We start from the raw sequence: 61,613 nt of genomic DNA on the forward strand, positions 1-61,613 counted from the left end.
CTAAATTCTTTACAGAGCCCAGTAGTGGTATCAAGACACTTTTCAGAGTGTCCCCAAAGATTGCCTCGGGCTTGCCAGAAACTGGAGAGGAATTGAGCGGTTTGGTCAGGATTTTCCAGCTTTTTGCACTGGATACAGGTTTGTGCTGCACCCCAGGGACCCCTTCAGTAGCAAGGAAACAGGGACAGTAGCCAGCCCAGGACCAGGCTACACAGTGAGAAAACGTAGACGGGCGCTGTCCAACATGGCACCGCTCGCCAGACAGGGCTATTCACATTCAAATTCAGTACGGTTAAAAATTCAGTTCCCGGGTCGCGGTCGCTACAGTACGAGGGCTCAACAGTCACAAGCAGGCTAGTGGCTACCGTATTAGCGCAGACGTAGAATCTTTCCATCACCTCGGAAACTGCGCTGACACAGTTCAGAGTTAAAAAACAAGAACAAGTTTGTAAGCCACTAGGCTCCACAATCAAAAACAACCAAGAGACGTTATTACTCTTTCCAAATATTTTGAGGGGAAAAATTATACTAAGAAACATCAAATAAAAAGAAACCTGCAAAGGCACCTGCCAGCAGGCTCCCTCAGCAACTCACTCGTTAATTCCCACGGCGGAGGCCGTCAGTATTTCTGTGGTACATAACTCCTCAGACTTGCAGGACTCAGCAAACGCCCAAGGCGATGGGCAACTGAGGGCAAGACTCCTAAGATTTAACTGTTCAAAGCGGCCGACGCCTGTATTCACAGCGCGGGCGAGCCTCGGCTCGGTGTTCCACAGCCGGACGCCGCCCGGGTCTCGCGCGACCCTCAGTCAGGCGCTTGTCACCGGCTGGGAGCGCGACGCCGCCCGTGTGTGCGCGCTCCCGCACGCGCGCAAGCCCGCGGCGCGAGCGGCTCTCGGCTGCCAATGGGGCGGAGAGCCGCGCGCCGGGGGCGGGGCCGTGACGCGCGCACCTCGTGACCCTGCTAGCGGCCTGCGCCTGAGGAAGCCGGAAGCGGCTGCTATCCGCAGCCCCGACTGGCAGTGAACAGGAGGCAGTCTGCGCCTTGCGGGTTGTGGAACCCTGCGATGGACCCGAACCGGAGCGTCGAGCCGCGGAGGTCATCGTTGCTGCTGCTGCGGCTGCTGTTGGTGGTGCTGCTGTGGTCGGGGCTGGCTCTGGGCACCTTCTCCGTGGGCAGCAGCCCCCACAGGGTCCTCCACGACCTCCTGTCGGAGGAGCAGTTGCTGGAGGTGGAAGACTTGTCCCTGGCCCTGCTGCAGGGCGGAAGGATGGGGCCACTGTCACTACCCCCAGATTTGCCGGATCTGGATCCAGAGTGCCGGGAGCTGCTGCTTGACTTCGCCAACAGCAGTGCAGAGCTGACCGGGTGTCTAGTGCGCGGCGCCCGGCCGGTGCGCCTCTGTCAGACCTGCTACCCACTCTTCCAACAGGTCGCCAACAAGATGGACAACATCAGCCGAGCCGTGGGGGTGGGTAGAAGAGCACACCCGGGACCTCTGGTGTGGATTGTTGGGAAGGGAGAAGGATGTAATGATAGTTAACTCGCGGGGGGGTCGGGGGGGAACTCCCCAGTTTCCCCATCTGTGAGAAAGCGAGGTTGGATTGGGGCAGTGGAGTTAGGGGCATCAGAAGAGTGGGTGGTGGTATAGGGCTTGGGGTTTGTATTTTTGCCTCCACGGCTGCTGTTGGGCCTCTTTCGGTGCATACTTGCAGATGGGTATGACTAGTTTTCTTTGGGCTTCTGCACCCCAACCCTGCCTTTTCTTCTGTTCCTTCACCCCTTTGCCCCAACTGTGCCACAGCTTCTTCCCTTCTCCACTTGCAGTTCCCAGGAAGGACTCTTTCCTGAAACCCCAGGTGAAGTGGAGAAACTGCAGTGTGGTGGTGATGAGGAACTTGAACTTTGTAGCCAGACCGTTTCAGATTCACCACTTTCTAGAAGTTTGACCTCAGATTAATTATCTTGGAGTCTTAGTTTCCTCCTTTGTAAAATGGAGAAAAACTGCTGCTAGATGTGACTGTTAAAAGAATAAAAAGAGATAATGCATGAGAGTTCATTTTAGCCATTAATACAGTCTGGAGGCATTTGGCCAGGAGGCCAGTTCTTCTTTGCTTATTAGAGGTGTACTCTGAGCAAGTTATATTCTCTGTGCCTCTTTTCTCCTGTGTAAGATGGAGATAAAAGGAACTCTTAGAAAACAGGCACAGGGACTTCCCTGGTGGTCCAATGGCTAAGACTTAAAGCTTCCAGTGCAGAGGTCCCAAGTTTGATCGCTGCTTAGGAAATAGGATCCCACATGCCACAATTAAAAGATCCTACATGCTACAAGTAAGACCCAGCACAGCCTAGCAAGGAAATAAGTGTCTTATAAAAGAAAAAAAACTGGTGCATAGTGATAGTTTTCAGTCAATGGGAACTAAAATTTTACAAAATGGTAAAGCTGCTCTCATGTCTTGGTACTCAGCTCTTCTGGTCATGTGGTACGTGCTCTGAGGCATTTCATTAAAAGAAAGACACAGAGGCATGTCCCTGTTCCTAAGTACCTTACAGGGCTTGGCGTAGGAAAGGATTAGTGTCAAGGCTGGTGGGAGTCATGAGGTATGGGCTGGATATGCGTTTTAAAGGAACAACATGAGGAATGAAATTGGGATTATGGAGTGGAAAGTTCCTCTTGTACTGAGAAAAAGTCTCATGAAAATGTGGTTGGAATTATTAGAATTTAGACATATTTAGACATTGCATCCCCTACTTTGTCAGCCTGATATTACTTGACATGAATATGCATTTTTATATAAATAGGGAATTTATTTGCATTAATTAAATTCTGTGCTCAGTCTTTCTCTAAAGAGTAAGTTTTCAAGGAACTTTAGGCTTACATGCAATATTTTCGTGCATCCTTCTATTGGGTATAGCCAGGGATACATATGTGTGTGTGTGTGTGTATACCCCATTATTTTAAAGTAAAGCACCCAAGACTTGTCCCTTGCTATCATTATAGCAGGATATGTACGGCATCATAACTGATTTAAGCAGTAAGTGAGTTAGTTGTTCTGTGATCAGAATGACTGTGAACCGTGTTGCACTGCTTGGCTCTTGAGGCAGCAAATACTTTTCTCATTTGTGTAGTTTCTGTGGAATTAAGATGAAGTTAAAAAATTACCCCAAACACTGGTGGTACAGTGTTATGGGCTTCTGTGGGCCAATTATGGCCTAATTTGTGTATGAATCTTCACATGAATTCCCCACTGCCGATGGCAATGTAGGGGTAGCATGAACTGTGACCTGCACATCTGGCTTGCCTCACTGTTGTGTGAAAGGATCAGAGGAAAGAGAGAATGAGGCAGAAAGACCCTTTCCCCAATTTATATTTCCTCTCCCAACTCATCCACCCCTTTCCTCAGTAGAGCTGGATGCCATAGCTCAAAAGCATGATTGCTGAAGTTCTAGGGATATTTCATGGGTGTAGTAGGCTTTTTCATATGGGTGTGGGAATTGAGCTATTATGTGTAGTAATGAACGTATGGAAAAATATGTATGAATTTCTTAGGAGTGAACTTAAAATGATTAATTGTCCTTTGTGTGTGTGTGGCAGGGAGTTGTTTCTGGAGAATAATGTATTTTCTTTGACTCACATAGTACTCAAGTCTTTCATTTAAATCAGTTTAATTAGCAAGTACATGCTATTAAATACTGAACAGGTAAAAGGGTACTGAAGGAAAAGGAGGGGATAGTCCAGGCTTCAAACTTAAAATTATCAGTGTAGTTAGGGAAATAAAATTAATCTATATTGAGAAAAATTTCAAAAGGAAAAAGCCATCCATTTGAATATTACAAATTGTACAATAGGATTTTCGAACAATAGAGTGAAGATGCTGAATTAAAGGAGAGAAGAGAGCAAGTGGGGGGGGGTGCTTATCAGAGAAAACCTATAAGTAGAATTTTATCAAAACATTCTTTCTCAACTCTTTAGTGTGAATCCATGTCCATGGATTGATTGAGAGAGGAGGAGAGTGTAAAGAGAAAAAGAATCAATGGTAGAAATTAACACGCTATTTCTGTGGTGCAGCAAACTGATTCATTTATCTGTAATAGAGTTTGCTGCTACTGCTGCTACTAAGTCGCTTCAGTCGTGTCCAACTCTGTGCGACCCCATAGACGGCAGCCCACCAGGCTCCTCTGTCCCTGGGATTCTCCAGGCAAGAATACTGGAGTGGGTTGCCATTTCCTTCTCCAATGCATGAAAGTGAAAAGTGAAAGTGAAGTCGCTCAGTTGTGTCCGACTCTTAGCGACCCTATGGACTGCAGCCTACCAGGCTTCTCTGTCCATGGGCTTTTCCAGGCAAGAGTACTGGAGTGGGGTGTCATTGCCTTCTCCAGAGTTATCTGAAGAGAATTCTATTTTCTAGTCACTTCCTCTTGGAATAAATGGGTCAAGAACTCCATATAGTTTTACTATCTCAAGATAAAGAATACAGTGATTTGTGAAACCTGAATAATGGAATTAATGGATTCCTTCTTACTTGAATCATACTTTCTTCTTTTAGTTTAAACTGATAGGAATATAGTTTCATTGAGCTGTTCACCATCATCAGAGTGGTTGCCAAGATGCTTTGCCTCTCCTCCCCCCATTCTGAATTGCTAATCTCTATCTTATTCTACTTGGTTCATTTAAAATTTATATAGGCAAATAGATAGACATATGTTTGCATGCTAAGTCACTTCAGTTGTATCCGACTCTTTGCAACCCTAAAGACTATAGTCTGTCAGGTTCCTCTGTCCATGGGGTTCTCCAGGCAAAAATACTGGAGTGGGTTGCCATTTCCTCTTTGAGTGAATCTACTCGGCCCAGGGATCAAACCCACGTCTCCTGTGTCAACTGCATTGGCAGGCAGATTCTTTACCACTAGTGCCACCTGGGAAGCCCAGATAGACATATAGATATGCGTATATATTTATGAAGGTGCTAGTAATTGAGGATATGTATCTGGAAGTGTTCAACATAATTTTAGTGTAGATTTACAAATTCTTAGGAATAGAAGGAGGAGATTGGAACACAACATGACATAATATGTCTGTCTTTCATTAAAGATCAGAATGCACTGTTTCTTTGTGGTTTAGTTGCTAAGTCATGTCTGACTGTTTCCACCCCGTAGACTGTGGCCCACCAGGCTCCTCTGTCCATGGGATTTCCCAGGCAAGAATACTGGAGTGGGTTGCCATTTCCTTCTCCAGCACTGGTTCTTATTCATTCAGAAGAATTCTTGAATACTTACGATGTGCAGGGTAGTTGTACTTACTAGGGATGTAGCTGTGAATGAGAAGAGCTTATAGTCTGATAGAGGAAACATATTAAATATCATTGTAATTATTTAGTTCAGGTGTGATATAAGTGTTGCAAAGAAAAAAATCCCAGATGCCACCAAAGCATGTAACAAGAGTGCTGATCAGGACTCAGGCTAGGAATAGATAGAAGTGGTGAATAGTTAAAGACACCTAAAATTTGAGAGGGTGGGAGAATGGGGAGAATATATACATAAAAAAAGTAGCAGGTGTGAAGACTCCGAGAGTCTGGTGTGTTTAAGTGCTAGAAAGAACTCAAAGCACTGTGAGCCAGGAGGAGACTAGTGATTTGAGCCTGAAAAAGTGGGCAGGTGCCAGGTCATGAGTCCCGTGCAATGAAGGTGGCTGGGTTGAATCCAGAAGGATGATCTGTCTATTTCATGGAGTTTTTACGAGGATTTAATGAGCTATACATTTAGGGCATTTAGAACCACTAGGTATTCAAAAGTACATCATCATCATTAGGGTTATTCATCATTTCCCTTCTCTTCTCATGGTTGCCACCATCTTCTCATCATATATGAACTATGGAAATGGTCTAATTAGTCTCCTGCCTCACCATACATATTGTGACCTAAACCCATGCTCTCCAAACTCTGTTTTACAGGCCTTCTTCCTCAAACATCTGAAAAAGTTTCCCTTTTCCCTCTACTACCTCTGCTTTCATAGTGGTACCTTCCTTTGGCCTCCTGGATACTCCTTGAATACCACATAGTCATTCCTTCTTTCACCCCTTGATCATTTTATTTACTCCGTTTAAAACCTTTTCCTTGGGCTTCCCAGGTGCCGCTAGTGGTAAAGAACCCACCTGCCAATGCAGGAGACATAAGAGATGCAGGTTTGATTCCTGGGTTGGGAAGACCCCCTGGGAAGGGCAACCCACTCCAGTATTCTTGCCTGGAGAATCCCACGGACAGAGTAGCCTGGTGAGCTACAGTTCAGGGATCGCACAGAGTTGGACACGGCAAGCAACTTAGCCCACATGCGTCATGTGGGATCTTAGTTCCTCAACTGGGATTGAATCTGGGTTTGAGTGTGGAGTCCTAACCACTATATTGCGCCTTTCTTAGTATTGGGCTTCCTGCTTCTTCCTTGAACTCCATGAACTCTGCCTCCATGAACTCTCCTCATTTCTCCCAACCACATTGATGTCTTCCTCAACTGAACTATTCCACACACTGACCACTCATACAGGTTATTCTGTATTGACTTTTAAAATAGCCAATCATCCACTTACATCCAATTCCTTCTTAAGTAACAGGTTACACTTAGCCAGCTACACCCACCTAGAGCACTTTTGTTGGCAACAGGTAGCTAGGTGAAATAGCAAATATCAGTTAGTTCCTGGGTGCCAGACAGTGTGCCAAGTGATTCATCTATGCTATTTCATTTAATACAGTACCTGTAGAACTCAATGGTTATGAAACTGGGCCTCACAGAGTTTACCTCAGCTTTCCGAGATTGCCAGCTAGTAATTCAGGTTTGTCTGACTCTTTAGGCCACACTCTATTTTAATCTGGTGGGTAAATTATCACAAAATATTGTTTCATTTTCTTTCCTGAAATTTTCTTCTATAGCTGATATTGCTCTGAAAGCAATTCCAGGAAAGGGGCTTTTAACACATTTTGTTCGAGTCACTAGTTTAAAGGCAACCATCCAGTTGGTTGCATCTTTTAATGTGTTAACAAAACTAAGCCACAGAATGGGTAATCACCCCAAAATGATCTTCAGAGATATTTTAAAGCAAGAGTTCTGCTGTTAAGCCCCACTTCCCTCTTTTCTAACCCCACATGGCTGATCAGTTCTTTTCTAGAGCTAGCACACTCTCTCATTTATTGTTCATCACACTAATTCCTTATCTGTATGTCTCTGGGGAGGTTCTTGAAGGCCCACTGTTAATGGCATGCCCTATCACTCTTTGTACCCTCAATACACCAGGATTCTTTTTTTAAAAAAAATATTTATTTATTTGGCTATGTTGGGTCTTAGTTGCAGTATGCAAGATCTTTTGTTGCAGTAAATGGACTCTCTAGTTGTATCTTGTAGGCTCCAGAGCATGCAGGCTTCAGTAGCAGCCCACAGGCATGTAGGGTCTTAGTTCCCCGATTAGGGATTGAACTGCATTGCAAAGCAGATTCTTAACCTCTGGACCATCAGGGAAAACTTATCCCCAAAACTCCAGGATATTTATAATGCCTGGTAAGTAATAGAAGTTAAATAAGTTTAAAAGGATGAAGGGTCAGCAAGACTTAACTTTGCTTGTGGCGAAAAGGAAAGGAAATAGATAAGAAATAGATAAGGACCTAGTAATTCAGGAACTTGAATTTATTGTTTACATAGTGTAAATCCATTCTTGTGGATTTTAAGATTTTGAGCCAAAACTACCCAGAAGATGAAACAATGTTTTGTCATCATTTACCCACCAGATTTTTAAAAATGCGTAAATAATATATGTTCATTGTAGAAAAATTCAGGCCATGTAAAAGAGGCAAAAAAGAAAATGAAAACCTCTCTATTTCCATTATTCAGAGATAGCTACTGCTACATTTTGGTGAACAGCTTTCTAGAATATTTTCCTGTTCATAAGAAGTATATTAATATTATATGTGGGCCTAAGTAGTTGAAATGGTACCATAGAAGCAAATACTTATTTAAGAAGCAAAGATTTTCTTCCCTTGCAAGTGAACCTGGTACCAATAAATGTTAGCTGCTATTGTTTTATTACAGTTATTATTAATGATGTCATTACTTGATTATAACAAAGTATTAAATGCTTATTATGCATATGTGCTCCATTGCTTAGTTGTGTCAGACTGTTTGTGACCCCCATGGACTATAGCCCGCCAGGCTCCTCTGTCCATGGAATTTTCCAGGCAAGAATGCTGGAGTGGGTTGCCATTTCCTCCTCCAGGATATCTTCCCGACTCAGGGATCAAACCTGCGTCTCCTGCTTTGACAGGGAGATTCTTTACCACTGAGCCACCTGGGAAGCCCCCAAAAGCTTATAATAAATATGAATTATTTTTATAAGGTTTTTTTGGGCCTCAGGTGGTTGTTTGGGAAGTCTAAGAATACTCAGATTGTATTTTTTTCTTTTGTTTGGTTACAGAATTCTTCAGAGAGTCATAGTTGTGCCAGAAGCCTTTTAATGGCAGATAGAATGCAAATAGTTGTGATTCTGTCTGAGTTTTTTAATTCCACATGGCAGAAGGCAAATTGTGCAAGTAAGTAACTCACTTTCATTTTTGAAGTTGTATTTCAATATTATAGATGTCAGATTTTACTTTAGTGAATTTTGAAATCTGAGAATTTTGAATACTCTTTATTACTAAGTTTAAATGAATTGCAATTAGCATGGTTTATTAGTGAGAACATCTTGGGCAAATACTGAAAGGCAACAAAGTGTAGCAGTTAACAGTGAGCTTTGCAATCAGATCTGAATTTTGTTCTAAGCTCTGTGACTTATTCTAACTTAACCTACTACTGTCAGACCTTGGGCATATAATTTTGCCTCTTGGAGCTTCAGTTTCTTCACCTGGAAATTCATGGTAATATTGGAACCTACTTTACCTGATAGTTTTGAAGATTAAATGAAATAAATTGCATACAGCTCTTAGGTCAGTACCTGGCATATAGTTACTGTTCACAGAATGTTAACTGCTTAATAATTATGTTTATAATAATCTGTCAAATGGTGGTAGGGGGAGGTGGTAACATCAGTTCCACCAGGTTTGTGGGCTTATATGTATTTGTATAATGAAATGAGATTTATTTTCAGGCATTCTTTGGAAACATTAAAGTTATTATTTCAATTCATAAGTGTTTTGAAAACCAACTATGTATTAGGAAATTCTTGTTTTCCATACCTTATAATTTAGTGAAGAAGAAGGTTAGAGTTACAATATAACCTACTGCTGCTGCTGCTAGGTTGCTTCAGTCGTGTCCGACTCTGTGCGACCCCATAGATGGCAGCTCACCAGGCTCCCCCGTCCCTGGGATTCTCCAGGCAAGAGTACTGGAGTGGGTGGTGACAATAAATTCTACAAAAACATCATAGAGTCCTTGGGGAAATTGAAAAAAATCAGATTGACAAGAATTTGAAGTGACTTCCGGGAGGAGGTACCTTTTGATCCTACACCTTTACGACTGGACATGATTTCAGTAAGTAGAGACAAGAGGAAGGACACTGCAGATAGGGAGGCATCCTGAACAAAGGCGCAGAGATATAAAACAGTAATAGACATTACAGGATGCTGGAAGCACAGTGGGAGATGAACTTGGAAAAGGACTTTGACCTATATAGTAGTTTATCACTTTTGCCAACATTTTTCATCCTGCTTAGAGCATCAGCATAGTACTGTGAAATGGTCATATACTATAGTATCTTGGGAGCTTACAATACATATGGAATATTAAAGTCAGTGAGGACTATAGGTTAAAAAAACTTTTCAAATATCACTTAACCTAGCACTTTCTGAATGTTTTTAAACTGTAAAAATCCTTTTTTTTTTTTCCTGTGGAACCCCACTGGAAGGGAGAGACCAGTGAGGAAATTATTACAATGGTTTAGGCAAGAGGCAAAGAAAATGTGAAGTAGGGCATGGTCTGTAAAAATAGGACAGGATGAATTAAAAATCTGTGTACCTGTAAGTCATTAAGGAGTTTAACTTTTTTAAGGACTTTGTCTTTTTGTTATAGTTCATATGAAGATGGAAAAAAGACTCCCTGCTCCGTTTCTTTCCTTTGTAGTATACCGTGGATATTGGATATTAACACTTTTCATTTTGTTTCTATTAATTCAGATTTTCTAGTAATTTGAACAGAGGCTTATCTGACAGCTAACTTTTTTTTTTAAGGCAAAATATTTACTTTTTGGAGTAAAACTTTTTAGTATAAATATGATTGAACAGTTTGTTTAACATAAACAGAAGAGCTATTTTTAAGTATTACTAAGCCCTTCACAAAAATCCACTGATAGATGAAGTGAGTGAAGTGAAAGTCCCTCAGTTGTGTCCAACTCTTTGCAACCCCATGGACTATATAGTCCATGGAATTCTCTAGGCCAGAATACTGGAATGGCTAGACTTTTAATTCTTCAGGGAATCTTCCCAACCCAGGGATCAAACCCAGGTCTCCTGCATTGCAGGCAGATTCTTTTCCAGCTGAGCCACAAGGGAAGCTCAAGAACACTGGAGTGGGTAGCCTATCCCTTCTCCAACAGATCTTCCTGACACAGGAATCAAATTGGGGTCTCCTGCATTGTAGGTAGATTCTTTACCAACTGAAGTAAAAAATATGTTAATTGCAAATAATTTTAAATCAGTTCATTAGAATAAATGTATATGTTGGGGTTCACTTCTTTTGACTGATGTTGTTCAGTTGCTAAGTCATCTCTGACTCTTTGTGACCCCATGAACTGCAGCATGCAAGACTTCCCTGTTCTTTACCATTTCCCGGAGTTTGCTCAACTCATGTTCATTGAGTCAGTGATGCCATCCAACCATCTCATCCTCTGTCACCCCCTTCTCCTCTTGCCCTCAGTGTTTCCCAACATCAGGGTCTTTTCCAATTAGTTGGCTCCTTGTGTCAGGTGGCCAAAGTATTGGAGCTTCAGCATCAGTCCTTCCAATGAATGTTCAGAGTTGATTTCCTTTAAGATTAGCTGGTTTGATCTCCTTGCTGTCCAAGAGACTCACAAGAGTCTTCTCCAGCACCACAGTTCAAAAGTATCAATTTTTTGGCCCTCAGCCTTCTTTCTAGTCCAGCTCTTACATTTGTACATGACTACTAGAAAAACCATAGCTTTGACTATATGGACCTTGGTTGGCAAAGTGATGTCTCTGCTTTTTAATATGCTGTCTAGGTTTGTCATAGCCAAGGAGCAAGTGTCTTTTAATCTCATGGCTGCAGCCACTGTCTGTAAGATTTTGGAGCCCAAGAAAATAAAATCTGATAGTGTTTCCACTTTTTCCCCATCTATTTATTATGAAGTGATAGGACTGGATGCCATGATCTTAGTTTTTTGAATGTTGAGTTTTAAGCCAACTTTTTCACTCTTTTCTTTCACCTTCATCAAGAGACTCTTTAGTTCCTTTTCACTTTCTGCAGTTGAAGTGGTATCATCTGCATATCTGAGACTGTTAATATTTCTCCCAAAAATCTTGATTCCAGTTTGTGAGTCATCCCAGAATTTCACATTATATACTCTGCATACAAGTTAAATAAGCAGGGTAACAATATACAGCCTTGATGTACTCCTTTCCCGATTTTGAAGCCATCCGTTGTTCCATGTCCAGTTCTATCTGTTGCTTCTTGTCCTGCATACAGGCTTCTCAGGAGACAGGTAAGGTGGTCTTATATTCCCATTTCTTTAAAAATTTGACCTGATGTTACTTAATTTATATATGTGAGAGGTAAAGCATCTTTTCTTTAAAAGGTATTTTGAAATGAATTTACCAATTCAAAGAACCTTTCTTCTCTAGTTATTTTCTAAAAAAGGAAAAAAAAATATTTTGTTGCATATTTACTCAGTATGGCAGATATAAAACTCTTTAGAATAAATTCTTAGGGTGCCTTTGTTTGCTTTTGTTTTTCTGTGAGGCATCCTATCTTGAAAATATTCCTTGATTGAACTTCCGAAGAAAAAATGAAATGTTTACTCCCTAATTAAAATTAATTTGCCCAAAATGTTTGGCCAAGCAGGGTGCAGAGAAGTATGACTTTCTTTTGGAGAATTATATAGTTAGGTGGGCAGGAAAGAAAGAAAGACTTAGTTTTCATTCTACTTATATTTGTATCCTTTGGATTATATACCATGTTAATTTAATATATAGTCAAAAATACATAAAATTTAAAAAAAACTTGACAGATTGTCCAAGTCTGCTGTGATTATTTGTATGATAGATGTAATTAGAAAGATTTTCTTTTCCCAGATTATACATCCGTTAAAATTGTCTTCCATTTGTTGTTTCACATTTTAAATTTTATCGTAGTTTATATTCTGTATTTTATATGGAAATAAAATAGTTTTATAAATTTGTACTCAGCAGTTTTCCCTTGGGCATTCATTCTAAAATAATTATCTTACCTAGAAATGAATAATCTCTACCAAATTACCTGGAAACACTTCTAATTATGTTCACTGAAATCTGCTTAATAAAGATATTATGAACATTTTCTGAATACTTTAAAGAATTGTTCAAAAAACTTTTAATTTTCACCAAAATTTAATAAGGCATTGTTACTTGAGCAACATAGGGTTTTCTTACAAAGTAGTGAGAAAAGAAATTTGAAGAAAGGGAAAAATGAGCTAAAGAAAGTGAGTAATAAGTCAGCAGTTAAATAATATTTCTCAATTTCATAACACTTGGCTCATTTGAACTTCACAGTAAGCCTTGTGAGGTAGAATGAAGGCTCAGAGAGTATAAAGGAATTATAGATCAAGAGTGTGGAACTAAAATCAAAAGCCTTTAAGAAAAGACTACATTCATGAGTTAAGGCCTAATTTTGTTTTTAAAGTGCTATTTGATAAATTCACTGCACAGTCTCCATTTTAAGAAATATAGATACATTTTAGCCCTACAAAGTTTAATGTTTATGCTGTGTACGTGTTTGATATTATAGAAAACCTAGTCTCTTACTAAAAATATAAATATAAAATATTCTTTTTTTTCTATCAGTGCTACATAAAATTAAAAGTAGATAATGTGAAAAAAAGCCTTCAGTAAAGCTGCACATTTTCTTTTTTTTTTTTTTCTCTTGTATGACTTTTATTTTTTATTTTTATTTTTATTTATTTTTATTTATTTATTTATTTTTTTTTTAATTTTAAAATCTTTAATTCTTACATGTGTTCCCAAACATGAACCCCCCTCCCACCTCCCTCCCCATAACATCTCTCTGGGTCATCCCCATGCACCAGCTCCAAGCATGCTGTATCCTGCATCAGACATAGACTGGCGATTCAATTCTTACATGATAGTATACATGTTAGAATGTCATTCTCCCAATTCATCCCACCCTCTCCCTCTCCCTCTGAGTCCAAAAGTCCATTATACACATCTGTGTCTCTTTCCCTGTCTTGCATACAGGGTCGTCATTGCACATTTTCTAATGTTCGTCCTCAGCGATGATCAGGAATCAGGCTTCAGGTTCTGAGACAATCACATCTTTAACAACCAGATCTATTAAACCACTGATGTCATGAGATCCTCACTCTTTAATTTTCTTATAAATGACGCTATAGGCTTCTGTGTGTGTGTGTCTGTGTGTGTGTGTGTGTGTGTGTGTGTGTGTGTGTGTGTGTATCTGTGTCTCTGTACCCCATGGACTGTAGCCCACCAGGCAAGAATACCGAATCAGGGTGCCATTCCCTTCTCCAGGCGATCTTGTGGACTTAGGGATCAAACCCGCATTTCTTGTGTCTCCTGCACTGGCAGCAGAATCTTTACCACTAGTGCCACCTGGGAAGCCCCGGGTTTCTGTTTACCTTGTACTTACAATCAGTTTATTACCTATTCAGTCATTGTTTGTTTTAAATCTTTGGCCTTTAGAAGTAGGTAAAAGAACAAATACAAAGAATATTTACTCTTTTAATAAAATGGAAGAAAGCAATCATGTCACACTATAATTTTAAATGAATTTGTGTCTGATCAGAAGTTTGCCTAGGATGTTGTCATTTTGTACTGTAGAAGACCAAATGTGCTGTCCCAAAATAAGCCTCTTTGGCGTGAGGGTTATTTCAAGCTTATTATTTTGAGAAACAGTAGACACGGGAGAAGCTCTGAAAACAGAGTAGAAATAACCATTTTGTTGAGAAATTTATATTTATAAAGGAAATCTCTGTTTATAAGAGTGTCTCCATTTCTGCACCAGGAAGAAAACGATGACTTTAAATCACAAGAAAATCTTGTAAATGGAGAAAGCAGGGACATAAACCTGCATAACCTTGTACTTGCTTACATTACTTTTTCTGGTCACTTCACCACTGACCTCCTCTACACGCATCTTTCTTTGTTTTTACCTGAAGATTATATTCAAGCCTAAATTCTAAACTACCTCTTTGAGTTACTCAATTTCCTTTTGTATCTTCCATATATATGTGAGATATACAAGTTAACAAGTTTGTTTTTCTCCTACTGATCTGACTTTTGTTAGATCTCTTTTGTCCCAGGAGAATCCCAGGGACAGCGGAGCCTGGTGGGCTGCCGTCTATGGGGTTGCACAGAGTCGGACACAACTAACGTGACTTAGCGGCAACAGCAGCAGCAGCAGCAGCTGAGAACTTAGAAGGATAGAGGAAAAATTACTTTTCCTCCCCTACAGTATATACATAAAAAGCACCATATAAATATTCAAAAATCTAGATCATTTGCCTTTTTATTTAAACACAAAACACTGGTCAGTTTTCTTAGAGTTTGTATAAAATTGTTAAATACAAGCTGTGATCCCTTTTATCTCAGTTAACTTGGTGTGGAGATCTAGTTATTAAATTTACAAATATAGAGCTGATAAGTGATGCCAGCAATAGAGACCTTTAGTGGTAACTAATCTGGAGTCTATTCCGTCTGGCATCTAAAAGATAAAATGGGAAGAAAAAAATTACAAAGGAAGAACAAAAATTACTGGTAAGTTTTTAAAACTTGCTTTTAACTGAAACTTAAACCAACATGTGATCCATTTTGTAGGCATGTATCTTCTGATATAAAATGACTATTCCTTTTTCGTCTTCTATGCTAAGAAAATGTAAAACTATAATTATATAGTTTAAAAACCTTTTAAAGGTAATTTAAGGGGGTGTTACGGTTTTTAAAAATAACTATTAAAAATATAAACATGTAAAAGTATAAAAGCTAAAATATTGTTTAAAAGAATATTTTTAAAATTAATACATCACCAAAATTCACCTTTCCTTCTATTTGACCTAGCTTGGGTTAGTACCTAGTCTTTGCCATTATTACTTGATGAAAGGAAGGCTAGAAACTCAATAAAAGAGAGTGCCATTCTAAAACAGCATTGTTAATCTTCCGTTGTTGTTTTTGTTCAGTCATAAAGTCATGTCTGTCTCTTTGCGACCCCATGAACTGCAGCACGCTTTGCTTCCCTGTCCTATACTTATATACTCTGCATATAAATTAAATAGCAGGGTGACAATATACAGCCTTGATGAACTCCTTTTCCTATTTGGAACCAGTCTGTTGTTCCATGTCCAGTTCTAACTGTTGCTTCCTGACCTGCATATAGGTTTCTCAAGAGGCAGGTCAGGTAGTCTGGTATTCCCATCTCTTTCAGAATTTTCCACAGTTTATTGTGATCCACACAGTCAAAGGCTTTGGCATAGTCAATTAAGCAGAAGTAGATGTTTTCCTGGAACTCTGTTGCTTTTTCCATGATCCAGCAGATGTTGGCAATTTGATCTCTGGTTCCTCTGCCTTTTCTAAAACCAGCTTGAACATCTGGAAGTTCACGGTTCACGTACTGCTGAAGCCTGGCTTGGAGAGTTTTGAGCATTACTTTACTATCATGTGAGATGAATGTAATTGTGCGGTAGTTTGAGCATTCTTGGCATTGCCTTTCTTTGGGATTGGAATGAAAACTGACCTTTTCCAGTCCTGTGGCCACTGCTGAGTTTTCCAAATTTGCTGACATATTGAGTGCAGCACTTTTCACAGCATCATCTTTCAGGATTTGAAATAGTTCAACTGAAATTCTGTCACCTCCACTAGCTTTGTTCATGGTGATGCTTTCTAAGACCCACTTGACTTCACATTCCAGGATGTCTGGCTCTAGGTGAGTGATCACACCATTGTGATTATCTGGGTCATAAAGATCTTTTTTGTACAGTTCTGTGTATTCTTGCCACCCCTTCTTAATATCTTCTGCTTCTGTTAGGTCCATACCATTTCTGTCCTTTATTGAGCCCATCTTTGCATGAAATGTTCCCTTGGTGTCTCTAATTTTCTTGAAGAGAACTCTAGTCTTTCCCATTCTATTGTTTTCCTCTATTTCTTTTCATTGATCGCTAAGGAAGGCTTTCTTATCTCTTCTTGCTATTCTTTGGAATTCTCTCTGCGTTCAGATGCTTATATCTTTCCTTTTCTCCTTTGCTTTTCATTTCTTTTCTTTTCACAGCTATTTGTAAGGCCTCTCTAGACAGCCATTTTGCTTTTTTGCATTTCTTTTCCGTGGGGATGGTCTTGATCCCTGTCTCCTGTACAGTGTCATGAACCTCCGTGCATAGTGCATCAGGCACTCTATCAGATCTAGTCCCTTAAATCTATTTCTCACTTCCACTGTATAATCATAAGGGATTTGATTTAGGTCACACCTGAATGGTCTAGTGGTTTTCTTCACCTTCTTCAATTTAAGTCTGAATTTGGCAATAAGGAGCTCATAATCTGAGCCACAGTCAGCTCCCTGTCTTGTTTTTGCTGACTGTATAGAGCTTCTCCATCTTTGGCTGCAAAGAATATAATCAATCTGATTTCGGTGTTGACCATCTGGTGATGTCCATGTGTAGAAGCCCATAGTTGACTATATATGCAGGAATTTATTTCTGGACTCCCCATTCTGTTCGATTGGTCTGCTTTCCCCTGATAGGAGAAAATCTTCCCTAGTTGATGAAACTCCTGGAGAAGAGATTTATGACAATGAGTTTCTTTTGGAAGCTCTGTCTTCGGGAATTCATAGAAAGCTTATCACTGCATTGGCTATTTTCCAAGTGCCTTCAGCTCAAAATAATCCTTACAGCAGATAAGCCTATTCTGCCGTAAGATAAGTGTATTCTGCCACTCTTCACTTTTTGTCTTGATTCTTTAAACATCAATAATAAATCTTAATAGTTCATCAAGGTTCCATCCCTGGTCCAGGAAGATGCCACATGCCTCGGAGCAACTAAGCCTGAGCACCGCAACTCCTGAAGCCTGCGTGCCCTAGAGGCCATGCTCCAAAGTCAGTTAATTGGAACCCATCTTTCCCATATTTTAGCCAAATGGTAGCATACTAAGCATTAGACTCACATTTATATCTTATAACTTAGATATCCTATTTTCATACTTATTAAGCTTAACTATGTTGTTTAGGTTAAAAGTTGCTGTAGTTTAATGCTATACTTTCTGAAGCTTACCCTATTTTTCAGAAATTGGTGATTGTGTCTGTTTTTCTCTATAAAACTAGTTTTGAAAAACAGCAGAGATCATTATACAAACTCCTAATAGATGTCAAATTCTTTTATCTAAAGATGCATACATAATTCCTGTTATGATATTTAGTAGGTTTCTATGTAAGGTCTTAACTTGAACCCTTAACACCTTTAAGAATGCCTCTTGAGCTGATGCCTGAGCCCTCGCTGAGCTAGAAACTATGCTAATCTGTCCTTGATGAGGCTGCATTGATTATCTGAGATGAGGAAAATTCATAATGATCACTTCACTTATAGTGCTTATAGGAAGCTTTATTATTACTAATATTTCTTAACTTACTAATTTCTAAGCTATATAGCTTCACACTGCTTGTAACCTTATGTTCCCAATTCTTGCAAAAGAATAAAAGGAATTTCACTGGAGTTCCTTTGTTTTAGATCAGAAAGTCAGAGATCTTTAATAATGAAGACATTTTTAATCTCATTATGTAACTGAACTCCTTTGTGCTTTATAATATGCCGCGGCCAGCACAAGCAAGAGTCGCACCTGCACAGGGAGAGAACGGAGCGTCCCCGCTAAGAAAAATAAGAGAGAGACAAAAGATGGGGTTGAGAGGATCAGACCAAAATGGCTGATGCCTTCCTTTATTGTGCTGCAGTATATATAGGATAAAGTACGTGACTTCTGACATTCACAAGATTGTTCTTAATCTCCAAATACAATCACAAGACCCTTACTGTTGTGTACATCACAAATAGATAATCTATCTTCTATCAATAAGCTAATCTATCTTCTATGAAATGTTGCAAGAACCAAACATCCTGGAGCCTTAAGGGTAATAAATTCTTCAGGGGGGCGGGACAGGGAGCTTAGGAACATGTCCTAGGGCTCTGCATAACACTGAGCAGCTCCCAAGACTTAACCCTTCACGGGCAGTCCCCCGCAATAATATGACTAATGATGACTGAAAGATTTTTGATAGTGGTGCATTAATGTAGTACTGAATAAGATGACCAGTCTATATTAGCTTTTAGTTTTCAAATTATTTCAAATGAAAAGGAATGGCTGTTAGTAAAATAAGAGGAAATAAGTTCTTTGTTGTTCAGAGAAGCTTCTTTTTTTAAATTATTTTTTCTTTTGTTTTTGTTTTTCATTATTCTATAAATTACCTTTTTATAAAGAAATTACTTCAGTTATATATTTTATATAGGAGAAATTGCCATTGCGCTCTCATATTCATGCTTTAGACTACTTTTATATGGCAATACAGGGGTATACACCCACCCCCGATATCATACATGTCCATTGTCATGACATGGCTCACTATATACAGATGTATAATTGTTGTAGGTGAAATTTTATTCCCTCTACCTCCCTACAAAATGTCAACTACAAAAATTGTAAACCACTTCAATCTTATTAGACCATATACTAATATTATGCACATTTGCAACTGTTTTTATTTATATATACTCTACCTCATGTGTAAAAAGATTCAAGGCTACTTTGTGATGATGTTAAACCAGGATTAAGAGAGGCTTATGTTGTTATTTTTTTAAAGAATTTAGTGTATAAACTTTTTGAAAGCCAATTGAGTTACATTTTTAAATAGTAAAGAAAACATGGTATAATTGAGATAAACTTAATTAAGAGCTTGACAAGTATATTTTGTATTTTAATAACTTACTAACTTGATGTATGATCCTCAGTATATCATCTTATTTCTCCGGCTGTTTCCTGATTTTTGAAGTGATCCCTCAGATTTTCAAATGATAAGGTGAACGATCAGAACAGGACTTACACACGTGAGAAGATAAAGCTGCAGAGACTGTAGAGTTCATCCGCAGGGCCCCAGGTACAGACCAGGTCCTACACTATTGGCCCATGTGAGCGGGTTAATGGAGCGGGATTCCAACTCAGCTTCTGGAGGCAGAAGCACTCTTTTGTAAACTACCCAAAGGCAATGTCTTTTTCCAGTTTGCATAAAGGAGTCTTAATGTACTGGTTGCCCTGTTCACCAGTTTTAGGCTTTGTCTCAGTTGCCAGCACTGAACAGTTGATAGCAACTGCCTGAATCCCTGCATGGTGTAAAAATCTATGGGGAAATCTATGGGTGGTGGATGGAGGAGTAGAGGCGTGTATTTATTAATTACCCGTATTAAACTTTTATTGTTTAGAATGTAGATGTGAATATTTTGTGTTTGTGGTGTTTGAAAGTGCAGGCTTAGGAATCAGACTAAGTAGCAACTCCTGGTTTTTACTTATCAGTCGTGACCTTGGCAACTTCCTTAATTCCTCTCAGCCTCTGTTCCTTATTTAAAAAGTGGAAATAATAATAGTTCTTGCCTCATGGCTTCCCTGGTGGCTCAATGATAAAGAATCCACCTGAAATGCAGGAGACTGCCTGCAACGATGTGAGTTTGATCCCTGACTTGGGAACATTCCCTGGAAAAAGAAATGGCAACCCACTGCGGTGTTCTCACCTGAGAAATCCCATGGACAGAGGAGCCTGGCAGGCTATAGTCTATGGAGTTGCAATAGTTGGACATGACTTGGCAACTAAACCACCACCACACCTTTCCTTATAAGATTGTTGTAAGAATTGAGTGAATGTGTTTAAAGTACAGGCATGGCACTTGGAACATAGCAACTACTCAGTTAACATAGCTTTCATTGTAGTGATTGTTGTTTGTAATAGTGAATACACTGCCTAGTGTGTCTTATCCTAATTCTGCTCAAGGGGAGGGAAAATTTTTTCTTTCCTTTACCCATTGTAGGTTCTTTGATTGGAACTCTTTAATTAGACTGGCCAAAGATGGAGTAACAAGAAAAAAACAAACAGAAGTTTATTAACATGTGCACTGCACATGTACACGTGGGAGCACCCAGTGATGAGGAACTCAAAGGGATGGTTAGAATTTGGATTTATATATCATCTTAGGCTAATCTGAGGAAAGGGATTTTGGCCTTCTGGATGTAGGAGGCAAGTTATGGGGAAGTGACCAGCAAAGTATGGTAAACAGGATTGCTTAGTAAGATTTGTTATGTAGATTTAAGTTAGAGCCTTCTCCATTGGGAAGAGTTAGTTGTTATGAGTTCTCCTTTCTCTGGAGAGGAAGACATCTTTACAAATGGAAATTTCCTTTACAAGTGTAAGTTTTATTTATAAAATAAAAACTTGAACCCTGTTTTTAGTTTTTCCTGCATCTATTGATTCTTAAAGTCCTTTAGCTCAGAATAATCCATATGCCAAAAAGGCATATTTTGAGTTGGCATATTCTAGTACTCTTCACTACTTATTCAGTCTGTCTCTTATCCATTGATTTCTTTTTGTTTGCATTGCCACTTTTCTCCTGGATAGTTGCAACAGCCTTCTATCCTGTCTCTCCACTCCCAGTTGAAAGATAATAATAGATGGCCCGAGTGTGTATAATGTACAGCTGTCAGTTGATTTGAAGAGGAACAAGAGTATGGTTGAGTACTAGAGAATAGAAAATATTTTAATATCTCTTGTGGAATAATTGGCAGGGCATCTACAAGGATTGTTTTGTGACTCTGACATTAGTTTGAATTGAGTCCCCTCATTATAACTTCAGAATTTTCTGTAGTAGCGTTCTACAACTACAGTTGGGAATAGAGAAAAGTTGTGTGTGCACTCAGTCACTCAGTTGTGTCTGACTCTTTGTGACCCCGTGGACTGTAGCCCACTGGCTCCTCTGTCCATGGAATTTTCCAGGCAAGAATACTGGAGTGGGTTGTCATTTCTCACTCCGGAGGATCTTCCCAACCCAGGCTTCTGTATTGGCAGGCAGATTCTTTACCACTGCGCCACCTGGGAAGATAATGAAGGCTTAAAATATTAATTCTTGTGGTTATGTGGAACGTAAAGACAACAAGGATTCTAGGAGAGTGAGATTGAAATGGCTGACCATGAGTCCTAGGATGTGATGTCAGGCACTTGAACCTAGATCCCAGAGAGTAATCTGAGAACACAGGGAGATGATAAGGAGTTAGAGCACAAACTGAGGATAAGGAATAGGTTCATCCAAGGAGGGGCAATAGATAAATACATTGTGCTTTGTATATGCATATAAAATAATTCAAAGGATTTAATTTGAGCTAATTCAGAAAATGAAGATCATGACATCTGGTCCCATCACTTCATGGGAAATAGATGGGGAAACAGTGGAAACAGTGTCAGACTTTATTTTGGGGGGCTCCAAAATCACTGCAGATGGTGATTGCAGCCATGAAATTAAAAGATGCTTACTCCTTGGAAGAAAAGTTATGACCAACCTAGATAGCATATTCAAAAGCAGAGACATTACCTTGCTGACTAAGGTCCGAATAGTCAAGGCTATGGTTTTCCCTGTGGTCACGTATGGATGTGAGAATTGGACTGTGAAGAAACTGAGCCCCGAAGCATTGATGCTTTTGAACTGTGGTGTTGGAGAAGACTCTTGAGAGTCCCTTGGATTGCAAGGAGATCCAACCAATCCATTCTGAAGGAGATCAAACCTGGGATTTCTTCGGAAGGAATGACGCTAAAGCTGAAACTCCAGTACTTTGGCCACCTCATGCGAGGAGTTGACTCATTGGAAAAGACTCTGATGCTGGGAGGGATTGCGGCAGGAGGAGAAGGGGACGACAGAGGATGAGATGGCTGGATGGGATCACTGATTCGATGGACATGAGTCTGAGTGAACTCCGGGAGTTGGTGATGGACAGGGAGGCCTGGCATGCTGTGATTCATGGGGTCGCAAAGAGTTGGACACAACTGAGCGACTGAACTGAACTGAACTGAATATGATGTGAGAGTAGCAAGTTGCAGAGGAATATCATTTATGTGAGATTTTTAGGAACTTATGAAACAATTGTATTTGTTTCCAGATGTTACTTGCAAATCCCTGTGTGAGTATTTTATGCAAAATTATCACCAGTTTGTTTCTCTGGTCTCCCAACTCATAATAGATTAGAAAGAGCAGATTTTTAAAAATTACCCTCTTTGATGCAATAACTGACCTACTAGTGGAGATGGAAGAGACCCAGAACTACTAAATTTAACACAGAAAAGGATCAAAAAGCATATACATTTAGCTGAAATTAATGCAGATAAATGGTCTTATGCCTGAAGTACTCCTATTAAGGCAGCGTTTGATAACTGATATTCATGATTAAGACTTTGCACTGTCAAAAATCAATTTCAATTTTATTTGATAATACTGTTTTTACAAAGAGAGGAGAGTATGTGATTAAGATTTTCATGAAAATGGTTATGATGTTAACAAAAATATTTCAGAAACTAAAAGGGGTAAGTTTCATGTATTTGGCTGCTGCTACTGCTAAGTCACTTCAGTTGTGTCCAACTCTGTGTGACCCCATAGATGGCAGCCCACCAGGCTCCCCTGTCCCTGGGGTTCTCCAGGCAAGAACACTGGAGTGGGTTGCCATTTCCTTCTCCAGTGCATGAAAGTGAAAAGTGAAAGTGAAGTCGCTCAGTCGTGTCCGACCCTTAGCATGGACTGCAACCTACCAGGCTCCTCCGTCCATGGGATTTTCCAGGCAAGAGTACTGGAGTGGGGTGCCATTGCCTTCTGCCATGTATTTGGAAAATTCTCTTAACGTGTGAAGACACTTCATGCTTGTTTGAACAGAGGTTTACAACAGTGCAAAACGGAAGGTAACAGCTTAACAGATAAATGACTGTATATAATTACTGCTTGAGTTATATCAATATGCCTTTTTGGTTTCTTGACAGATTGTTTAACGAACAAAAGTGAAGAATTATCAAATAGCACAGTATACTTCCTCAACCAATTTAATCACACCTTGACCTGCTTTGAGAATAACCTTCAGGTATTTTTATATATGATACTTGAATTAAAATGCTGTTTTGTCCAAATGAATGATAAATAATTCCAGTTTTTATAGCACTACTTGTTGATATTTATCTACACATGCATTGTAGAGGTAGACCTGGATTTCTGCTAAATCCTTCTATTACTAGCTCTTGGGCAAATCAACAAAACTTCAGTTTTTTAATTTGTAAGGTGGGAATAGTAAGATCTCCCCTGACTACCTTCCAGTGTTTTGTAGTCAGGATCCAATGAGTTAATGAGTATGAACATATTAACTGAAGCATGTGATTGTTTAATTGAAACACAATGTTGTTCTGTCTGACAGTAATTTACTTTGACTTTGTTTATGCAGTAATGTATTTTGCAGTTCAGTATGATTGTCTATAAGAAGCTTATTCTCTGCCTCAATGTTTGCTTAAATAAATTTTACCTACTTTAAAAGACTCTGTTTAGTAATGTAACTTTGAGTTTTGAAGTATAATATAAAAGGTAGCCTTTAAGAAACCAAGTTATTGGGTTTTGTTTTCTCCACCTCTGACCTTTGAATGTTAGTATTAGAGCTTTCCTGGTGGTGGTGAAGGGCGAAACTGGAGTTCTGATAAAGTCCTAATTTTGAAACTTGCTTTTAATCAAGTAAGTAATCTACACAAATAGTTATAAACATGTTTAAGATATAGGTATGTATGATTATCTCTTTAATAAATGTGATAACAGAATTATGAATTTCCCTGAGTATAGTAAAAAACATTTATTAGATGAACATATAGTAGATAAATATTTCCCAAAATATGTTCTGCAAGCATTTAATAGATAGTCCATAAAAAAAGGTTTAGTGTTAATAAAGGTAAGAAATGCTTTACTACAGGACTGCAGAGCTTCAGTGGACAAATGTACATTATATAAAACTTCAAATGGTAATTATTGTACACAGCATTTACCAAACCTATTTGGGAGCTCTTTGGTTTTAGAAACCAAACAACGCTAGTTCTGATACATGTACTTTAGGGAAGCTAGCATTTTTCCTGGGATGTTGGTTGCAAATATTTTTATCCTGGTTTGTTGTTTGTCTTTTTATCATGCTTCTCTTTTTGTTGTGAAGAAAATTTAAATTTTCATGTCATTAGATTTACCAAAATTAATGAGTTAAGGATTTTGTGTCACACTAGAAGGCCTTTTCCCACTTTGAGATTATTTAAAAATTTTCTCCTATGATTTCTTCTAGGACCTTCAGGATTTTGTTTTATATATTTAAGCATCATTTATCTATTTGAAATTTATTTCAGTGTAAGATTGAGACTTAGGGGCTTCCCTGGTGGTTCAAAGGTAAAGAATCCACCTGCCAATGCAGGAGATGAGGGTTCGATCCCTGGATCGGGAAGATGCCCTGGAGAAGGAAATGGCAACCCACTTCAGTATTCTTGCCTAGGAAATTCCATGGACAGAGGAACCTAGTGGGCTACATCCATGAGGTCATAAAGAGCTGGACATGACTTAGTGATTGAGCACACACACATGTGAGCCTTAGCTCCAACTTTTTATTCTGATGGGTTCTTGACTGTCAAAACAGGATTTACTAAATAAATCCATGAAATGAATTTTAGAACCAAGTTTAAAAAATCAATCATTTTGATATTTTATTATAATTACATTACATTTTAGATTTATCTTTTGGGAAAAATTGACATGTTATGATATTGAGCTCTTCTATCTAGGAGTACAGTATATTCAATACTTTCTTTATCAAAATAAAATAGACAACACAAAATTTACCACATTACAGTTTTTTAGTGTAAAGTTAATTGGCATTAAAGTACACTCACATTGTTGTACAACTCCACCACCATCCATCTCCAGAATGTTTTCATCTTCTCAAACTGAAACTTGGTGCATGTTAAGCAGTAACTCCCCATCTCCTCCTTCTCTAGCCCCTGGCAGCCACCACTATTCTTTATTTTTTAATGTTCTCTAGCACAGTTTTATTTATTTATTTAAATTTCATACAGGCCTTATAGTGGTTCTTAACTTTATTTCAAGGTTGTTTTTAAGAAATATTTATTTGGCTGTGGCGTGTCTTGTTGTATCATGGCTATCTTTTGTTGTGGCACACGGACTCTCTAGTTGTGACATACAAGCTCCAGAGCACGCAGACTCAGTAGTTGTGGTGCACAGGCTTAGTTGTTCTGTGGCGTGTGGCATCCTGGTTCCCTGATCAGGGGTCAAACCCGCATCCCCGACATTGCAAGGCACACTGCCAACCACTGGACCACTGGAAAAGTCCCTATTTCAAGGTATTATTATGTAGTGTTTGGTGCCTCTGGAATTGTATCTTTTCTTCCCCCACTACAGATTTTAACTAGCTATTTTTAAATGTTTCATTTTGGAATGATTTTAGATTTTTATAAAAGTTACAAAGGTAATACAGAGAATTCCTGTATACCCTTGACCCAGTTTCTTCTAATGTTCCCCTTATATTACCATGGTACATTAGTCATAAATAAGAAATGAACATTGGTACATAACTCTTAACTAAATGCTAGACTTCATTCTGATTTCACCAGTTTTCCTACTAATTTCCTTTTTCTGTTTCAGGATTCATTCCAGGATAATGCATTGCATTTAGTAATGGTTACTCCTTAAAATTTCTATCATATATGTAGCTACATTTCCTTTCTTACTTTAAATGCTGTACTTATGAGACCTTTTTTCCCTTGAATTTTATTTAGGTTTGTTGAAGGTATGTTTGTATTGATCTTTTTGAAAACCCACAGTTGTCTTTATCAGTTTCTATTTTATTTTTCTTAATGTGTTGATTTATGCTTTTGCACTGATTAATTCCTCCTATATTCCTTTGGTTTTGTCATTTTTCTCGTTCCTTGAATTGAATGGTTGATTGGTTTATTTATTATCGGGGAGAGGTATCAGCTGGAGCTGTAGATTTAAGTCATCAGGTACAGATAGTATCAAGCTTGGAGACTTGGATGTGAGTGTAGATAGAGGTGATAAAGAGGCCTGAGTTCTGGGCACTGCTAGTGTTTTATAGGGTGTGTGTGTGTGTGTGTGTGTGCGCAACGCCAGTGTTATATGGGTTGTATCTTTGCATGTGCATGTCTATGTGTATGTGTGTGTGTTACAGAGGGGAGGGGAACTAGCTAAAGAGATAGGTGGTAGCAGTGAAGTTGATGGTATTGGCTGTGGCAGTGGCTTCTGGCTCAATGATGAGGCAGGGATGTGGGTTTAAGTTCCACACCAAATCCATCTTATGTCAGTATGTATTTACAGGTAGCTTTTCTGGGAGGCTGGACTGTCTTGGTGGGTGCGGAGACTGCTTTTTGTGGATGGCTTTGCAGGCAGGGTGGGGCTATTTTGCCAGCCCCTCACATTTCTAGAGGACAGTGGGTGGTTGCAGGGGCTAGAGGGTCACAAGAGACTGTGGTGCCGGCTAGTTTCCCTGGGAATGGTGTGATAGCTGTTGTACAGCCTTCCCATGAGGAGATGTGCATGGCATGCCTTTATAATTTACAGTGCTCTTCAGGGGCCTGGGTTTACTGTCTGTTCTTGAGTCTCTTCAGAAAAGAAGTCAGGAGACAGGCACATGCTGAAATCATCATCTTCCAAGAATCCTACTTCCTCATTTTTTTCAGACATCACAGGGCTTTTTGATTGTTTGGCTGTGTCACCATTTGGGTTGGGAAGATCCCCTGAAAGAGGGCATGCAACCCTCTCCAGTGTTCTTGCCTGGAGAATCCCATGGATGGAGAAGCCTGGCAGATAACAGTCCATGGGGACGCAAAGAATTAGACATGACTGAGCGACTAAACACAGCAGCACACACATGCCACCATTTAGTCAGTCAGTCTTTATTTGGTGGAGATTTTTGTTTGGTTCAGTATTTTACTGTTACAAACAAGGACAGTCCTTTTGGGGTATCAGTTCAGTTCAGTTACTCAGTCATGTCTGACTCTTTGTGACCCCATGGACTGCAGCATGCCAGGCTTCCCTGTCCCTCACCAACTCCTGGAGCTTGCTCAGACTCATGTCCATTGAGTCAGTGATGTCATCCAACCATCTCATCCTCTGTTGTCCCCTTCTCCTCCTGCCTTCAATCTTTCCCAGTCTTTTCCAGTGAGTTACTTCTTCCCATCAGGTGGCCAGAGTATTGGAGTTTCAGCTTCAGCATCAGTCCTTCCAATGAATATTCAGGACTGATTTCCTTTAGGATGGACTGGTTGGATCTCCTTGCAGTCCAAGAACTCTCAAGAGTCTTCTCCAACACCATAGTTCAAAAGGATTAATTCTTCAGTGCTCAGCTTTCTTTATAGTTCAACTCTCACATCCATACATGACTACTGGAAAAACCATAGCTTTGATCAGACAGACCTTTGTTGGCAAAATAATAATGTCTCTGCTTTTTAATATGCTGTCTAGGTTTGTTATAGCTTTTCTTCCAAGGAGTAACCGTCTTTTAATTTCATGGCTACAATCACCATCTGCAGTGATTTTGGAGCCCAAGAAAATAAAGTCTCATACTGTTTCCACTGTTTCCCCATCTATTTGCCATGAAATAACTGGACTAGATACCATTGTCTTCAGTTTTTGAATGTTGAGTTTTAGGCCAGCTTTTTCGCTTTCATCAAAAGGCTCTTTAGTTCCTAGTCACTTTCTGCCATAAGGTCATCTGCGTATTGATATTTCTCCTGGCAATCTTGATTCCAGCTTTGTGCTTCATCCAGCCCTCCATTTCACATAATGTACTCTGCATATAGGTTAAGTAAGCAGGTTGACAACATACAGCCTTGACGTACTCCTTTCCCAATTTGGAACCAGTGTGTTGTTCCATGTCCAGTTCTAACTGTTGCTTCTTGACCTGCATTCAGATTTCGCCCTTGATTCCCAGACTGGCTGGAGCCAGAGGTCTCCAACTCTGCTCTCCTGGCCCCATGTGTCTTTCCGAGGTCCGAGCTGTCCTCTTCCCCCACTTCTTTGGAGAACTGCCTGTCTGGTTTGTGGTCAGCTGCCTCTGCCCAGCACTCGAGCTCAAATAAGCTGCAGTTCCCCCTTTTGGAGTTACTCAGGGCAAAGAAAGACCCATGGACATATGGACATGACAGCCACAAGGGCCTCAGAGGAGGGCATGCTGGCTTTGGGGTCAGTCATGGTTCTACTTGCCCTTGGCAGGGCTGGTGGTATTATCCATATTTATCTGTCTGGTAAATTCCTAGAAGTGAAATTGCAATGTCAAAAGATATGTACATTTTAAGTTTTAATATAAATGACAAAATTATACTCCTCTGTCAAGGCATTAGGCTCAATTTTTGATTGAACATATTTAGCTAAATGTACGTTCTATGAAAAACAGGCAATGGGCTATTTCTTGTGGCAGAACTGAACAGAGACTGAGTTTCTCTGTCAGATGGTGAGGGTAATGTTGTGGAGGCTCCATCAGCTTGATTTCTTTAACTTTTTTCTTTTTTCTTTCATTCCAGTAGTCAGTTAATGTTATTTCTTCAGGCTCCAAGGTAACGAATAAATGGAACAGAAAACAAAAGTGTGAACTGCTTAGCAAACTTGTTCTTGAAATAATAAGTGTTAGTACTAGAAGTGGAAAAGATTAAAATCCACTAACATTATGTCATTACCCATTACCTTCATTTCAGGTTATACAGTTCATTGGTATTAGTCCCTTTTTGTTGACCAGAAAGGCCTGGATTGTAAGCCTTGGGGTAGAGAGGGTTGAGGAAGGAATGTAGTTTAGGTGCCTTTTCCTTATTCATCAATAAAGTCCTCTTTGTCTCAATAAGGTAGACTTCAGTGTTCAAGTTCAGTACAGGCAGGAGCATACTTTATTTGGTGAAAGTAGGATAGATAAGGGCAGATGTATAAATGACAAGATAACTTAGGAAATTTTTGGTATGTAGGTATCATTAATTTGGTGTATGAGCTAGTGTTGTTCTCAGTTAACAGTGGCTAGTGCTGTCGTTTTCAAAATTCAGGGGCAACTAGAAAGTGCCAAACATTTTGCTATGTGTTATACATCAGTCTTTATTCCTTGGGATCTGTAATACAGGTAAGGGTATCCCTATTTTATAGGTGATAAAACCAAGGCTCACAGTGGTTTAGCAACCTTCCCCACATCACAGCTCAGCACTTTAATGCACTCTATTATTTCTTCTAGGAAATGTAATTAAAATTCAATGTTTAGTGTGTGTATTACATGGGTAACGTGTATCACATGTGCCTTTGACATTTTAGGGGAGCACACACAGTCTTCAGTTAAGAAATTACTCGGAAGTATGCAAAAACTGTCATGAAGCATATAAAATTCTGAGTAGTCTGTACAGTGAAATGCAAAAAATAAATGAACGTGAAAGTAAGGCTGAATTTGGAGCACATTTATGCATTGATGTGGAGGATGCAGTAAGTACTTTGCTTGTGAAACAATGTATGTTTTGCAGTGTTGAATATGCCTTCTGTGTTATTATTAGAATCTGCATATGCTGTCTTCAACCAGAAATAACTAGTTGCTAAGTAGTAAGTTAGAATATCCTGATATGTAAAGCTAAAAATGGAAATTAATCAGATACTTCATCAGCAAGTTGATAATTTAGTATATTTGGTTCTTTGTATTAAAGTATAGTTGAGTTACAATATTATATTAGTTTCAAGTATACAACATGATGATTTAATATTTTTATTGATTATACTCCATTTATACATTTTGTTTTTTAAATTTGATGATGAGTGTCATTTTCAGAGGTATGGGTATTGTTAAATGTTTGCATTTTAGTTTCTTGTGCACTTGTTACTAATTCGGAAAGTCTCTAGGTTTTGTTGTACATGTTTCTGAAGCCATTCCTCAATTACTTCCTACGACTGAGCTACTTCACTTTCACTTTTCACTTCCATGCATTGCAGAAGGAGATGGCAACCCACTCCAGTGTTCTTGCCTGGAGAATCCCAGGGGCGGCGGAGCCTGGTGGGCTGCCGTCTGTGGGGTCGCACAGAGTCGGACACGACTGAAGCGACTTAGCAGCAGCTCTTACTTTATTTCTTTGTACCTATTACCATCTGAAAAGTTTTGTTTCCTTATTTGTAGTCTTTCTCTCCTTACTAAAATATATAAGCCTCAGGAGGACAAGGACTTCATGTCCTTTTTTGTTCACTGTTCAGTTTTCTAGAATAGCACCTGGCAAATAGCAGGCCCTTAGTAACATGTATAGGTTGAATGAATGAATGGTCAACAAAAACTCTTCTCCATTGAATAGCCTGCCTTTACGTGGGGTACCACTAGATGGCGATCATGCCTTTTTATGGGAATGTGATGCGTGATTATTGAAATGTTAAAAGAAATTGAAAAACTATTGGCAAAAAGCAGATAGTTAGTGGTCAAAATTGGTAAACGTAATGTTTGAGAATGATGAGTGTGAATTATAGCAGCTTGAGATGAACATAGTCTATCAGTAATATTTAGAATGGTAAAAAGCACTTAATATGGATGTACCATGGGGATTTTTGTTTGTTACTGCTGTTCCTGATGTTTAGAATAGTCAATACTTGGCTTTCTAGTAGGTTCCAAGTAAATAATAAATATCTTTTTAAAATAATATAAAAGAATGTTTATATTTTTAAAAGAATTTTTATATTCCTTTAAAAGAATTGAAAATAAAACTTATCCTCCAATAAAAAAGAATAATAGTCTTTAATTATTTTAATAAAGAAGAAAAATGAATATTGGTTCTATGACATAAGTTGAATTACAGAAGAAATCAACATGACCAACCTATTTTAGAACATTCATCTTGCAATAAGCAAAAATTGCAACAAACTTACAAGGCACCATTTGTAAACTCGATTAAACAAAATTGAGGCCAGAACAGTTTTCTACATTAAATTTGACAGTTTCCTTATATCATTTAGCCTGTTTGACAGAAATCATGAGCTCAACAAATGCGAGGTACAGCAGCCCCTAAGTGTATTTAAAGCATGCTGGTAAATAAGATGTTAATCTTGTCTAATAAGGACTTCACAGGTGGCACTAGTGGTAGAGAACCCAGCTCCCAGTGAAAGGGATAGATACCAGTTCAGTCCTGGGTCTGGAAAATCCCTGGAGGAGGGCATGGCAAGTCACTCCAGTATTCTTGCCTGAAGAATCCCCATGGACAGAGGAGCCCGGCGGGCTATAGTCCATGGGGTCACAAAGAGTCTGACGTGACTGAAGGGACTTAGCACACATGCACACATTGTCTTAATAAAGTGTCTGTGACTCGTTAGATACTACCTACTTAAAAAATTACTTGCCGTGAGTATGAATCTTTCATAATATATTAAATAAGAGATTAAGCATTTCATAAATATCATCTCTTGAAGAGAAGCCTTATGAAAAAAAAGAGACTCCTTATAAAGTTGATATTTTTATTTCCATTTTAAAAATATTGCAACAAGCTCAGTGAGATTACATAGATAACATATGAAAAAAATATTTTGTTTTTGTGACACTTGCCCCCCAGTTTTATTGAGGTATATTTGACAAATAAAATTGTTATATATTTAAAGTATACAATATGATGATTTGATATACACTGCGAAAGAATTCCCAGAGTCAAGTTAACATTTGTCACCTCACATAGCTACCCTTTTAAATATTTTTTAATGAACGAAGCACAGTTTTAACTATATTTCTATTGATGCTAGTTCTTCTGTGTTTGAAGTCTGTGAAAGGTTGAAATTCTTTGGACAGTATTATGAATTTTGAATATGAGATTTTTGTATGGGTATAAATTTATACAGTGACTAATTGTGAACCAGCTTATTTCCCTACAAAAAGAAATTGTCCTCAACTGTTAATAATTTTTTAGGGATGTATATTTAGTCTAAATTCTGGGTTCTTGTTATTAACAAAATAATTATATGAATTTGAAGACAAATGAAAAACAGAGTAACAGTATTTGTTATTATTTCAGATGAATATTACTCGCAAACTTTGGAGTCGAACTTTCAACTGTTCAGTCCCTTGCAGTGACACAGTGCCTGTAATCGCTGTTTCTGTGTTCATTCTCTTTCTACCTGTTGTCTTCTACCTTAGTAGTTTTCTTCACTCAGAGCAAAAGAAACGCAAACTCATCCTACGTAAGTTTCTTTTTATGATTATTCTTTTATTTAGATAAAAACCTGTATTTTTTTAAAAATCTAAGGCTGCTTTAGAAATGATATATACTCTGAGAGCTCAAGGTATATTAGCTTGAAACAGCTGTCTTCTTTAAATTTTTACAACTCTGTTCACTAATGGAAGAGATGTGTAAGTTTATGAGTTTATAATCAAACTTTAATATACAGTATCTTTCAGAAGCTTTAGTTGAGAAAGCTAGATTCCCTGGAATAAAGTTGACAACAACAGAGCAATAGCAGCAAAGGCTTTGCAAACCTGAAATAGCCATAGTAGGTAAATAAATAGTTTTAGGCCCATTTGCAGAACTACCCATGGCAGAACAACCAGACAAGCATCAGTTAGGGAGAAACTAGCTTGCACAGAGACAGTTTGTTTATGAACAAATTGGAATTGTAGTTGCAAGAAAGTTATTTGACATATGGCATATACTCAGTATATGTTAATTCTTTTCCTTTCTCCCTATCAAATGGGGCAGAGCAGAAAAAGCACTAACTAGAAGGTTTCAACCAGCCAAAGAAAAGTGACTTCCAAGTCTCATATGTTTCTTCTGTATTATCAGAATGAAAATATGGGCTTAACCCTGAGTAGTTTTAGTATTTCTAAAAGAGGATATTTTCTGGAGAAAAACATCAGGCTTTTTTTCTCTTAAATATCATTCCTAGTCTAGGAACCTATGATATAAAATTTTTTCCCCTGTAAATCTTTTTCTGGCATTTCTTCATGATTTATCTAACTTCACTTCTAATATATCTGACTTAAAAAAAAAAAAGGACTACTTGTAGATCAGTTTGTACAATGCAAGGAGTCTTTATCATGGGTGTATTTAGTAAAGTATTTTGAAAATTGTCAGAATTCTGTATATATGTCATAAATCCATCTTAAAAGCATTTATTTAGAATAATAACAAAACATTGCAGGGACCTCACTGTTGAGAAACTATTTTTTCAGGGCTTCATGTACCTTTAAAGTGTAGCATTGTATTTGCTTTGCAAATCTATTTAACGCTGCAGGAGACACATACTACTTCTGATCAGTGTCTTTGTTTGATTGGATTAAAGATTTACTGAGCATGGCCCCTGTCAGAACAAGACCCAGTTTCCCTCTCCGTCAGTCTCTCCTATCAGGAAGCTTCCATAAGCCTCTTATCCTTATCCATCAGAGGGTAGACAGAATGAAAACCACAATCACAGAACTCTAATCAAACTGATCACATGGACTACAGCCTTGTCTAACTCAATGAAACTATGAGCCATGCCATGTAGGGCCACCCAAGATGGACGGGTCATGGTGGAGAGTTCTGACAAAACGTGGTCCACTGGAGAAGGGAATGGCAAACCACTTCAGTATTCTTGCCTTGAGAACCCTGTGAACAGTATGAAAAGGCAAAAAGATAGGACACTAAAAGATGAATCCCCAGGTCGGTAGGTGCCCAGTATGCTACTGAAGATCAGTGGAAAAATAACTCTAGAAAGAATGAAGACACAGAGCCAAAGCAAAAACAACACCCAGTTGTGGATGAGACTGGTGATAAAGTAAAGTAAAGTAAAGTCTGATGCTGTAAAGAACAATATTGCACAGGAACCTGGAATGTTAGGCCCATGAATCAAGGCAAATTAGAAGTGGTCAAACAGGAGATGGCAAGAGTAAACATCTACATTTTAGGAATCAGCGAACCAAAATGGATTGGAATAGGTGAATTTAACTCAGATGACCATCACATCTACTACTGTGGGCAAAAATCCCTTAGAAGAAATGGAGTAGCCATCATTGTCAACAAAAGAGACTGAAATACAGTACTTGGATCCACTCTCAAAAACGACAGAATGATCTCTGTTCATTTCCAAGGGAAACCACTCAGTATCACAGTAATCCAAACCTATGCCCCAACCAGTAATGCTGAAGAAGCTTAACTTGAACAATTCTATGAAGACCTTTAAGACTTTCTAGAACTAACACCCAAAGAAAATATCCTTCTCATTATAGGGGCTGCTGCTGCTAAGTTGCTTTAGTCGTGTCCAACTCTGCCACCCCATGGATGGCAGCCCACCAGGCTCCCCTGTCCCTGGGATTCTCCAGGCAAGAACACTGGAGTGGGTTGCCATTTCCTTCTCCAATGCATGAAAGTGAAAAGTGAAAGTGAAGTTGCTCAATCGTGTCCGACTCTTAGCGATCCCATGGACTGCAGCCTGCCAGACTCCTCCGTCCATGGGATTTTCCAGGCAAGAGTACTGGAGTGGGGTGCCATTGCCTTCTCTGTCATTATAGGGGACTGGAATGCAAAGTAGGAAGTCAGGAGATGCTTGGAGTAACAGGCAGATTTGGCCTTGGAGTACAGAATGAAGCAGGGCAAAGGCTAATAGAGTTTTGCCAAGAGAACTCGCTGGTCATGGCAAACACCCTCTTCCAACAACAAAAGAGAAGACTCTACACATGGACATCACTAGATGGTCAACGCCAAAATCAGATTGATTATATTCTTTGCAGCCAAAGATGGAGAAGCTCTATACAGTCAGCAAAAACAAGACAGGGAGCTGACTGTGGCTCAGATCATGAACTCCTTATTGCCAAATTTAGACTTAAATTGAAAAAAGTAGGGAAAACCACTAGACCACTCAGGTATGACCTAAATCAAATCCCTTACAGTTATACAGTGGAAGTGATAAACAGACTCAAGCAATTAGATCTGATAAGCAGAGTGCCTGAAGAACTATGGTCGGAGGTTCATGACATTGTACAGGAGGCAGTGATTAAGACCATTCCTAAGAAAAAAGAAATGCAAAAAGGCAAAATGGCTGTCTGAGGAGGCCTTAAAAATAGCTGTGAAAAGAAGAGACGCTAAAGGCAAAGGAGAAAAGGAAAGATATACCCATTTGAATACAGAGTTCCAAAGAATAGCAAGGAGAGATAAGAAAGCCTTGCTCAGTGATCAGTGCAAAGAAATAGAGGAAAACAATAGAATGGGAAAGACTAGAGATCCCTTCAAGAAAATTAGAGATACCAAGGGAACATTTCATGCAAAGATGGGCTCAATAAAGGACAGCAATGGTATGGACTTAACAGAAGCAGAAGATATTAAGAAGAGGTGGCAAGAATATACAGAAGAACTGTACAAAAAAGATCTTCATGACCCAGATAACCATGATGGTGTGATCACTCACCTAGAGCCAGACATCCTGGAATGTGAAGTCAAGTGGGCCTTAGGAAACATCACTGTGAAGAAAGCTAGTGGAGGTGATGGAATTCCAGTTGAGCTATTTCAAATCCTGGAAGATGATGCTGTGAAAGTGCTGCACTCAATATGCCAGCAAATTTGGAAAACTCAGCAGTGGCCACAGGACTGGAAAAGGTCAGTTTTCATTCCAATTCCAAAGAAAGGCAATGCCAAAGAATGCTCAAACTACCGCACAAATGCACTCACCTCACACGCTAGCAAAGTAATGCTCAAAAATCTTCAAGCCAGGCTTCAGCAATATGTGAACTGTGAACTTCCAGGTGTTCAATCTGGATTTAGAAAAGGCAGAGGAACCAGAGATTAATCAAATTGCCAGCATCCGTTGGATCATCAAAAAAGCAAGAGAATTCCAGAAGAACGTCTATTTCTGCTTTATTGACTATGCCAAAGCCTTGACTGTATGGATCACAACAAACTGTGGAAAATTCTTCAAGAGATGGGAATACCTGACCACCTGACCTGGCTCCTGAGAAATTTTAGGTAGGTCAAGAAACAACAGTTAGAACTAGACATGGAACAACAAACTGGTTCCAAATCGGGAAAGGAGTACGTCAAGGCTGTCTGTTGTCACCCTGCTTATTTAACTTATATGCAGAGTGCATCATGTGAAATGCCAGGCTAAATGAAGCACTGGAATCAAGATTGCTGGGAGAAATATCAGTAACCTCAGATAGGCAGATGACACCACCCTTATGGCAGAAAGCAAAGAGGAACTAAAAAGCCTCTTGGTGACAGTGAAAGAGGAGAGTGGAAAAGTTGGCTTAAAGCTCAACATTTAGAAAACAAAGATCATGGCATCTGGTCCCATCACTTCATAGGAAATAGATGGGGATACAGTGGAAACAGTGAGAGACTTAATTTGGGGGGGCTCCAAAATCACTGCAGATGGTGACTGCAGCCATGAAATTACAAGACGCTTCCTCCTTTGAAGAAAAGCTATGACCAACCTAGACAGCATATTAAAAAGCAGAGACATTATTTTGCCAACAAAGGTCCATCTGATCAGAGCTATGGTTTTTCCAATAGTCATGTATGGATGTGAATGTTAGACTATAAAGAAAGCTGAGCACCGAAGAATTAATCCTTTTGAACTGTGGTGTTGGAGAAGACTCTTGAGAGTCCCTTGGACTGCAAGGAGATCAAACCAGTCAGTCCTAAAGGAATCAGTCCTGAATATTCATTGGAAAGACTGATGCTGAAACTGAAACTCCAATACTTTGGCCACCTGATGTGAAGAACTAACTCATTGGAAAAGACCCTGATGCTGGGAAATACTGGAGGCCAGAGGAAAAGGGGATGACAGTGTCTGAGATGGTTGGATGGCATCACCGACTCAATGGACATGAATTTGAGTAGGCTCTTGGAATTGGTGATGGAGAGGGAAGCCTGGCATGCTGCAGTCCTTGGCGTCACAAAGATTTGGACACGACTGAGCTACTGAACTGAACAATAAGAGTTCATCTGGTTGTACAAGTCACAAATCTTGTTGTCTCTTAATTTCTTTTAATGTCTTTCTATTTCTTAACTCTTTTCTTTGATTTCCCCATTCCTATATTCACTTCTCCACTCCTTTAAATTCATCAGCAAATACTGCCAGCCCTATTTCCAAAAATATATCTTAAATATATTGTCCCTTGTCAGCACTAATTCAGGGGTCCCTTAACTGATATCTGTACGTTAATTTCTTGACCCAATACAATCCATTTTCCATATACCAGCTAGAGTGAATTTTTAAACACAGATTTTACCATGTTCCTCTCCCATTTGAAACCCCTCCTGTGTACTTGTTGCACCTGAATAAAATAAAAACTTATTCTAGGGTCTGCTCTCCAAGTTGCATCTGATCTGACTTCCATCTGCCTTCCTAAACTACTTGCATCCACCCTTCTCTGTACTCGATGCTGTGTGTAGGTTTCTTCTCTTAGACACCAATTTCATGCACGTTGCCATCCTTCCAAGGCTCTTATATTTGCCCTCCCTACTTTCCTTGACTGCCTTCTTGTCATCCAGGTCTTAAGTCAAAGACCTAAGAGACCTTTTATGACCAAAGAAGGCCTTCTATGACCATCTCCCCAACCTAAGAATACACCCTTCATTTAGTTCTTATATATCATCTTTCTTTAATAGCATTTAATTGCTGTTTAAATTAACTTTTCCACTTATTTTCTACCTTATTTGTTTGTCTACCCTGACTCAACTGTAAGTTCCATCAGAAAATGGATTTTGTTCATCTTGCTCACCACTATATCACCAGCATCTAGAAAGTACATGGCCCATAGTAAATGCTCAAAAATATTTGTGGAATAAAAGAACATTATACTTAAAGTTAGCAGTTCCTAGAGTGTGTTCCTCATAATACTAGTCCTGTAAAATTCCTTTACATGAGCTTCATAATGTACCTGAACATTAATTATATCCCCCAAACTTGACAATAAGACCTTTGCATAATACCTATTGATGTTTTGCAGAAGCATTGTTTATGAATTAAATGATGAATTTAAGGAAATGGTAGCATAAACAAATAATTCTTGTGCTGTTACTTCATGGAAATTTTAATTTGCTTTTCTTTATGCTACCATTTTATACATTCCCATTCATCAAGTCCTATGGGAATTAGGGATTTAAAAAGGAGCAAGGCACAGTAGATGCCCTCAAAAAATATACTGACCATAATCCAATCATTACAACAAATGTAGTAGAAGTGCATAAAGTGTGGTTGGACTGCAGAGAAAGAGAAGATGTACTCGGCATTAGGGATGCTGGAATTTACCATTAGATGATCCCTGGGGTAGAATTTTGGATGATGTGGAGATTTATCAGATAGAGAATAAGGAAGCAAAGAAGTTACAGTTATAGGTGGGTGTGTGCCTGCTAAATCGATTCAGTCCTGTCTGACTCTGCACCACTATGGACTGTAGCCTGCTCCGGTCTATGGCATTCTCTGGGCAAGAATATGGAGTGGGTTGCCTTGCCCTCCTCCAGGGGATCTTCCCGACCCAGGGGTCAAATGTGCATCTCCTGTGGCTCCTGCATTGTAGGCAGATTCTTCACCACTGAGCCACAGGGTAATGGTTATATGTACTCACTGGTACTGCTACCTGATTGGTTTAATGAATTTGATAATTAGAAACTAGATTATATTTAATCATTTAAAATCTTAATTTCAAACTTAAAATAATTTAAAAATGATCAAACAACATAATAAAAAATTTTTTTGATTTAGTTTGCTTCCCAAATCCACTGAAGGCTTAAGAAGACATTATCTTAGGTTGTTTTTTAGTTTAAGTTCCTTTTAAGTTTAGTCTGAAGCCATACACTGGTCTGAGGAAGTCATGTAGTCATCTTGTACTTTAGAGTGGTCAGGGGAGACCCTGATAGAAACTAGAATAGTTATTCTCATCCCTGGCCATACATCAAAGTTGTCTGCAAAGCTTTCAAAAAACGAAAAGAAAAAGCACAATCAGATGCCTGAATACCACTGAAAACCTAAATCATAGCCTCTGTTCTAGTGTTGAGAACCTCTGAAGTAGAGAGATTCCTTAGTTATCCAGTGTAAGTTACCTTCACTATGGCATGGTTGTTTTTAATTTCTGGAACATGAGAAACATGTTTAACTATAAGAACAAAACATATTACCTAGCCAATAGCCATGAATTTCTTTATTAACTCTTAATGACTCAGTCCTATCAACACCATAAACAAAATTGACTGTATATATTTTATTAGCAGCCATTTATGTGCAATGTGTGTAATATCCAACTCTTCTTTGTAAACTGTTTAAAATTTTTTTAAACATTGCAGAGTTCTTTCATTGAATTCTTTCAAGAGAAACTTAGATTTGGATTTCTAGATTAGACTTCTAAATATATAGTTTTATTATGATACTTTATAGCACTTCCATTTTTTAGCTAGAGTACTTTCACTTATATAACATATTTAAGATTGTAAGGTTTAGAATGACATAAATTGTTTTATTTGGTGCTGCTTCTAACAAAGTCATGTGCTTCTAGCAAAGTTATATTTTTGAGTTTAGTAGAAAAAAATAGATGTAGATTTAATTCTTATAAGATTGAATAGATTCAGATTCAAACATAGAATTAATAGATGAACACTGTAGTTTACATAAAATAATGAATTATCATGTTTGGAGAATGAAATTTAAGTTAAAATACTTAATACTTTTGATTTATGTAGCGAAACGTCTCAAGTCCAGTACAAGCTTTGCAAACATTCAAGAAAATTCCAATTGAAACCTGCAGAATGGAGAATCAGCATCTTATCCCATGGATGAATGGTGGAAGACACAGCTTGGTCCAAAAGAAGATAAACTGTGATTTGACAAGTCAAGTTCTTAAGAAATGCAAGGACTTCAGATTTATTTTTAAATAAGAATTTTCAATTTTTCTTTCCTTTTCCACCCCATTTTTAAGGGTTTGGGTATTTTTAATTTCCAGGCATAGCAATGTTGTCTATTTTAAAGTGTATTTGTTAAAATAACAAAAGATGCAAGAACAATCTTTGTTTTGTTTTGTAGACATATTGTTACTGAGGCTTCCTGTATCTCCTTGTTTAACATAGTATCTCAAACAGCAAAGTTTTTGAAAACTAACAATTTAAAAATTAATCAGTTATAGCAAAGACTTTGAAAAAAAAAATGTACTTGCCAAAAAGTAGCAGGTCCAAAGATTAAATTTCTCATCATTGCAGTGTAATTTTCACATATATTTAATATGTCATATACTACAATTAATATGTAATTCCATCTCTAGTTTCCTTAAAGTCATTTTTGAAACCACTAATTACAAACCTCCCAAATAATTTTTAGAACTGGGAAGGCACATTTATCTTTGTAAAAAGATTTATGATAACTGGTTTCTTACTTGACTTTTATAAATAGTATTTTACACCTTATTTTTGCCTTTATTTCATAAGTAATTTGAAATCACTGGACTGCTTTATTATATTCAGGGCAAGATGGATTCTTTTTTATACCAGGGATTTGCATTGTGAAATATTAAGTTATTTGGCAATTTATAATTTATTACTATTTTAAATCAAATGTCACACTGTATTTAAATTGTGATTTTTTTTTTTTAATAGGGATTTTCTCCTGGAAGATATGGGGAGTTTTGGAAGAGAGGAAAAGGAGGAGTAAAAATACCCTTAAGATTCAGAAAATAGGGACCTGAGGGGATGCTTTCTCTAAGACTATTGAATGGTTTGTACTGTAGGCATGAGTCAGTAGAGTCTGATACAGAATGCAGTTCAGCTAAGATGATGCTTATTTTTTTCTAAATTATTAATATCAAATGAAGGTGATACATGATTAAAATGAAGTCAGATATTTCACAGTTGAAAATGAATTCCTTTTTGGAATGTTGTAACCCTTTAAAAAAAATTCAAAATTGTTCATGTTTTCTTCCCTCAGGTGTTTTAGTGTTAGGTGTTCCATTTGTTAATTCCTTCTCACCATCTTGGTGGAAATAGGTTTTCTTTCTTTCCTTTTTTTTTTTTTAGGCTTTGTTTTAAATGTTGAAAATATAAAGGCTGCTCTATATAGAAACAAGAATTGTCTTAATTGGTACAAGAATCTGAATCCCTTCATACACTGTAAAATGTTCTTATAGAGAGACAAGATAATGTTTTTAATTATTTTTTTAACTGTTTACCATGTATACAGAGTGAAAGAGAAGGCTCACTCTTGGATATGTAACATATCCAAAAGCTGTTACAGTTTTTCTAGTCTGCTGTGATCTGTTTAAAATGTGCTGCTGTTTGTTCTGCTGTTACTGTTCACGCTGCTAATGCTAATAGCACTATCTTGATTTGAGGCATATAGTTGAGGGCCATTGAAAGCAATCCTTCATTAATGCACATAAAATCCATTTACATGTGCAAAGTTACAAAATGGCATTTTTGATTCTGGAAGAAGTGACTCTTTGAGCACCTTTTAATATTATGTATTTCTGAAAACCCTGGCTTTTGGATATGGCTGCTAATAAGCACTTTACAAAAGAAAAGGCGTCCCCTTAATATTTTTCTGGTTGAGTCATTGCTCTTTAGAAGTAGCATCAGCAGTAGATTTCAAAAATAAGTATTAAGCACTATGCTAAAGTGTGTAAATATTTCATTTGTAAAGTCATATTGAAAAATTCTTTGCATAGTTCTGAATTCTTAGATTCATAGTATATGTGTGTGTACCGGAATATCTTTAGTTTTTTGACACTTTGAAATAAAGGAAATAGCTTAAAGAAATTGAAGTGCTGTATTTGATTTTTAAATACTTTTTTTTTAACTTCAGATGTAATTGAACATCACATTTCAATTTTCAGGTATTGAGTTTCAATATGTACTTTTGAAAGTACATATTGGGACTTCCCTGGTGGTCCAGTGGTTAAGCTCTGCTTCCAGTGCAGGGGACACAGTTCAGTCCCTGGTCAGGGAACTAAGATTGAACATACTCTGTGGCCAAATTAATTAATTTAAAAAGTACCATCTATCTTATAACCTTGCTGCAAATAAAAATGTACTTTTGGATGAAGATAATGATTTAGATTTGATAGGTAGAAATAACATCAGCTCTCCCACAGTGTAACTCTAAATCAATGAATAACAGAGTTTAGTTGGTAAATGTTGCTTCTGTGGGACACTATTTTCTAATGTTTCACAGATGGGATCTATTTTCTAGTGCAGTGTACTCCCTATAAAGTGAAATGTTTTCCCAGAACGTAGGGGTCAGGGGAGCTGACTTTCCCCATACAGTTGAAAATCCACATATAATTCCCCAAACTCAACTTCTAATAGCTCACTGTTGACCAGAAACCTTACTAATAACATAGTCAATTAACACATATTTTGTATGTTATATGCATTATATACTGTATTCCTACAATAAAGTAAGCTGCAGAAAAGAAAATATTATTAAGAAAATCATAAGGAAGGAAAATACATATATAGTACTGTCAATATAAGTATTTGTCAATACAAGTTTATGTCATCTGTTTACAAGATGAATTGTCTGTCAATAATTACATCAATATTGTCTCATATGGTACAAGACACTATAGATGTTATTTGTATTAGAAAAGATCCTGCATGCTACAACTAAAGATCCCATGTGCCATAACTAAAGACCCAGTACAGCCAAAAGAGTAAATAATGATAAAGAATAAATTATAATGTTTCCAGAAGAAAACATGGAGATAAAAAATTTTGAAACTACAAATGGGAAGATAGGAGATACAGAGGAAACGGTGAGAAGATTTAATTAAAGTTCCTGAAGCAAAAGAGAGATAAAAATGGAACAGAAACAATTTTTGAAAAGATAATAGCTGAGAATATTCCAAAACTGGTGAAAAACATTGTCACCCATTAAGAAGTCCAAGTAGAATTTAAAACAAACCCCCAAACCTAGTCACATTCATAGTAAATGAAAACTAAGGAGAAAATCATACAAACAGCTAGAGAAAAAAGGCTTACCTTCAGTAGAGCAGTAATTAAACTTATTGTTGGTTTTTCATGAGAAATAATGAAAGCCAGAAGGCAAACTGAATATTTTCAAAGTGCTAAAAGAAAGTAACTGACAATCTAGAATTCTATGCCCAGCAAAAAGTGCTCTTCAAAATTAAAAGGGAAATAAGGCATATCTGGGCATAAAGCCTGAGAGAATTATTACAAGCAGGCCTACATTAAAGGAAATACTAAAGCTAGGTCTTCAGGCAGAAGCAAAATGAACTTAGATGGAAACCCAGTGTTGTAAGAAGAAAAGATTGATGAAAAGGATAAAATAGGTAAGTCTAAATAATTATGCCCTGTGGGATTAAAATATACATAATGAAAACATAACAATGACATAAAAGTCAAGGACAGATTCTTGGAGTTAAGTGTTTTAAGGTAATTGTATTATCTGGAAAATTTCAAGTGGGTACTGGTAAATAATTTTGTTTTCTTTAAATTGGACTTGTTACATTCTGACTCAGATCCAATTTCACTCCTTTCATGACATCTTTTATGATTTTCTTCTGCTCTTGACTCTTCATATTTAAGAAAGCAGCTTGTCATAAAGGAAAAAAATAAGGACTTTAGAATCAGATCTGGGATTAAACTCCTGCTTTTCCCCTTTCTTGGACAATTTACTTCCCCTTCCTTGAACAAGCGGGAGGTACTAATACTGGCCCCACAAGATCATTGTGCAAATTACATGAGATTAGGTATGTGAAGAGCCTACAGTGCAGTGTGCAATACCCCACTGTGGTATTAAATACTAAGTAGTACTTCATACTTCTTAGTAAGTACTAGTCTTTTTCTTTTTGACAGTAGTACTCACAAATTGCACGCAATTTAGCACTTGATTAGACATCTCCTCACATTGTTTCCTAGGTTTCTTATGTTTGGGATTATTATCCCTCCTTTCCTGACTAGACTAATCTTTTCCAGTTCAAGGACTATATCTCCATTTCCTCTTGTACCAGGTCAATGAATGATTTTTGGAGTCAGGGTAACACTTTCTTGAAGAAAGTGGAAAAACACTGTGTTTCCCTGAACTACACAGTTTTGTAGCAGATCCACTCAGAAGGATGTTTGAGACCTTGAAGAAAAGTCCTTCAGCTGCCCTTGAAAAATACAAATGGTGAAAACACAACTATTTAATGGAAAGAGAAAAGTGCTATCTTGCCATTCAGGAACCCTCCAGTTTAAGCACTGAAGATTCCAGGCTGGAACCAGTGCCAAGGATCACGGATTGCTGCACTTAAATCTAGCATCTTAAATTGCATACAATACCTTTTCTGGGCAAGAGTTGCATCTACTTAATCTCTACTAAATGAGTGTATATTAGATCTGACTCTTGAAAAATACCAAGTTAAATCAGACAGTTAAAACCAACATCATGCCCAATACTGGTTTAATTTATCTTTCCTTTCAGTAATCCCACACATTACCTACTTATTTGCTGTAATGAACATGCCATTCAGCTAAAATAAGATTAACTGCTTAAACTGAAGCATTACGGGCAGAGAACATTAATGCCGCTTTGTGTTTCATTGTAAGGTTCAGCAGTTAAACGATATGATGTTGTCGTTTCTTCCTTTGTAATCAAGATGGTTTCACTTAGGATTAGCGCTCCCCAGCCGATTCTCCTGATGGAACATTTGAAGCAGCACATTTCTATGTCTAGGTTACAGCCTGGCAGCAATAGCAACCTTCAGAATCAAACCTGTTGGCCTCATCAGCACTCAAATTGCATCGCTCTTTGTGAAGCCCCCCTCTGCTCTCACAGTGATGAAAATCTCGCCTGCCATGAAGACTGTGGAAGGCAAATTGGAAGGAGGCTTGACCATGCTTCTGGAAAATAGCACTGTGATGACTCAGGTGTGATCAGAGTTGAGAAAATTAACCCAAACGTTCCACAAGTGAATGTACATTTGGCTGTTCTCTGCATCAAGGTCAAATCCCATTTCAACAGATTTTTCTAGACGATTCCAGCCCCACTTATCTCTCTTTTCTTTGAACTCTAATTGTAATCATAGTTCTCCCTACGTAACTTAAGACTGATTATTTACTGATTTATATAATTCATATCATTGTTCTATAGGGGCTAAGATTATCACTTCAGTTAGACTGCAGGCTCTCAGAAGTCAGGGGCTAACATTTGTATGGTCCTGACCCCCAAAGAAGGGCCCAGTAATTGCTCCTTGACTGAAGGAAATAACCTGTGTGATGTGACCCATTATGACTCTACCTGGATAGTTCAGAGTGGGGACCATCAGCCTCAGCTGAGGCTGCAGGGCACCCCATTTTCATCATGCCTTCTCCTCTAGGGAGCATGCTCCGTTTTCATGGTTCACCAAAAACAGGGAGTCAACATGGTGACCGACAGATTTTCCCATCCACTCATTGATTTATTCCTGCAGTAAAAGTTTATTAAGCACCTACTGTGTGCTAGTGGGTTTCCCTGATATAAAGCATAAAGTGTAGTCAGTAAAGAATCTATCCGCAAGGCAGGAGATGCAGGTTTGATCCCAGGTAGGGAAGATCCCCTGGAGAAGGAAATAGCAACCCACTCTAGTATTCTTGCCTGGGAAATCCCAGGGACAGAGAAGTCTGGCAGGCTACAGTCCATGGAGTCACAAGAGTTGGACATGACTGTGCGACAAAACCACTATCACCATTGTGTGCTAAGTCTCACTTCTCAGCACTCTAAGAACTGAGAAACTTCTTGCTGACTATTTTGAACGAAATGGGGGAAAACAGTTTAAAAGAACTAGAAGAAAACTTCTTTCTTCTCAGACACTTCCCCTCAACCCCAACTTTTGAGCAGGAGCTCACTTCAGTAGAGCTTCCTTTCACCATGTTTATTCACCACTGCTTCCCATTCTTGTCTCTCCTCCTGCTTAAAGTGCTGTGATGGCTGGGAGGGTTCCTACGCTGCCTCCCTGGCTGTGACAATAGCCGGCTATTGAATTTTCTGGTGTGAAACTGGTTTGCTCAGGTCTCTGTTGTGCAGGCCGCACTTGCTATGTTGGATGGGTTCCAGCATGCTCCTCTGGGTAGGATTTAACATGAATCAGGATTCCTCAGTGGGCAGGAAGAAGGTGGGGAAGGAAGAGGAAGATTAGGTGGGTTCTGCCCTCCCTGCCCACGGCATCTGATGAAGTCTTAATCTGTCTTGTATATACCTCCACCCCCAGCCTAATAATTGTTGACCAGGTTTTGACCCTTCCAGGGAAACACCAGAGCCTCACTTGCCTAGGAATCATCTGAAGCTGGTTGGGGAGTATCAGAACAGCCGCCATCTGAACTGGACTTCTCAGGAAACCCGAGGTCATGCCCTTGACAGCTGTGAGACCAATAGTGGTCTACCCTACTTCCTTGCTTCCTTCATTTTCCTACTAGAAATATGGTTATACTAGAAGGATTGATTTAGAATCAAGAGGGATCTTAATCACCTCTATTCCAGGCCTCCTTATTTCTCAGGTGTAGTCAAAGTGGTTCACACAGGCAGACAGAGCCCCAGTGGCAGGGCCAGAGCTGTGACCCAGGTCCCCTGACTCCTGGGCAGGAGCTCTGATATGCCGTACCATCTCTCACCATTCCCTTCTCCATCACTCTGTTCCCACACCTCCTTTAAGTGTCTCTCATCTATTCCTTCTCTTGACTGCTGCTAAGTCGCTGTTTTTCTTCTTACAATTCCAAAAGCAAAAACTACCAGTATAAGAAGAAAAACAATAAAAATAAGCAAAACTGGCTTCCTCAACATCCTCCTAAACACCTTTGATTTGTCCATAGTTTGCTAACAAATATTTCTTAGATACTAACCTGCTTAAGCACTCATTTCTTTGAATTTACAGTGGAATCATAGAAGTTAAGTGCATTTCTAATAGAAAGAGCATGTTGTTAACTTTTTTCCTTTTTTTTTTTCAGTTCAGACTTGTACAAGTGAACAGAAATCCAACTCAGACTAGTTTAAGCATTAAAGGAGATTTATTGGATTACATAACTGGGAAGTCCAGGAATTGATCTAGCTTCCGGTTTGATTGGACTGAGGAACTCAAGGGAGGTTGCCGCCTTCAATCTCTACTCATTTGTCTATATTGTCTTCATTTTTTCCTACTGTGGACAGGTGTTCTTCATGTACACCTTCATGAGAAAAGTATGGCTACAGGCAGTCCCCATTCACATAGTACTTCCAAAAAGAAAGACCTCTTCTCCTCTAGCTCCAAATTAATCTCAGAAAAGGGCTCTAATTGACCCAGGCTGGGGCATATTCCTTTCCCTGGACTGATCACTGTGCCCAAGAGAATGAGGTGGGGTCACTGGCTGGGCCTAAGAGCCTAAGACTGGCTGCTTCTCCCACTACTTCCCCGCCCTCTCCCATCTGCCTCCCCACCAGTGTATTCAAAGGGCTGCTGCTAAGTCGCTTCAGTCGTGTCTGACTCTGTGTGACCCTATAGACAGCAGCCCACGAGGCTCCCCTGTCCCTGGGATTCTCCAGGCAGGAACACTGGAGTGGGTTGCCATTTCCCTCTCTAATATTCAAAGGGCAGAGTCCTACAATTTGGCAGCTTAGCCAGTATCACATGGAACGATAGGCAAGCAACTCCCTACAAAAAGAAACTCTTTTGAGAAGACAAAATTGGTAGCTTCCTATTTTAAACACCTTCCCCTTGAAACAATCTACTTCTGAGTCCTTCAGAGCAGATCTCTATCTGTAACCTTTCCCGTCCCATTGGATACCTCAATTTTCAGTACCACTGACAAGGTCCATTGCAGTATCTGCTTACTGGGTTCAATTCCATTTACAACTTACTGGGGTTCAATTCCATTTTCTCTCTTTCCTGACCACTTAACACCTCACCAGGGTTAGTATCTTTCTATTGCAATTCTGATCTTACCTCCTCATCTACTCAAAAATCTTTGACACTCCAGTCCTATGAATTATGGATGGCCACAGGGCAACAGAATGAACTTGTCAGGCAATTTTCATGGCTGTTAGCTGAATCCATACCTCAGTAGTCAAAGATAAACCTCAGACCATTATACCAGCCTGTCTCCATCTCCCAGATATGACATCTATTCGGTAATTCTAGTTACAATCAATGTTATTTTAATCTGGATTGTGCTCTGAATGTTGGGTGTGTTTGGGCAAGGGCAACAGTCTAAGACAAGGTCTACTGATTGTGTTTGGAAACCACACTCTGAGCAGAGTTTAAGGTGGGGCAAAATGAGACAATACAGTTTTCTGGTTTTCTTTTTAAAGAAAAGAAACACTACCTGGAGATAGCGTCAGATGCCAACCTCACTTTTGAAGTCAATCACAAGTTCCAGGTTGTTATTTGTACTTCTGATTGACTGGCTATAATTGAATCCCCATGACTCTCGTAAATGGCCCAAAGAACTCAGGGAAACACATTGACCAGTTTATTACATAATTAATGATATGGTGGAGGATGTGAATGAATAACCAGATGAAGAGATACCTAGGAGAGGTCCAGAAGGGCCTGAGTGCAGGAGCTTCTGTCCCTGTGGAGTTGGGATATGTCACCCTCTGAACTTGGAAATTCTTCAACACTCCCACACTCCACCCCCACCCCCCACATTCTGGAAATTTTAAGGAAGGCTTGGTAACATCAATTATTAACTTGATCTCTAGACCCTTTCCAGACTTTCCCAGAGGATGCAGTTGGGATTGAAACTCCATTCTTCTAATTATAGATCCGTCTTTATGGTTACCAGGCCAATTCTGAAACTATTCAAGGGCCTACCAAGAGTTTCCTCATTAGAACAACAAAATTCCTATCACTCAAAATTCCAAGGGCTTTAGGAGCTCTGTGTCAGGAACTGGGGTCACAGACCAAATATTAGAACAAAAGATGCTCCTAGTGCTCTTATCTGGAGAAGGCAATGGCACCCCACTCCAGTACTCTTGCCTGGAAAAGCCCATGGGCGGAGGAGCCTGGTAGGCGGCAGTCCATGAGGTCGCAAAGAGTCGGACACAACTGAGCGACTTCACTTTCACTTTTCACTTTCATGCATTAGGAGAAGGCAATGGCAACCCACTCCAGTGTTCTTGCCTGGAGAATCCCAGGGACGGGGGAGCCTGGTGGGCTGCCGTCTCTGGGGTCGCACAGAGTCGGACACGACTGAAGCGGCTCAGCAGCAGCAGCAGCAGCAGTGCGCTCATCACTTAGGAAATTCCAAGGCTTTTAGGAGCTCTGTGCCAGGAACTGGGAGGCAGAGACCCAAACATATTTTCTATTATTTTACAAGGCTGTTTATCTTTCTCCCCTTCCTCCGTCCTGCTGCTTGGAATATGGCTGTGATGGCTAGGATTCCATTTTGAAAGAAAAGGCAAGGGCCATACACAGCAGAGCCACAAGCCTGAGTCCTTGACACCATGGAACCCCTACCAACTCAGGCCTGACCACTCAGATATTATGTGAAGAAGGAACAAACTTCCATTCTGCTTAAACTACTCTTGTCCTGAGGTTTTGGTTATTCACAATTAAGCCAATACTAATTGATTTAGTATATTTCAGGTGGAGCAGATGAGCAGAAGGATTCTATTTTGTACTAAAGGACAAAGGAATATGTCTTGTCACTCTGGAAGAGGTGAGTGTGTGATAGCTGGAGTGAAAAGGGTGAAAAGTGAGACAATCATTTTGATGAGGTTTATAGGAACAACGCTACTTCCTAAAAGAAACAGAGGCCAAGGATTTTGATCTCTCTTTTTTTCTCTAATAGTCCTTAATCTTAAGCCAGTGCAAATCCTATGAGCAATCAACGTCCATATTAAAATAATAATAGTATTCTATAACACGTTTGACTATTACTTTCACAAATATGAAACACTGAACAATCAATAGAGAGAGAAACATGCATTATCACATAGTTTGAAAATTGAAATATAAAGATAGATGATAATAAAAAAAGAAGTGCTCCAACTTATTGACAGTCTTCTCTTTTAAGCACTGCACTGTGCTAAGTATTTTACAAACATTATCTTGCTTAATCCTAATAATAATTTTATTTGTTAAATGAATTAAATACTTTTTAGCTCCATTTTCTGGATGAGATACTTAGAGATACCTAACTAATACTTGGAGAGAAAGGTTAAGCATACCCAGAATCCTATAATCAATAAGAACAGATTCCAACACCCATACTCCTAAGCAATACTCTGACTGAAGTTGTGAAGAAATATACTCTACCAAATCGAGATCTCTTTTAATAGTTTCATGTTGAAAATGAGTTTCAGTTGGTGTGTCAGTCAGGTTCCCCACAGATAGTTCAATGGAGAGACTGTAATAAGGGGACTACCTCCAGGGGAGTAGGCGCGGTTAAGGAAACGAATGAAGGATATTGAGGCACTCAGAGTCCGGCAGCAGCAGGAAGCCATTATTTCTCTTAGGGCCAAAGGGGAAGAAAAAGTGGCCTGGAGTCTGGCCAGATTTGGAGCTCCCTGAGCAGAGCCATAGGTGTGGAACATCACAGCGATCAAGAGAGACACAGCTGCTCAGGAGGGGGGGCAGAGAATAAAGCCTGGCACCTCTCTCCTCCCGCCCTCTCATTGGAAGGGGTCGTCTCCTTGAGTGCAGAGCAGAGCTGAGAAGGACTTTGAATAGGTCTAGAAGGCAAGCCGAGGAATTAAAGCCAGCACAGTCCATCTATGAGCTACAAGAACTCTGTAATCCAGCCATCGTTCAGACTTTCTAGAAAACAGACTCTTTGGGCAGTTCATTGAGGGAAAATTTCCTTAAGACAGAGCAGCTCTCAGAGCTCAGTATACATTCACTTCTTTACTCTGCTTTCAAAAATGACCCTGCTTCAGAAGTCTACAGGGCAGTGCAGGCAGTTCAGTCCTGCAGTCCCTGGGTTCTTTTCCTCCCCATGGCCTCGCTAGTGATTCTTTAGAACAGTCTCAGCCTGTACTGCTGTATTCCTTCATGCCATGGGAGGAGAAGCAGCTGGCAGAGTAAAGAGGTGAGTAGACGATGGTCAGACAAAAAGCTGTTTCAATGATTAAGAAGTTTCTTAGTTGGGCCCAATTTTCTGAAAATCCACGGGAACCAAAAACTTGTTTTAAACTGCAGTAGACACCTCTTAAATGATAAGGCCCATACCGCTATCAGTTGTGTGTATCTAATATTATTCACAAATTTTTATTTAAAAAAAGTAAGAGGTGCAGGGAATCTGTGAGAAAATATTTTGTGGGAAATGCAGGATTCATGAATCTTTTGACTTCTGAAGAAGGAAAAATTCTAAACTTTGTAGCTTCTTGGAGGATATTTTGCAGGCATTAGCCAGGAAGAAAAAGTGGTATATAAAAAAAGGAAAAGGCAAATTCTGGTCACTTAAGTCTCTGGAAAGCATGAGTAAGTGAGTTACACTGTCAGCCTACCATGCAACCTTGTTTTAATGAGAAACGGTCTGAAAAAACTTCAGCAGCCCACAAAGTCCAAACCAGGGCTTTTATAAGCAGATATTGCCACTTTTCCCTGGAGAAGGGAATGGCCACGCACTCTAGTATTCTTTCCTGGCGAATTCCATGACAGAGGAGCCTGGCAGGCTACAGTCCATGGGGTCACAAAAGTCGGACGCCACTGAGAGACTTCACTTTCACTTTCATTGCCACTTTGGGGCCACTAGGGGAAAAAACCTTTAGGTGAATTATGAAATGGTACCCTTAGGAATTATGAAAATTATGTCATTCTACTTTTCAAATACATGGTGATAAATCCACATTATATATCTGTTTTTGTGGTTAAGTTTAATTTTTAAAGTATTTTTAAAATTATATTTTGGTAAATTGTTTTTCTAACTCTGTGTCCTTTCACAAAGCAATTTTGTCCTATTTTTCCGTTTGTGATGATCACTTAAGGACTTTTATATTTATATAAAGTAATAATTCCAGTTCTGGCTTCAGTAGGCAAAAACCCCCAAATTAAGGAGAGAATATTTCTTTCTTGCTGAAAAAACATATATTTCTGGTCCTTATATTTTCACTTGGGCTTTTGCCATGCCACCAAAAAAGAAAATGAAGCCCTCTGAAAAATGGTGATGTACATGGGGAATTTCTTTTAGTAAAGAGTGCTTAAGAGGAAAGTAGAATTACTCATCCCCCTAAAAAAGGGTCTGCAGAATTATAGTCTTCAGAGATGCTACTCCCTCTCTCTCTGGGATTTAATTTAATATGTACACTAACATACTAAAGGCTCTGAGAATTTCTCAAGAAAGTTACTGCTTAACATTTGTTTTACTCCTCATTATTTTTCCTTCTACAAAGCTCTATAATTTCTATAACCATTGAAGTTATTAAGAAAAACCAAAAAAGGATACTTTGGGGAATGCTATCTTGAGCTGAGTTTCCCCTAACTACAGCGTCTCTGTGTGTGAGTGTTAATCACATAATCGTGTCTGACTCTTTGCAACCCCATGGGGGGTAACTCATCAGACTCCTCTGTCCATGGAATTTTCCAGGCAAGGATACTGGAGTGGGTTGCCATTCCCTTTTCCAGGGGATCTTCCCTACCCAGGGATTGAACCCCAGTCCCCTGCATTGTAGGCAGACTCTTTACTGTCTGAGCCACTAGGGAAGCCCCCAACTACAGTATAGCTCACTGTAAAGATTTTTTTGTCAAATTGTTTCGAAATTTTTAAGCTATGGCAGGAAGAGTCTGGTTTCAAGAAAGTTTCTATGGGGACCAAATCTTGACTTTAAGCAGAACTGGCCTGTGTAACGTGTGCCCAGCACCACCAAGAACAACATCTGAGACCCTTGCTCTGTTCTTTACCCTCTTCACACCTGATTTCCTGAGAAGTTCCTGATGTCCTCTGCCTGAACTTTCCTCTTATCTCTTACTTTTGGCCTATTAAAAATCCCCCGGGAAGGGGTAGGGGTGGTGAGATGACATGAAACGAAAAACATTTGATACGCCTCTGGTGTTGGCTCCCATCCCCTGCTCTCATTCACATCTACTCGTTAAATTCTATCTCCTTCCAGTCACTCCAGAAATAATCCAGCCAGATTCAGTTTATCCTCAAGCCCTGGCACTGGATTGTGTCCACTCACTCAGTCATTGAAGACATATTTCTGTCCTCCTAAGTAAGGCTAGGCAGGCAGTGTGCCAGGCCCTGGGGCTTCTGCTGGGACCCAGACAGACAGGGGCCTGAGCTCACAGAGCTCTTGATCTAATGACAGAGCTAATGAGGCAGGCTAGCGCCCAGGTCAGGAACCAGGCAGGTCCTACGCGAGAAAACAAGGTGTTACGAACTATTAAAGAGCACAGGGACTGGAACTTAGTCTTAGCAATTACATTTTATTTAAAATTGTAAATCTTTTTTAAATAAAATGGTTTTGTCTCTTTGGCTGTTTTAATTTTACATGAAAAACAAAGTTGGCTAAAAAAGCATGGTGATTTCCCTCTAAATTAAGCTATCTTATAGGTAATATAACCATAACCAAATTTACTTTGTGGCTGCATATTCTAATTTCAGTAAAACAAGTAGAGACCAGTTAAAAGCTTCTCCAGGACTGGTGTAACTTAAAACTTTTAAATGCTAAGCGAATGGTAGGTACTCACCTATGTGGAGACAATTTTTTTTTTTAAAATGAAGAACATTTTTAGCTACAAATTCTTTTGAACTGATGACTGTGATTTTTTTTAAAGGTGCTCCTCAGGATGGGTTTGGAGCAAACCCCTGGCCTTGGATATTTGGAGAAGAGTGAGATTTCTGGGAATCAGATCAGGAAACCTGGCTTCAGGCAGACAATGGTTTCTTTCTCTTCCTTGCTCTCTGTGATTATGAAATTCTACCTACCCCCACTTCTCCTTTTCCAGACACAGGGACTGGCAGCTTTTTGGAAGCTCCAGCTGTTTCCCGTGCCACTGCCCTGCCCGCCATGGGTGTTGGCCTTAGGGACGGGTGATGAGTGCTGCTCTGGGAGGGGAACAGTGGTCACTTTCACAGACCACTTCAGATGAGAGATTTTATCCAGCTTTCTAGGTCAAGATGTAGCCAGGAGCAACTCAGGGGAAATTCACCTCCGAACTCCAGAGTCCTGGGGGTGTAATGTACAGCAGAGTGACTATGGTTAATAATACTGTATTGCATATTTGAAACTTGCTAAGAAAATAGATCTCAAAAGTGCTTATCACAAGAAAAAAGCATAACTACGTATGGTGACAGATGTTAAATAGATGTGTGGTGATCATTTTGCAATAGGTATAAATTTCAAACAATTCTATCATACACTTAAAAGATAATATAATATGTCAATAATATCTGAATTTTTAAAAAATCCCCCACATAAAACCAAACCAACAACAAACAATGCAACTACCCCCCCACCCCACCCCCATTTACCTCAGTAGCTTCACTCATTTTGATTCTTGACAGCTTTCTTTTTTAAAATCATATACCTCTTGGAGGAATTATAGCTAAATTTAGGAGTTATGGTTTATCAGATAACACGTCCAAAACTGAGATGGTATCCCATCTTGGTAAACGAGTACCAATGCCCATGCAGTTGCTTAAATTAAAACCACAGCCTTTCCTTATTTTCCTGATGCAGTCCATTGCCATTTCTTGTCTGTTTTTCCTCCAGCGTATCTTAAGTCTGTTCACTCCCTTTCTCCTGCACCATCCTAGCCCATGCCTCCCTCACAGCTGGTTGGCAATACCCTCCTTTGAGCCTCTCAGCACCCAGTACCACCCCCTGGCCTTGAGCTGTAATTGCTGTTTACTCACCTGCCAACTCTCAGATGAGCTCAGGGCCTGGTATATTGAATAAAGGAGTGAATCTGAGTGACAGTATTTTCTAAGTTGCTGCTGAAGACAGGAGATTGGGAATTCTATCTGGCATACTCAATGAGAAAATTCTTTCTCTAGGTTTGACCTCTGGACACTAAAGAAAAGGCCAACAGATATATTTCAAAGGGGAGCTTGACCTGAACTGAATCATGATGAGTTTAGACAGTAAAGCATGACGAGCTAGAACCGAGAAACTTTTCTGAGGCTCACCTATCGAAGCATTGTCAGGGCTTTGTCCTCACCTTGTTGAAATCCTCGATGCAGTGCATTGCAAAGGGCTGAAGAGGCAATTCTGGATAAATTAAGAAAGGGGGAAACTTTTGAATTAAGGTTATTGGAGAAGCCCAGGCAAAGTAGAGATCCCTTTTAACCTTTTGGACTTTAGGGTCAATTTGTCAAGTGAGGAAGGAAAACTACCTTTGTCTTACATTCTGTTCCTTCTTGCTTCCCTCATCTTTCATTATATTTTCTTCATCCTTCCTCAGAAACATCTCCTCGTTTTCTAGGATCACAGCTCTTAGAACTGGGGGGAACGCAAGAGATTCTCTAGTGTCTGGTTTAATAACCCCTGAGGGGAAAACTGAGGCTCAGCAAGTTGAAATGATTTTCCCACAGCAGTTGGAGACCAATTTTTGATTGATAACCCCTAATTCTTTCTACTGTGTACCATTGCCTTGCTTCTTTCTCTAAGAGAATAGTAAGAAGGCTCTTGTGTTGGCAGGAAAAAGTTTATTTTTCTTTTAAGAAAAATTAAATTAGAATTAAATTAAATTAGAAAATAAAACTATTTTCTTTAAGTAGAAGTTTATTATGAGAGCTCCGATTTGTTTCTCCAGTTCACTAGTTAGTTGCCAGTGGTGCTTAAATTCAAAACTCTGATAAGGTCCTAATCACACTCTATGGAGTCATAGGGACCTTTAGCCTTAGACTAATGCAAGAGGCTTAGAACTCTCTCATATGCCTTACTTGTTTCTTTACTTTCTTTTCACAAATTTTATTGGCTACTTCCCTACTTTTAGATTCTCAGCTGTTTGAAAGGTACTCATTCAAGTGTCTCTTTATTCAGGTGTACTATAAAAAATTAAAGTTGAAACAAAAATGAAATATCAGATAGATTACCCTTAATAAAAATGTCCCAATTCATTAGGATCTATGGCTCATAGGGGTAGACAAAGAATGATTTAAAAGGCTCATAGTATAATGGGGTTTGTAGAGATCCAGACTGCCCCCTTTGTACCCTGCAGAAGAGCCAGTGTACACAAATGGAAAGCTTTCACCAAATGATCTATGAGAGAAGCTTGCAGTTAGCCCAGACCTCTCACTTTGTTTAGCCTGCATTATCATCGTGAACTGACCCCTCCTGTTTCACCCAGGCTCATTGCTGACCACGCTCCCCTTGTTCACCGTGCTCCAGCCCAGCTGTTTTTCATTCTATTCTTCAAATTACATGAGCTATTCCCCGCTTCCAGGCCCAGCCCATCCTCACATGTCACCGTGACCAAGAATGCTCTCCCTTTCTAGAGTGGCTCCTCATCCCCAGGGGAGCCTTTCTGAGGCACTTTACCTGAAGCAGCCACCACCTGTATTCACTCAGTCCCCAGCCTATCATCTAATCCATTTCTCATAGAAAATGAAAGTGTTAGTCACCCAATGTATCTGACTCCTTGTGACCCCATGGTCTGTAACCCCCCAGGCCCCTCTGTCCATGGAATTCTCCAGGCAAGAATACTGGGGTGGGTAACCATTTCCTTCTCCAGGGGATCTTCCCTACCCAGGGATCAAACCTGGGTCTCCTGCATTGCAGGTGGATTCTTTACCATCTAAGCCATAAGGGAAGCCCTTTCCCTTAGAGACCTGTGGGATATCATTAAGTTTTCTTTAACTGTCTGTGCCTCTCCTCTCCCCCCAGAAGGTAAGTTATGTAAGAATTTACTTGTCTTATTCACCTCCATATTCCCAGCATTTCAGATATCACCTGGCACAGTGTAGATGCTTGATTAACATTTGTTGAATATATGAACTAACAACTAAAACGAGATGGAGAATTGTGTATTATTGTTCAAGTAGTGGTGAGCTCTGCAACTATGATGTTAACTGGATTCAGAATTGCCTGCCGGGAGTGAAGTCTCCAAGAACATTGATCTGGGCGGGAAAACACAGACTCATTGGCCCAAGGCAGTTGCTTCTAACTGGAACTTTTCCCAAACTTGGGCTGCAATCTGTCTCTTGTAATGTTTCCCATCACATATCAGTTTAAATTTCTCAAAAAGGGAATGTCCAAACAGTATTGTGAGGCTCCACATAGGTAAGGAAGTCTCCCTCCCTTTCCTGCAGCATCTTGTACTCTAATGGGTTGAAGACATAAGGAGTTTTATCTTTTGGAAGTTGCCTAGACCACAGGATTTTCATTAGTACATGAAGTAGTCTCAGGAGTGTTCTACCGTATGAGATTTTGAAATATTTCCTGAATCCTTTCACCTTTGAAGCCTAAGATTCTTTGGACTTCACGAAATTGCCCCGTTTCAAAACCAATTTTGAATTAAAAAAAAAAAAAAAAAGAACTGCCCATTACTCAGCTCTTGTTATGTGCTAGATCCTGGGCCTTTTTTACATTGTTTTTCCCTCAAGGTAGTTTCAATTATATTAAACTCATTTTTACACATGATGATGCTGAGACTTGGGAAAATTCAGTAACTAGTTCAAGGTTACACGTCTAGTAAGTGACAGCCATGAATCAAATCCAGGTGTTTCTAGTGCCAGAGCCCATGTTCCTTGCGCTACACCACAGGCTCTTGTTTCAAATATTCCAGGACCCAAGTTCTCCATTTTTCACCAACAGTGGCTCTCTTCCTAACTTCCTTTCTCTACATATGTTAGAGAACATCTTATACTGCTACTGCTAAGTCACTTCAGTCGCGTCCAACTCTGTGTGACCCCACAGACAACAGCCCACCAGGCTCCCCCGTCCCTGGGATTCTCCAGGCAAGAACACTGGAGTGGGTTGCCATTTCCTTCTCCAATGCATGAAAGTGAAAAGTGAGAGTGAAGTCCGACTTTGCGACCCCGTGGACTGCAGCCTACCAGGCTCCTCCGTCCATGGGATTTTCCAGGCAAGAGTACTGGAGTGGGTTGCCGTTGCCTTCTCCGAACATCTTATAGACACCAGGTAAAAGCCTTGTAGACCCAGGCAGTCTCCTTTACAAAGAGGGCGCAGTCCAGTGGCACACTGTACTAACAGAACCGTTAAATAATGCAAGAGCTCTAAGGATACCTGGAGGACACAGGGCAGAAACAACACTAAACTCTCAATTATAGATATGACTGATGGAAAAGCCTTAATTGGCTCAGCTTCTGCTCCCACTTTGTAACTGCCAGAGCCCTTCTGGGTGATACCATTTATCCCCTAGGTCTGTTCAGGTTTCCCTCAGTCACCTTAACAAAGGCATTTTCAGTTCCTGACAGTCACCAAAAAAGTATTCACTGATGGCAAGAGGCTGAGTCTTCCAAGGGGTGTGACTTCCCCAAGGAAAGGCAAGACTAAGTCCTGGTTTTCCACTGGAGCCAAACTTTTTCTCCGTCTCAGGAGAGTGATTCCATTCCTGTCAGCTCCTGCGGATATGGTTTTCATTTTTTTTTTTCTTTCAGATGTTACTACTTGAAAATTGTGGGTTTTTTCCAGCTCATTAAGCCTTATAAATATTATGATTTGACAGGTCACATCTCCCAATCAATTTCCCTTCATAAACTCTGGGCTGTTTGGACAGTCGCAGAAACTAGGCAGGGAGGGCATAGTTGGCAGGAATGAAGACATGCCCCCCTCCCTTCCTGCACATGCTGTCCAGTCCATGGCACAGCTCTGCTGGAAAAGTAGCTATGAGGGAGAAAAACTTTTAAGAGTAATTATTACTGTGCTGAGGAAATAAGATTGATTTTCCTTAAAACCACTTCTTTGGAGTATCAGGCAAATACCAAATATCTTTCAACCACTTGAGTTTGAAATGGGTTTGTAGGTACACTTGACAACTGACTTTAAAACAAAATCTTTTGGAACTAGTCGCTCTCTTCCCTAAATATGTGTTTTAAGAAGGCATATGTGCATGGAGGGAGGAGTGGGATGAGGAACTAGAGAAATAATGGAAAAGAAACAGAGGCGGGGGCGGGGGGGGGGGATGGGGGAAGGGCCGGAGAGAGGGAGAGTCAGAGACAAAGGACACATGGGGTTTAAGTGTTCAGCTTCCTTTCCCCTTTCATTAGCACAAATGATGGGGCTACCCGTGGGTTTCAAATCCACTTAAGCTCTTCTTGGGAGCTGGTGGTGGCCTGAGGCACAGGCTGACTCTCAGAGGAGAACTTGGCAGCAACAGAGGCAGAAGTCAGACAGAAAGGCTCTGACATGTGAGCTGTCAGGTGATGTCAACAACAGCTGACTTATCATAAGGCCTTAGGAGGAAAACCAATGGGAATCTTGTTTCTGAGCGTCCAGTGCCGAGCTCGCTCCCTGCTAAGTGCTTGGAAACAGATCGAATAGCATAATGGAGTGATTTTGTAATCTGTCATAATACCATAAGCCACAGATCCACAGACTTTGACCCCTCACAGGTATAATAAGCTCCTTTGAATAAAGCTGCACATGTTTTCCCTATGGGGAGGGAGGGAGGGCGCCCTTCTTCTAATTACATATCCAAAGCAGATGTTTTGCCTGAGAACAAAGCATTATATTCATTAGCAGCAATCTTATAAACCAGGTTCTTTTTACTAGCCAGTTAACTAATTGACAGTTAAGAATTTGTATTAATAATATACTGCAGCCAGGCATTGCTTAATCTGACAGTTTTATTAAAAATGTAGGCAAGCTCTGCAAGCCAGCATGACTGCTAGCCTTTATGTAGGAATCCTGCTTACCCAGGATCTTCACTGGCCTGTAAAACAATACCACAGAGACAGAAAATTCCCAGGTCCAAGTCCAGGAGTCAGCAGAGTCACTCGCTTGGATGCTTTTTGTTCTTGTTCCCTTTGTGATGCATCTGAACAAGGGGGTGATTTTGTCCCTGTTTTCTTAAAGTCTTATTGGTATGGTTCACTTCTTCTCCTGATTATCCAGATAGTAAATTATCCTGACTCTTCCTTTCTGCTTTTCTGTGTTCCACACCCTCTTTCCTACCCACCCCCGCAAATTTATTTATTTATTTATTTATTTATTTGGCTGCCTTGGATCTAAGTTGCAGCATGTGGGACCTAGTTCCCTGATCAGGGACTCAACCCGGGCCCCCTACATTGGGAGCACAGAGCCTTAGCCACTGGATGACCAGGGAAGTCCCCCACACCCTCTTTTGAAAAAATTTACTTTGTGATATAGACAGAACTGTTTCTCAAGTCATTAGCAACTCCATCAAAGTTGTGTAAGTGAAAATGGATAACCCACAAGGTCCGACTGTATGTATAGCACAGGGAACTCTGCTCAATGTTACGTGGGCAGCCTGGATAGGAGGGGTGTCTAGTGGAGGATGGTACATGTATATGTATGGCTGAGTCTCTTTGCTGTCCACCTGGATCTCTCATAACATTGTTAATGGGCTATACTCCAATATAAAATTAAAAAAAAATTTTTTTTAAGTTATGTAAGTGGTGGTAGAGATGGTGAAAGGGAAAATCTATCATCTTACTTCCCCTTCCAGTCTTTGCCTTCAAAATTCTACCCAATTTTCAAGAACCAGCTTAAAGGCTTCCTCCTCCACGACATCTTCTCTAACTCCCCTCACTGATGGAAATCAAATATTTCCCTCTTCCATTCTCCCAGCATTTGGACCAAACTTCTCCTGTGCCCATGACTCACCTGATTCTAACCCCCTCAGGGCAGAATCTGCCCCATCTGCATCCTCATTCTCTCTCCCAAGATCCCTTGTCATTAGCCAATACCGGCTAGATACGTGCTAGATCAGATAGAAATTCCTCTTGTAGCTCTAATCTCAGTCAGTCTATAAACGCTCTTCTGGTCTCTGTTTTTTTTTAAACTATGTTTAGATTCTAGTCCTCTCTGGCAGGACCTTTAATACCTCTTGTCTGTCTTCCTGCTTCAGTCTCAGCCACCTTCAGAGGGATCTTTCTGAGATATAAATACGGACACGAGATTCCTCTGCTTAAAATCCTTCCACAGTTCTTCATTCAGTCATTCATTCATCCCCCAAATGTTTACAGAGGAGCTCAAACTGTGTGCTATGCACTGTGTTGGGGCTGGGAATTCAGCTGTGAAGAAAAACACTCCAAAATCCTGCATTTGTAGAGCTGACATTCTAGTGGCGGACACAAACAATACATAAGCAAGTATTAATATATTGTATGTCAGATGGTGATAAGTGCTACAGGGAAAAGAAAATAAGTGGGTGGGGCATCTGGAGCGAGGGGAGGAAGCCCAGCACCACCCTGGTTTGGTCAGGAAAGGCTTCTGTAGGAAGGCTACTGAGTAGGCACTGGGGGAAGTGAGGCAGTGAACCCAGTGGAAACTGGGCCTGGGAAAGCCCCCCACATCCCAAAGGCAGAGGGAACAAAGTGTCAGGAAGGCCCTGGG

The 61,613-nt window shown here is 39.5% G+C and overlaps 1 protein-coding gene across 2 annotated transcripts; it reads left to right on the plus strand.

Annotated features, from left to right (window-relative positions):
* On the plus strand, window positions 972-41,992 carry OSTM1 (osteopetrosis associated transmembrane protein 1). Of its 2 annotated transcripts, XM_005684598.3 has the most exons (6): window positions 972-1,472; window positions 8,454-8,568; window positions 23,243-23,340; window positions 29,592-29,756; window positions 32,300-32,465; window positions 39,932-41,992. In XM_005684598.3, exons 1-6 carry the CDS (start codon window positions 1,068-1,070, stop codon window positions 39,985-39,987), a joined length of 1,005 nt encoding a protein of 334 aa, XP_005684655.2. In that variant the 5' UTR covers window positions 972-1,067; the 3' UTR covers window positions 39,988-41,992. The 2 variants fall into 2 exon arrangements, with proteins under 2 accessions (XP_005684655.2, XP_017908588.1); XM_018053099.1 differs by lacking the exon at window positions 32,300-32,465 and having other exon boundaries at window positions 989-1,472.

This window comes from Capra hircus, chromosome 9 (assembly GCF_001704415.2).
Source record: "Capra hircus breed San Clemente chromosome 9, ASM170441v1, whole genome shotgun sequence".
Taxonomy (NCBI): Eukaryota; Metazoa; Chordata; class Mammalia; order Artiodactyla; family Bovidae; genus Capra; species Capra hircus.

Excerpts from the sequence above, each read along its gene's own strand:
- OSTM1 (XM_005684598.3), top strand. The coding sequence starts at position 1,068 with ATGGACCCGAACCGGAGCGTCGAGCCGCGGAGGTCATCGTTGCTGCTG. Across the intron at positions 8,569-23,242 it reads GCAGAAGGCAAATTGTGCAA|ATTGTTTAACGAACAAAAGT; the intron begins GTAAGTAACTCA and ends GTTTCTTGACAG. Across the intron at positions 23,341-29,591 it reads GCTTTGAGAATAACCTTCAG|GGGAGCACACACAGTCTTCA; the intron begins GTATTTTTATAT and ends TTGACATTTTAG.